This window comes from Phacochoerus africanus, chromosome 12 (genome assembly GCF_016906955.1).
Source record: "Phacochoerus africanus isolate WHEZ1 chromosome 12, ROS_Pafr_v1, whole genome shotgun sequence".
Taxonomy (NCBI): Eukaryota; Metazoa; Chordata; class Mammalia; order Artiodactyla; family Suidae; genus Phacochoerus; species Phacochoerus africanus.
Genome location: NC_062555.1, coordinates 19,840,198 through 19,911,233, shown reverse-complemented (window position 1 = coordinate 19,911,233; position 71,036 = coordinate 19,840,198). Strand labels below are relative to the sequence as shown.

The window sequence follows — 71,036 nt, the reverse complement described above, 5'->3', positions numbered from 1 at the left end:
TGAGGTCAGAGGTCTGCAGTGACTTCTTTCCTCACCCCATGGTCCTTGGCACAGGAGGCATTCCCCCTCCCCCGCCCCCACCCCCGTACAACTTGTGCAATGTGGCTCCTGTGCAAGTCTCCAGACTCACCCCCAAATGCCCCGGGGCCTCAGGTCTCTGGGCTGTCGTGTGGCCACACCGAGCAAGGCTTCTTGGGTTCTCGCAACACAGAGAGAAGAGAGCCGGCAGGTGAATGCCGTCTCTGAAATGGTGAGACATTTTGGAAACCTTTGGAAGGCCACCACTTCCTGGGAGGGGGCTGTTCTGCTGCTGATGCTCTCTTTCTACCATCCTTCCAGCCCAGACGAGATTCTTTGAGCCCCTAGGCCTGTTGGCTCGTGCTTATTTTCGTGACTAGTAACCAGCACTTCAGACTGGCAGGAAGCCAATGGACACAAACTTTGCTTCTAAACTAGCTTCTGAGAGGATGCTTTGCTCAGAATATCTCCCATTTTAGGTGGAGGGTGGGAGGCAGGAAGAGGGGGCCAACATGCAGGTGTGCTTTGTGTCAGGTAGCAACTTGGCGCCTCTAATGCCACCTTCTCCAGGCAACAGAGCTGGCTTGGAAAAGGGCCAGGAATGGCACACGAGTAAAATAAAAGTATTATCAGAGCTGGTGCCATTTGGGAGAGAGTTTCATGTCTAGTTCCCTCTGTGACGTGACTTGGGTTGTTGGCCTTGCTTTGTGGAGAATTTGGTGGGGGCTGGACGGCAGGATGCTGGCATAGTGTCTGTGAGGAGGCAGGTTCGATGCCTGCCCTCGCTCAGTGGGTTAAGTATCTGGCGTGGCCATGAATGGCTGCAGTGTAGCTGTGACCATAAACAAACAAAAAACCACACGACAAATTCAGTTGTCACCAGGGCCAAAGGGAGAAACTTAGACCTAGGCCTTGACCCGAGATCTACGCCTTCAGCCTTCGTGTTTTATTCTTTAACTGGCCCCTCATTTACCACATCATAGCTCCCATCATGTCTTGGGTGCCTGGCCACACACCCAGAGGCCCTGAGGCCTCCTGGGGCCTCTGCATTCACAGTGTGGAGCATCCATGCTTATGATCTTTTCTGGATGGGAAAAGAAAGGGGTTTTCCATGTATATTAACCTTTTCCGGAACTTTTTAATATATATATTTTTCTATTTAGGGCTGGACCTGAGGCATACGGAAGTTCCCAGGTCTGGGGTCTAATAGGAGCTGCAGCTCCCGGCCTCCACCACAGTCACAGCAACACCAGATCCTTAACCCACTGAGCAAGGCCAGGGATCAAACCCACATTCTCATGGATCCTAGTCGGGTATGTTAACACTGAGCCATGAAGGGAACTCCTATAAAAATGTTTTCATTGATATCATGGTGCAGATATATACAACCACAGTTTTTCTTTTTTTTTTTCTTCTAAATCCTGTTCTCTGCTACCATCCTCTGAGACACGAGGGGTCAGGAGGAGTGGCTAGCTGGGAGGATGGGGCTGGAAGAGATGAAAACTTGTAACAAGTAAGAGCTAAATCCATCCATTGTCACAGGTGGAAAACAATCACAGGCATGCCTAGACCTGCTTTGTGCCCTTCTGTGTGTGTGCGTGTGTACACGTGTGATGTATATATCTAGTCTGTGGCTGACCCTTTGTAGAAGCTCAGTAGACAGTGGCTCTTTTTCATAGGTGGGAAGGGCCATGAAGACAGGATGAGTCAGAAGAGGCTTTGGAAGCAAATATTTATTTAGGTTTTCTCTTGTTAGAGAATCTTAACTTGAACCAGTTTATGAGAATGAAGAAAAGGAAAAAAAAGGAGGGGTGGGGAGAAGCCCAGATGGCTCACACTTAAACGGGGGTGGGGGTGGGGTTCCCGCTGTGGCTGAGCGGTAATGAACCCGACTAGTATCCATGAGGATGCGGGTTTGATTCCTGGCCCCTCTCATTGGGTTAAGGATCCTGCGTGGCTGTGGTTGTGGCAGCAGCTGCAGCTCCTATTCAACTCCTGGCCTGGGAACTTCCATAAGCCGCAGGTGCAGCCCTAAAAAGAGAAAAAAAAAAAAAAAAAAAACAGCCCTAATCTCTTTGTCGTAAAATTTATATGTCACCACCTCAGGTTCTTCATAAGATCCTGGGCGTGTTTCAAGTTTCCCCAGAAACCAGCAGTGGGGGTGAACCCTCTGTCCCCTGACGCCCACTTCCCCTCCTGGAACCTCAGAAGATGGGACAGCTTCTCAGTGTTTGGAAATTGCTTATTTCCTCCACCGATGACGTTCCTAGTTGTCAAAGTTTCTTTGCTGCTTTCTAGAGTCTTTTTTTCTTCTCTTTTTTTTTTTTTTTGAACACAGCTATTTTTGACGAAAATAAAAATATCCACTGCCCTGACTGCAGAGACAGCTGCAGACTCCCGCTCCTGGCCCTCTGATGACACTCCACCGCTGGGGCCCGTCTGGGCCTGGGCTCGGCATCGAGGCGGAGGGCACTCTAACCCCAGGGCCCTTCAGGTCTCCAGGTTTCCCGCAAGAACATGGGGCTACCGGCCCCAGGAGCACCTGCACGGCTGTGCCTCTCCAACCCCAGCAAGCGAGTGGGCACCGGAAGTATTCATGGCAGCCTCGGCCCAGGACATGGGGCTGCCCCTGAGCCACGAAAGTGGACTCCACCCACATGGCCGGACGTTGCTCTGTTTCCTCTTTGGGGAGGGATTCCCCTTCTCCTGCTACCAGCCAAGCCAGCACCCCTGTGACTCCTAGTTTATGTCACTGCATGACAAGGTCTCAGTGACCTGGCTGGTGGCCATCCTGCTCCAGCACCTCGTGGGCCACTGGTCAGCTGGGGGCTGGGGGACAGGTCCCGGGGGGCGGGGGAGAGGAGCCAGATGGACAGGATGTGCCTTCCTGCTCAAGGAGCTGCTGCCTCCTCAGCGGCCCTGCCTCCATTGCTCCATCTCGGACACCGATTCAAGTTGAGTGCCCCTCCCCAGTGACACCAAGTCCTACCTAAGTCCTTGGTCCCGGGACCATCTCTGCCCCAGGTTTGTGCTTCCTTTCGGCTGCAAAGGCAATGCATCCTCACGCCTCCCCTCCCGTAACCAACCACAGGCCACCCCAGACCCCTCTCAGAGCCTGGGGTCTGGGAGCACAGAGATTTCTGGGGAGCAGACGCCTTTGGGAGAAGCCCTGGCGGGGGAGGGGGGGGGTTCAACCATGTCACCTTCCCGAGGATGAGCAGAGTGGGCTGGAAAGGAAGAGGAGAGGGTGGTGGCCCTGAAGCTTCCTTCCCTTCCTGGGGCTGGAGGGCACTGCTGACCTTACCCCGTGCTTTCCCCCAGCCCCCACCCCCCAAAACCAGAAACTTCTTCTCTGGCCAAGAGTGTTCCTGCCATGCTCTGAGCCCACTAAGTACTTGGGAGAGCTCCCTGGGATGTCGGGGCGACTGTGATGCTGCCTTAGGCTTGGCGTCCTGGTTTTAGCGGTGACTAAAGTCAACCCTTAGGCACAGGTGCATTTCTGGGGCGTCAAAGGGGTCCCTGAGGTTGAGCCTAAAGTCTCCCCGGAAGGTTGTACTTTGCTGCAGATTTACTCCTTGGGGCAGGACCAAGGCTCCGAGACGGCAGCATCTCTCAGCAGAAACACCAGAACGCCTCTGGGTGGACCGGGCTGGTCGCCCCCAAGGATTCTGGGCTGACGTGAGGAAATGGTGAGAGGCCAGGCCTTTCCCGGGGAGGTGTGCCTAGCAGGGTGACACCCAGGGGCTCAGCTCCCACAGCCTCCGGTGTTGAATGCAGCGCTGCAGACATGGCCTCATTCCGGACCCCAGCCCACTGCTCCTAATGCAATCAAATGGTCTGTTCTGTCACCCACCCGCAGTGCCGCTAAACACGGAGCTGCCTGTCAGATGACTTCCTGGGCAAGAGGGAATGCGTGGAGGTTTTTCAATTCCAGGCACGACTTCTTTACTTCCTGCTATTAGGTTTCATCTTGATGGCCTCTCCCTGGCAAGAGCGTTTTGAATTTTGATTTGTCTAATGCATTTAGTTCCCTACATCCACAAGTTTGATAAGTTCTCTAGGTCTTCATCCAGTTATTACAGAGAATGTCGGAAGTTCCCGCTGTGGCACAGTGGGATCGGCAGCATCTTGGGAGCACTGGGACGCAGGTTTGATCCCCAGCCCAGCACAGTGGGTTTGGGACCCAGCGTTGCCGCGGCTGCAGCCTAGCTGGCAACTGTGGCTTGGATCTAATCCCTGGCCCGGGAACTCCATATGCTGTGGGACAGCCAAAAGAGGGAAAAAAAGAGAGAGAGAGAGAGGGAGAGAGAATGTTGGCTGGGCCACTGGCTCTGGCCTGAAATTCCCTGCAAGGTAACATCAGTTCAACCAGCCCCTAAGCTGAACAGCTAGTTATGAATTCTCCTAATCGCCTTTACCCAGCTTCCCATTTACACAGGGGACTTCCACAAATGAGGATGCGGCCCACGTTTTTCCCTCATCAACCCCTGTAGCAATCAAGAGAAGGAAACGAGTTTCATCTGTACATTTATTCTTGACGGACGCCGTGTGGGCCCCCACTCTTGATTCAGTGCACACACTCCTGCTGGCAAAGGGCTCAGATCACCAAACATGTGGCCCTTTAAGGAGTGACTTGTACAGGCCTCCCAGGGGCGGGGGCGGGGGGGGAGGAGTGCGAGGAATAAGGTCTGAAGCAGGCAGGCCACCTTGGAGAAGGGCAACTTTCATAACAGAAAGGTCACTAACAACAAATGCTGCAGAGGGAGAAAGAGGGAGGCAGATACAGAGAGCGGTCCAATTATGAAAATGAGAAGACACAGGGATTTAAGATGCCACCAGAAAGGCCACATGAATGTTTATTACATAGAAAAGAGGGAACGGCAGAAAAGGTTTCCAAAGCCATAGTTCCGGGATTTTAAAAAACGCAAACTTGGAATGTCAAAGAGATGCCATGCTTTATACATTTATAATAGGAATCTATAAATATGTACATGGAGATATGTACACCGGTTTTTATTTGTACGTTTCACGATGTGTTCAGTAAGGGTGCTTGAATTACGCATTTTAAAGCTAGCGGAACGCTGGAGAAAGGAACACTGCTCGGCCCCTAGAGGGCGCCGTGGAGACGCAGCCGCAGCAGCGGGCAGATCTGCGGGGGCGGTGTCCGGGACTGGGGGCTGGGGGCTGGGGCTGGGGGGCTGGGGGGCTCTGGGCTGGGTTCTGAGCTTATGAAAGAGCTAAGCGGCGGGCAGGCCTGGGCCCCAGGCTGCAAGATTTGGGCCAGAGTAAAGTCTAGAAGCTTCCCTGTGTCTGTGGTATCCTCTCTTGGAACCAAGGAAGGCTCCAGTCATTAGAACAGGGGCTGGAAAACCCTCTTGGCTGGATAGCACCCCAGGGGAAGCCTCTGGGGGTGGGGTGGACCCCACAGGATAGAAGGGAGATGAGGAAGCCCTGGGAGATCAGAGAGTGGGTCTTGTTGGAGAACAACAGAAATGTACCGTGATTAGTTTACCCAAAAGAAGAGATCCAAACAAAGCCAATCATGGTATGAAAAACTATACATCACAACACAACACTCATCCGTATGTAAATTCGACTGATACACACAGAACCAGTCTTGTTTCTATGTATGCTGCTTAAAAAAATAAACAAATGGCCCCATGTACAACAGCATGGAACTTCGCCCATGAATGGGGCCAGCCAAGTGTCCCCAACAGGTGCCCAGGCGGCTTACAGGGCTATAACTCTCTCCCTGCTTAGAATATGGGCCAAGCACTGACCCAGAAAGTGGGGTGGATGTGACCTCTGACCCCCTTCTCTCCTCACGGGTGCCTATACTGGGGTTGGTGGGAGGGATGAGGGAGCAGAAGAGGATCTCAGGAGAGAGGACTGTCGGCAGCCCCATGAGAGTCCAGAAAGGGACCATTGTCCCCTCTTCTCTGGGCAGACCCTCCACTCACTCCTACAAAAAGCCAAGCGGGGGCGGTTGGGGGGGATGAGCACAGCCGGGCGTGGGGATGCGGGGGTGCTGAGCCCGTGGACCCCTAGAGGAAGAGGTCCAAGAGAGGAGACAGTGTGCACACCAGGGCCCTGGGGTGGGGGCACTGAGGACAAAAGTGCCTCCAGCCAGGGCCCCGCCAGAGGGAGACGGCTCCTGGGGGAGGCACGGGGCCCCTTTGGAGATGTTAAGTCCCAATCCTGAGTCTCCAGACAGCCTGGCCTCACCCGGCATCAAAGCAACTCTGGGTGTGCACAGGCTATGCCCGGGACCTGCTCCACCCACTTAGGTGTCCACACGTGTGTGGGTGTCTGTGCTTCTGCCCACTCTAGGGTGAAAGTGTGGGGGTGGGGGTGGCCTGCATGGCTGGCATTTGGGAGGGCTTGGGAACAGAGGTTCCACAGCCAGTGACAACTTGTACCAGAAATCAGGACACACACAGGCAGGACTCTGTCATCAACCTCCCTGCTCTGTGATAGGCTCAGGAAGGCTGAGTGGACTCGGGGGACAAGTGTTCCTGTTTTACTGGAAAGAGCCCTGCCCCTTGAGCCCCTGGGGCTTGCAACAGGACAGAACAGCCTCTGCTACTCCCTGTCCCTTGCCGGAGGAGACTCACTCCAAGCCCTTTGCTCTGAAAGAAATGAAAACAATGATGGCTGCCCAGGCCCCTTGTTCCCAAGCTATGGATGGTTAAACTGAGGCACGTCTTTAATTTAAAGAGCCAAGGGGGCCCCGAAGGATCAGCCAGCTCCTTGCTTTCCTCCTTGGAAGGCCTCTGGAAGGCATCCTCCTGGTCTGGTGGGTGGAGTCAGCACCTCCTTCTGAAGCCCCAGGCTTGCTGTTTGGGGTCTGTGTTTTGCTTTTCTATCTGAGATCTCGGTCCTGTTCCTCCAGGAGATGTTAGTGTGTAGCTGGCTTTCTTTCTGTACTTCCTGTTAGTGTCCTTGCCGAGGCTCCTCAGCCCTGGTGGCATCATCGCAGTGTCTCTGAGTCACGGTGGATCAGGGACGGGTACCCCGGGGCGGTCCTGCATGTTGGACCAGGCAGTCCCCAGTACCAGCTCCAGCTGCAGCCACCATTCTGTCACGGCAGCGTGGGTCCCCTTCGGGCCTGCCTTCCACTAGAGAGTGAGGGTTTGTGGGCTACTCAGGATGGTGACAGCAGAGTGGCACCCTACTACATTTGAGGGGGCCAGGCCCCCTCAAAAGACCCTCTCTCTGCCACAGCCATCCTCCTTCCTCTGGAGCATAGGTTTGGGGGCCCGTGGCTTCCTCTCTTGGGGCCTCAGTTCTGACATCTAAAAACTCGGCACATTGACACCACCCGCTCCCCAGACCATTCTAAGGGTTACAGGACATAAAATGCAGCACAAGAGTTCCCATTGTGGCTCATTGGTTAATGAACCCAACTAGGATCCATGAGAATGTGGGTCAATCCTTGGCCTTGCTCAGTGGGCTAAGGATCTGGCATTGCCATCAGCTGTAGTGTGGGTTGCAGATAAGGCTCAGATCCTGCATTGCTGTGGCTGTGGTGTAGGCCGGCAGCTGCAGCTCTGATTCGACCCCCACCCTGGGAACTTCCATATGCGGCCCTAAAAAGCCAAAAAAAAAAAAAAAGGCAGCACAGTGCCTAGCAAGGGCCCAGCACAGGGGAGGTTGTTCTTGTCATTGGGGCTGACACATGGGTCCAGGGCAACAGAGGGAGGGCCCTGTGCCCCTTCCTTCCCTTCTGTCAAGTGCAGCCAGGAGCTGACGCCAAGGCCAAGGCCACTTTCAGGTGGGGGCCAGGGGAGGGCCACAGCGGGATGTCTCCTGCCCCCAGCAGGAGGGGTACCAGACCAGAGCCAGGAGCCATCTGCCACCGGGACCCTGTGCCTTCCCGGCCCCAAGTCTTGGCTCAGACTCAGATCTGAAGATCCAGGTCAACCGTCTCCACTGCCCACAGGGCACTCCCCGACCACCAGGTGGCTCCTCCTTGCTCCAGGATCCCGCTCTGGCCCAAGGGAATGCCACCCTGATTCAAGCGGCATGATTAGGTCCCAGGAGCATCTCATTCACTGTCAAGTTCTCTGTGCCTGCAATCCCTGCCCCGAACACCTGTAACCGATGAAAGCCTGGACGTGGACCCTGGGACTCCTGGACCATCACCCTTGTGCTGCACCAGTGAGACAAGCCCAGGTCTCACCAAAGGGCTGTGTGTTATCAAGGCACTTACTGGCCTGAGAACCCTTCAGCTGGCTAGTACTCGGTCAGTTAACCCTGGCCTTCCAACAGCCTGAGTGGCCAGCTCAGATGACCAGTACACCAGCCCCCGTTCCTTATCTAACCAAGACAATAACCCCGAGGCCATGGTCTCCCTTAGAGGGAAGCTCTTTTGAGCTGATCCTCCCACCTGGCAATCCTCACAGGCGCGCTGTTCAGAAGACAGGCAGGGGCCCCTTGGGGTCCCTCCGTGCTTCAGTTACCTGGAAAGCATCTTCCTCCTGAGGTTGGGAGGGGCAGCGGCAGGTGAGGGGAGAATCCAGGGCAGGGGGCGGAGGAGGGGAGGTGAACTTCCAAGCGCACAAACACCCACGTGAAGCCATCCCACGCTGGGACGCACTTGCCACTCAAGAAAACCCCACCTGTGTCTGGGGTGTCACTAAACACGAGACATAAATTTCTGTCTCTGCTCACCCCCTCAGCCGCCACCCCCGGCCACGCCAGGAAAGTAAGATCCACCTCTTTCCCTGTGGGGGCAGCCGCCTGACACCTGTCATTGCTGCAGAGAGTCAGGCAAACTGGGGGGAGCTGTTTGGGGTGACGGGCTGTGGGCTGGCGGGGACATTACTTCCCTCGCCTGAAGCTGTTTTTATCTGATTCTAGGGGAAGCTGTTTTTATGTGATTCTCGCCCCGCTTCCTCGACAGCAGCCAGCCGCCAGCCTGCTCTGCACTTGGCCTGGAGGATGCCGTCTTCACACAGAGGAAGGTTCTGACTTTCAGGATGAAACCAAAGCCGAGCCCACGCCTGGAAAGCATGGTCTTCCAAACATGAAAGAAGCAGCAAAAGCCTGGGTGGGAGCCAGGAGGGAGGGAGGAGGGAAGAGACAGACACTGCCAGGTGTTCAGAAAGCGCCACCCAGACCCAGAAGGAGGACCAGACGCTCATCAGAACTAAGGGGTAGGCGGCCCGGTAGGCTTAGGGGGAGAAGGAGCGAACCCAGCCCTGAGTCGGGCCCAGGACCAGATGAGGAGCTGAGAGGGATTTCGTCTCTCTGAGGATGCCAGTTTGCTGTCCAGGCCCACTTCCCAGCAGGACTGGAATTAGACAACCCAGTGGGAGCTCCCATTTTGTCTCAGCAGGTTAAGAACCCAACTAGTATCCATGAGGATGCAGGTTCAACCCCTGGCCTCACTCAGTGGGTTAAGGATCCAGCATTGCCGTAGAGCTGTGGGGTAGATCACCGATGTGGCTCGGATCCATCATTGCTGTGACTGTGGCAGAGGTTGACTGCTGAGGCTCTGATTCGACCCCTAGCCTGAGAACCTCCATGTGCCATGGGTTCGGCCCTAAAAAAGCAAAGAAAAAAAGAACTAAGAAAAGCCAGTGGATGGGACGGGTGGACCACCACCTCAAGGGGAGGATTTAGAAAAAGAGACTAGGCAGGCAGAGGCCCCCAAAGAGACTCGCGGTGGAGCGAGGGGCTCGTCCAGCCGCGGGCTCCCCAAGCCTTTCCACCCGGCACGGGGAAAACAGCCAGACAGGCTACTCCTCCAGCCCTGGCTGAATTCTCCCTGGGGGAGACACACAGCCAATGGCGCAGAGTCCAGGAAGGCGCAAACCTGGCTTTGGGCCAGTCTCACATTTTAATGATTCCTACGTTAGAATGAAGATGAAAATAAAACAGCTATGTCCCTGCCCAGTGTGTGGCTGTCACTTAGCTCTCCTTTCTCTTCATTTCTGATTGAGCTTCTGTTGACTCCGGCTCTGTAACAATCACTTCCAGAGATGTCTTAAAGGACTGACCCTTTGCAATAGGAGAAATCTCCATGTAACACAGCAATGTCACCCTGATACATCTGTTTGCAGGATTTTCAGAAAGAGGTCCACTGCCCCAAACATTTTTTTTTTTTTTTGCAATTCTAAAATCCCTCAAAGTCCTTAAAAGGTGAGTTCCCTCCCAAACTTAGTGGCAAAGCCCACCCAGCACAGAGGTGGGGCTATTTACAGTTTTATGGATCCTAACAAGTCTGACTATTCATGATTCTCTGCAGAAACGGTCACGTGTTTGAAGGGGGAGCACTGTTCCAGGCTCTGCCCGCCTGTTAGGAAATGTGCCTTAGTGTCTCCTACTCTCCTCCTCAAATCCCAGATTTATCCAGAGAGACCCATCTGATCCTAAGGATTTGGGGGGGAAAAAAAAAGACCGTGGACCTGAAATGTCACGTATAATGGGAAAGGCTGCCCACTGAGATATGGATGGTCAATTTGTGTACGAACGTCTGGCAGTTCAGGCAGTTTTACCGCAGGAATGGAGCCACTGCTCTCCTTCCTTTCCAGAGAAACAGAGATCGAACACCCCCAGGCCTTGGCGAGGAGGTGGGGGCAGCGATAAGGAGACACCTGTGAGGATCCGCCCCCCGCCCCGCCCGTTGACAGCTAAGGACACATCAGGCTGTCCACACTGGGCTGGAGTCTGTCCATCCTCACTTCCGCCCTGGTGCAGCCCCAGGAGACCACTCTGGCAGGGCCTGGGGACCCAGAAGAGGTGTTCACCGCGATCCTGCACCTTGACAAGCTGGCCAGGCAGCCCAGGCGCCCTGGAGGTGGGCAGTGGGTGTGCAAGGTGGGTGGGGCCGGCGCCGCAGCCTCTCCGTGGGCATTGCCGTCGCCACCCTCTCCCCACCCCCACTCCACCCTGATGCTCTGGGTGCCTGCGATACAGGGCTTTCTGGAGCAGGGGGAGGAGCCAGCAGCCCTCAGAGCCTGCTGAGAAAAGCAGATGCGTTTTGAAAATAAATAATATTTTTAAATCCCTTCTTTCCCCTCCAAACCCAGGAAGCAGCGGAAGAGAACGTGTGAAGACCGCTGCCTGGCATGGTCCTCCCGGGCCCCGGGCTTCTCGGCGGCCCCCGCAGGCTCACAGCTGCTGTGGGATGCCCTGCTCCTTGTAGCCTGTGAGGAAGAAGCAGAGGAGAGATGGTCAGACACCTGTTCCTCCCGCACTTCTCCGGGCGGGGCCCCAGTCTAGAACATGCTAGAAGCTTATCGCAGAGGTGTCAATGCCTGCTCCAGTCGCAGTCCAGCTTTTCCCAAGGGCCCTGGATTTTCATTGTTTAATGTTTTTAATTTTTTTTTTTTTTGTCTTTTTAGGGCCGCAACCATGGCATATGGAGGTTCCCAGGCTTGGGGTTGAATTTGGAGCTGTAGCTGCCAGCCTACACCACAGCCACAGCAATACCAGATCCTTAACCCACTGAGCCGAGGCCAGGGATTGAACCTGAATCCTCATGGATACTCATCAGGTTTATTACCACTGAGCCACAGTGGGAACTCCTACTGAAATAGTTAAGGGTGAAATTCTAAGTCTGGAATTTACTGAGTGATAAAACCTATTAGCTGGTAACTCAGTCCACAGAGGCTGTTCAGTGGACTTATCTGGTATTTTTCCCTCTTATTTACCAGGTTATTCATCAAATTTAGGTGTTGTTGGGGAGAAAGATGGAGGGAGTAATAAGTGAAACCAAAGTAGCCATGAGGTGATACTGGTTGAAGCCAATATGGTCATTTAGGGAGTCATCATACCAGGCCTTCCACTTGTGCCTATGTTTAAACATTTTCCAAAATAAAAAACTAAAAATAGAAGCTTGTTGACCAGTGTGTGGGGGGGGGGCAGTGGGGGGGGGGGACCGGGGAGGGCCCCAGGCAGCCCAGCAGGAGGCTTGCATGGCCACCAATACACTCACCTTGGGAAACTTTGGCGCAACACAGGGATATGAGGCAGCATGAGGGAGAGGAGAAAAAGAGAAAAAACAGTCTGAAAACAGAGGTCAGAGGGCCTGCTGGAAATACAGAAAGAAGGAAGATTCACGGTGGGGCCTGGGATGGAAGGTGGCTGGGGTCAGGATTCACAGTGACTGGCCCCCGTGGCCAGCGGTCAGCCCCCGAGCGTGCGTGGGCGAGGCTCAGGAGCGCACGGTGAGTGTCTCCCCTCCCTGGGGGTCTCGCTGGGTGAGACCCTGCCAAGAAGCTCTCTCCAATGCCCCCCTTCCCTCTGTATTCAGCCAAGCCTAGTCTTCTGCTTGACTCCTGCCCCTCCCTCTTCTTCTGCCTCCAACCCATGTTTTTTGCCTCAAGGTACATTCTGGATGGACCTGAAGAAGGATGACTACAGGACAGGTCTGACGATGACAACCTAACAATGCTGAAGTGACCCATCCTGGCCCCCACCCCGGCTCTATCTGAGCCATGTGCTTTTTGCCTTTTATGTAGACAGAAGCCACCTGTATAAAACCTCATGCTTTGGGAAAGACCCAGGTGGGTAGGGCAGACTTTATCTTGCAGTTATCTTGGATCAACTGGCAGTGACTGCACAAAGCCCTGTGCTGAGAGTGTGTAAAACTATTCTGCAAGAGTGTCGTGATTGATTAGCAATGTCTGCTGCAGGTATAGCAGCAGAAAGAGGCTACCTGTGTACAATTACCAAGTATTTATTGACCTACAACCAATACAGGCTGTTCTTGATTGTTATTTGTTATTAATAATATAAACAGAGCAGCGGCCCTGTAAGTTCCAGATTTTAACTTCCACTTTGATCTATATTTCTCTGAGTCCCCACTTAGGAGATTTTTCTTGCATGAACTTTTAGCTTCACAGCTTATTTTGGAGAATCTGTTTTTGCCTGTGTGATTCCCATGACTTTATAGATAACATATTTTAATTTTAGTTTGGGTGTGTGTACACATGACCTTTTTTTTTTTTTAAATGGCCATATCCAAGGCATATGGAAGTTCCCAGGTCAGGGATAGAATCCAAGCTGCAACTTCAGCCATACCCAGTCCTTTAACTCACCGTGCCAGGCTGGGAATCAAACCCATGCCTCCAAAGCAACCCAAGCCACTGCAATGCTAGGTTAAAAAAAAAAAAAATCACCCTGTGCTGTTATAACAGCAACGTTTCCTTCATTTTTGCAGGCAAGCACTAGAATGACACAAGAACGGTGCTTATCCAACTATCTATGAGGACAGACATGGCGATTGTGGCTCCTCAGTGCACCCATCCGGGTCACACCCCTCCACCACTGCTCGGAACGATCCCAGCCCACAGCACCATCTCAACAGTGGCAATCATTCATCCTTTGACGGTGCATTTACTTCTTGGAGAAAGGGCAGAGGCACCCCTTGCTGGGCAAGAGGGTCCAGGTGGGGTAATTGAGTAGCGGGGAGGTGTAATGGGTTTTCTTGTGCAGCCCTCAAGTCCATCCCTCAAAGTGTGACACAAAGACAGCATCCCTGCCACCAAGGAGGTCACCCACAGGGAAGGCTTGGATCAGGGGATGCAGGGAGGAAGGTGCGGAGGTGCATGCCAGCATTTCCTTATCCTGCAGCCCAGCTACGGCCCCACACCAGCCGCAAAAGACAGTTTCTGCGGAGTCACCAGTTAGGGTGCTGGAAGGGGAGGAAGTGATGGGTCCCCAGCTGCCCTTCTCGGCTGTTTCTTCATCTAGGAGGTGATTAAGTGGAGTTCTTTAAGCTATGTCTAGGATTCAGACCCCATGGGTGCTGGAATCAAGCGTGACCAAAGAGAAAATACCAGAATGCTCTGGGGATCAGCTTAGCCATCAGCCTGTTAGGACACACCCTGAGACTCAAGCTTGCACCACAGTGATGGCCCTTCCTTACTAAGGGGCCCTGGTGCCCTGACTTTTGATGTGATGAGTAAAACGGCTCAGGGCTCATATGAGGCGGGGATGGAGCAAGCGTCACAGGCTTTCTGTTTACATCCAAGGAAACATCTGAGAGCAGGGGCCCCCTCCAGGTTCCAACTGGGAGCAGAGCCTGCAGGCCGGCACAGGCCCCTCGGGGAGCACCAAACTCCCTCTGGGAAACCGTCAGGCTCGGCCTCTCAGGACTCGCAGGATACCTGGCAGCACCTCTCGGCCATGTTCTGCTCCCCTCCCCACAAATGGAAGTGATCCCAAGTTCCCGTTGGGGCTCAGTGGAAACGAACCTGACTAGTATCCATGAGGATGCAGGTTCGATCCCTAGCCTCACAGTGGGTTAAGGATCCGGTGTTGCCGTGAGCTCTGGCATAGGTTGTCGTCGAGGCTCAGATCTGGCGTGGCTGTGGTGTAGGCTGGCTGCTGCAGCTCTGATTCGACCCCTAGCCTGGAAACCTCCATATGCTGCAGGTATGGTCCTAAAACAAACAAACAAACAAAAACGGAAGTAATCCATGGACAGGCTCATAGGCGGGGCTCCCATGGGGGAGCTGGATGGGCCTGCCTCCTCTCTACCGACTCTGCTGGCTCACCTTCCACCCTCCCTGACTGAAGCCCCTGCCCTGAGGACAGACCCTTCACAGGGATGAGGGTCTCCTGGCCGCTCCCTGGCTTCCCGACCTGGTGCCCCCCGCCCCTTCTCTGACTGCCCATTCTCCTAGCATCTGCCTGCTCTGCTCTAACTTTGGGGTGAGCTGACAGTCCAGCTGACCCACTGCCTCCCCGCCCTCGACTGGAGGAACGGCTCCCAGGCAGCCTGCCCAGTCTACCTGCTCTGCTCTGCTCACTCAGGCCTGGGGACCTGCATTTTCTCTGGCCTGGTGGCTTGACTGGTCACTGACCTGAGCCTTGGCGGGTCCTGACGTCTGGCTGTGCCCTGGGTCTTAGGTCCTCACAGGATCCTGAACTCAGGCTAAGCTGACTAGGAATCATTCTAGATTATTCTAGAGCTGTCTGACCCCTGGGCTTCCCCTCCCGCCCCTGCTGACTTTGCCTGGCACAGCCCATCGGACACTGATGTTGCAGCTGGGAAGGGTTCCGGCAGGTGCAGGACACAGTGCAGAGTGTGGGGTGTGGGGAGAAGGCCAGAATGCTCCTTGTCAGTGAGACACTGGGCCTAATGAGGTAGCCAGTACGTGTGACAATACAGGGGCCCTGTAAGATCCTGCTAGGTTATTTTTAAAATGTTAATCAACTCTTCTTTGGTAGTTCTGTGTCAGGATCAAGTTTGCTTTAAGTGGTTGGTGAAAGTCCCCTCAATACAAATTAGGAAGTGAAAGGCCTTTAGCAAGGAGGAACAGAGCTTAGGTTTAAAAGAAGTTGAATTCATGCTGTTCTAGCAGTAAAAAAAAAAAAAAAAAGTGGTTACAGGGTTTTCTGAGGGCAACACCCAGTGGCCTTTTCCTTCTTTCTGGAAATGGCCTGATGGAGCAGGGGCCTGGGCTCACGTGGCCCACACTCTTGCTCCCCAGTGTGGTCAGCGGGCCGCTTCCTCTGCAAATGTGACGCCTGATGTGTCTGAACAGGGCCCACCTCCCTTATTCACGCCATCGGGCTGCCGCCTCTGCCTGGGGCTCTCCTGATTTCCTGCAGGCGTCGGTGGGTGGGGCTGCGGGGAGGGTCCGTCCCCAAGGCCAGGTGACCACCGGGTACTAGTGAGGAGGACACAGGTGTGCCCTCGGGGGAGAAGCAGGCCCTGCTGAGCACATCTCCCTGCGATGCACCATCTCCTGGAACCATTCTAGCCCCGTCCCGCCCCCAGCCCTGCTTCAGCCCAGCCCCACATGGAGGCGTGGGCCATCGGCTACTCACTGGCGAGGATGACCATGTCCATGCCCCAGAAGATGCTCATGATCCAGCCCACCATGACGATGGCTGTGAGGATCTGGATGAGGGCCGCGGCGATGTTCAGCCAGAAGACGCAGCACACGTGCCTGTCCGGGAGGTCGGTGCGGGCACCGCACAGCACGGTGAAGGCCGAGACGAACGTCCCTGTGAGAGGCCGGAGGGGATAGGCTTCTGAGGGCGCTGGGGGACACTGTGGCCTGTGTGGGCCTCACTAGCCCAGCTGCTCACCCTCCAGGAGCCCCGAGAGGAGTGGCCAGCGTCTGGCACTTTCGCACGCAGACCCCTCTGGCCCCTTCTAGAGACGCCAGTGAACCCGCCTGGAGGAGGCGTGGCAGGGGGCTGCCAGGGGCCCAGCACAGTCCTGGAGCCTCTGAGAGAACACAGGTGTCACATGACAGTTGGTCCCTGGCATTAAGGAGCAAAAGAGCAGCCATCTGCAAGGATACCGTACAGTGGGTAGAAAGGGCACCAGTCTCATGTAGCAAAGATCCTAAGAGCCTAGGGTTCAGAGGGAGGAGCTGGTGTCACTAGGGTAAATGCAGGAAATGACCCCCAGCACACACACTGATCACAGGTGCCCTCGAGGGGAGACGGCTGGGGCATAGCTCCCAGGGCCCTTCCCTGAGGGGGCTTCCCAGACATCTGAGGCCCGCAAGGAGAGGGACAGGAAGCAGCCGCAAGGCACGAAGCATCATAGAGTGTGTGTCTGTCCATAGCGGCTCTTTTCTTTTTTTCTTTCTTTTCTTTTTTTTTTTTTTTTCCTCCTTTTTAGAGCTGCACCTGTGGCATATGGAGATTCCCAGGCTAGGGGCTGAATGGGAGCTGTAGCCGCTGGCCTACACCACAGCCACCGCAACAACAAATCCAAGCCTCATCTGCGATCTACCCCACAGCTCACGGCCACACCAGATCCTTAACCCACTGAGTGAGGCCAGGGATCGAACCCCCACCCCCACGAATACTAGTCAGGTTTGTAACCACTGAGCCACAACAGGAACTCCAGTCACATTCTGGGTCCCACCCTGCCCATCACCCAGGGCCAGGTGTCAGACCACTAGGGCAGCCCCTAACCCCAGAGCCCACTGAAGATTCCAACTAGCCAACCCCAAGCCCGCTTACCCGTCTCGCTGTTCCTTCTTCTGGAAACCACAGTCAAGGCTCCTGCCCGTGTTTCCCCCTCACTCCCTCTGCCTTCTGACTATCGTTGGTGCTTCCTTGTGGACCCCCCACCCCCAAAGCGCGGTACCCTTAGGAACTGTGAGCAACAAACCAGCTCTGCAGTGGCCAACGCTTCCTGATCTGTTGGCTTCATCTTCCGTAACAAATCCCTGGCCTCGTTCAGTGGGTTGGGGATCCGGCATTGCTATGAGCTGTGGTGTAGGTCGCAAACACGGTTTGGATCCCTCGTTTCTGTGGCTGTGGCATAGGCTGGCAGCTGTAGCTCTGATTCAACCCCTAGCCTGGGAACTTCCATATGCCATGAGTGTGGCCCTAAAAAGAAGAAAAAGAAAAAGAAAAACTCCACATGTTAGGAGTTCCCAATGCAGCTCAGTGAGTTAAGAATCCTACTTGTATCCATGAAGATGTGCCTTTGATCCCTGGCCTTGATCAGTGCATTAAGGATCCAGCGTTGCCCTGAGTTGTGGTGTAGGTTGCAGATGCGGCTCAGATCTGGTGTTGCTGTGGCTGTGGTGTAGGCTGGCAGCTGTAGCTCTGATTGGACCCCTAGCCTGGGAAACTCCATATGCTACAGGTGTGGCCCCCAAAAAAAGAATAAAAACGAAAAAGAATTAAGGATCTTGTCCAAGGTCACACTCACCGGTGAGCACTGACCCCACTGCTGTCTGATGCCCATGGCCATGTCCTGTCCCCTGATCTCACAGGTGCAGAGAACTGGGAAAGCAGGTCCAGACAAGAAAGCAGCCCACGTGGGCAATCAGCCCATGATTTCCTACTTCTGGTCCTTCCTGATCCTTAAGAAAACTGCCTCTGGTGAGGGGGCAGAGCCCCAGGGGGACCTGGGGGAGACCTGAAGAGGGGAAGGCCGTTTTCCCACCAAATGGACAGTCCATTTTGTCAGCAGGGTGTTGGGTGGATCGAAGGTGTCTGAGATGAGAAAGACAAACTCGGAGAAGGCAGAGCTGGGAAATGATGGGGACATCGACTCAGGGTTTGGTGGTGGCAACTGGGGACAGGCGGACCATTAGAAAGTGTGTGTCTCCATCCTTGGCCTCTGCTCATGTACTGTGCTCTGGGAAATGAGACGAACACGAGCTGACACCATTAAAAAAGAGGACACTGCCGAAGTAGAAAGATGGCAGAAGATGAGGCAGAGCATGTGGGGGAGATACTAAGTCGATTATTACACACCTACACTGAGCGACTGCATGCTGCCTCCTCTACTGACACTGCCTCTGATTCTCAAGATGGTTGGTGGTGGCTGTTATTATCCCCACTTTACAGAAGGGGCAACCAAAGCTCAGAGAGGCTAAATGACTTGCCCATGGAGCAGAGCCAGATTTAAGCCCGGATCTGTCTAGAGTGGAAGCCAGAGCTCTTTTCGGTCTAGAAAGTTGCATTCTTACGTCGAAAATTAAGGAAAATTATGGAAAACCGTATGGCCCTTCCTCAAAAAATTAAACCTAGAGTTACCCTATAACCCTGCAATTCCACTTCTGGATATATACCCAAAGGAACTAAAAGCAGAATCTCAAAGAGATATTAGCACACCCATGTTCATAGCAGCAGCATCACAACAGCTAAAACCTGGAGGCAAACCAAGTGTCTACAGATGGAGGAATGGATAAGCAAAACGTGGTATATGCACACAATGGAGTATTATTTATCCTTAAAGAGGAAGGCAATTCTGACACCTGCTACGACACAGATGAACCTCCCAGACATTATGCTAAGTGAAATAAGCTACGTGCAAAAAGACAAATGTTGCATAATTTCACTTAGATGAGGTACTTAGAGTAGTCAAATCATAGGAACAGAAAAGAGAACATTGGAGTTCTCACTGTGGTTCAGTGGGTTAAGAACCCAACACAGTGTCCCTGAGGATGCAGGTTTGATCCCTGGCCTTGCTCAGTGGATTAAGGATCCAGCGTTGCCACGAGCTGCAGTGTAGGTCACCAACTCGGCTCAGATCCTGTATTGCTGTGGCTGTGGTGCAGGCTGGCAGCTGCAGCTCTGATTCAACCCCTAGCCTGGGAACTTCCATATGCTGCAGGTGCGGTGCTAAAAAGAAAAGAAGAAAAGAAAAGAAAATAGGATGGTGGTGGACAAGAATTGGGGGAAGGAGGAATGAGGAGTTACTGTTTAATGGGAACAGAGTTTCAGCTTTGAAAGATGGAAAGAGTTCTGGAGATGGATGGTGGTGATGCCTACACTGCAACGTGCGTGTGTTTAAGGCCCCCGAACTGTACACTTAAGACTGGTTAAAATGGTAAATTTCAGGAAATTTCCGTGTGGCACAGTGGGTTAAGGATCCAACACTGTCGTAACTGTGGCAGAGGCCACGACTATGGCTTCGGTTTGATCCCTGGCCTGGGAATTTCCACATGCCCCAGGTGCAGCCAAAAAAAACCCCAAAATGAAAACAAATAAAATGGTAAACTTCATGTTATTTATATTTTACCACAATACAGAGAATTGAAGAAAAAAAGGAAAGACACTTCATCCTTGATTTTCAAGATATTCTTGCACCGTCCCCCTGCCCCGGTCAGTGTCCTTCCCAGAAGCCCTGAGGCAGATAGTGCCCTGACTGTGGCCGGCAGTGTCCTGACTCAGTGGGAGCTGGCTGAGGTCCTGTGACACTCCGTCTCTTTGCAGCTGTGGCTTTGCCCTGGTCTTCCTGCTCAGAAACAGGAAGATGTTTCTATTAATAGCAATTTCTTATGGCTCAGCCTAATATCTATATGAACATTTTCAGCATAAGGAAACTCTGGCCCTAAACTCAGAAATTCTTTTTTTTTTTTTTTTGTCTTTTTAGGGCTGCACCCAGGGTACATGGAAGTTCCCGAGCTAGGAGTCGAACCAGAGCTGCAGCTAATGGCCTACACCACAGCCACAGCAACTTGGGATCCAAGCCACATCTGTGACCTACACCACAGCTCACAGCAATGCCGGATCCCTAACCCACTTAGCGAGGCCAGGGATCGAATCCATGTCCTCATGGATACTAGTGGGATTTGTTACGACTGAGTCACGACGGGAACTCCCAGAGATTCTTGAAGTTAGGTCATCTTGTCCATCCCCTGACAAAAGATGGAATCTCACCAGAACTGCCAAACTGATTAGAGGCCAATGGGCCTCTTCATGCATCTGCCTGATTGCCACGGAGGCAGAGAGGCCCAGCGAGCCCACTGCTGCACCAACAGGCAGCATTAGCAAAGATGAAAGCATATCTGCTGGGAAAAACTGGGCTACTCCATATTCTGTTTAAAGAAATGAAAACCTTGGCTCCCATGCGGTGTGGGAGGGCCTTTCGGTCATTATTCTTTCACCCACATTGATAGGCTTATGATAACTCTCAGATGCATACAAAAAATATAAGCACATATAAGAATATGTATATGTATCACCTGCAGTTGTGTTGATGTGCATACATTAATCATTAATTAGTCATTAGTTGGGGTAAAGAATTTCATTAATTAGGAAACAATGGTGATAGGTCCCTTCTGCCATATAGGGTAACATAGGCCATAGAAGGTAAGGATGAAGTGAATGGATTTGTAATATAAAAACATTGTTTTGATCTATCAATGGGACATTTAAAAAATGATTTTGGGACATTTAAAAAATGATTTTAGCACAGTTAATTATTTTAAGTGAATCTTACCCGCTAAAGAACAAGCCCTCCCCAACTGCAACGGGTTAGTTCTAACTTAGTCCATAAGCACCAGCCAAGCAGCAGTGCCGGCTTGGGAATGGAGTGCAGGCATGTGGGGGGGGGGCTTGCCTGGTCCCATCTGGGACCTCACACTCTGCTGGGGACGCTGAGTCCCAAAAGGAACAGTGATGAACCCTGTTTGGTTTAGCAGCAAAGGCTTGGAGAAGAGAACTCTGTGGGAGGAGAGGTCTGGCAAGCTGGTGGAAGTAATTACGGAGGGGCAGGGGGAGAGCCCCCCAAAACAATCCGGCATGCTCATCCTTCCAGAAGCTGAGGGCGGCGGGGGCTCTGAGGGTGTGTGCAGGGCAGGGATGAAAACCAGGGCTGCAGGACAGGGGTCAGACTGGACAGGGTCCGAGGGCCTTTCTGCGGCAAGGGCAGCCTCTGGGAAGGGTCTGGATGGGGAATCACACATCAGGTTTGTGACCCCCAAGGCAGGGGCAGGGCAGGGGTGAGGCAGAGGCTCGGAGCGGAGAGGAGGTGAGGGGGGGCAGGGAGACAGGGCAGGGGGGACTGGGAGGAGAAGGGAGGACCCCCAGGAGGAGGGAGTGGCCTGAGACTGGGGGACATGTTGCAGGTTGGGGCAGGACGAAGGGGGCACGGACGGGTCTGGGTGTCTGGTTTTCCACAGAGTGGAGCCAAGAAGCAGGTGGGGAACCCTGGGCCCAGAGCCACACCCCAGATGGGGCCTCGGGAGGGTGGGCTGCGGGAAGCAGAAGTCACCCAAGTGAATGAGGTCACCCAGGAGGGCGTGGAATTCAGGGAAAGATCCAGGAAAGACTCATCTTTCCTGGGGGACCTATCACGGCCACAAAGGGGACAGAGGGGGACCAAACAGAGAGGTGAGGGAGGGTGTCCCAGAAACAGGGGCGCCTCAGGGAAGAGAAGGTGCTGGATAGGATCACCTGCCGCAGAGACAGGGAGGGGACGCAGTCTGGGTGGCCTCAGTGGGAGTCTGAGGGGATGGCGGGGAGACAGCAGGATGTCAGAGGTTCAGAGAGAATGCGGTGAGGATTCCAGAACATCTCTACGAGCCCTTTCTCTAAAGTACACAAGAGAAAGTGCAGCTTGTCTGTCTGCTGAGGAGAAGCCACGGGGGACGGGATGGGAGAGGATGAGGACATAACCAGACAAGGGCTAAGTGGGTGGAAAGGTTCTCGACAAGGTGAGAAGTGGTGGGTGGGGTACCCACAGCAGATCTCCCGAACTGGTTTGCACGTGAGAATACTCAAGCTGAAGTTTATAAAAACGCAGGTTGTAGGTCCCCACTTCCAGACCCCCAAAGGCACAGGAGTGGGTCCAGGGATTGGATTGCTCGTTTCAAAAGATGAAAGAGGAGTTCCCACTGTGGCACGATGGGATCAGAGGCATCGTGGGAGCACTGGGACACAGGTTCAATCCCTGGCCCCAAACAGTGGGTTAAGGAACCGGCGTTACCACACCTGCGGCTTTGGTTGTGACTGCGGCTCATATCTGATCCCTGGCCTAGAAGGTCCATACAGGGGAAGCAAAGCAAAGAAAAAAAATTAAAAAGATAAAAAAAAAATTAAAAAGATAAAAGCAACATTCCCCCCGTTGATTCTAACACACAACCAGGTTTGAGAATTGCTCTCGGAACAGTGGAGGGATTGGCATGGCAGACACAGAATCAGAAAACCACACTGCCTGGCAGGAGATTAGTCCACAATCCTGGCCTTTCACTCTGTCCCACAGCGACCGCCACATGCCTGGGCGCTGAGTCAGGGAGCAGAGGCGGGTGGACAGGGCCCAGCCATAATATTTCTGAGGATGCCCAGGCCTTGCCAACGCTAATGGGCCCAGCGGAAAATGACGGTAATGAACTGAACTGTCAACCACCAAAATCAGTGTTATAAGGACAGCTGGAACTCAGGCACAGACATGCACTCTGCCGGGTCCCGAGGGAGGCGGCCAGGCGGGAGATGCTTAGGAGACCCCACCCCCACCCCACCAGACTCACAGCAAAGACACCAGAGCGCTTTGCAGCCACAGTCCCCTCTGGCCACCATCGCTCTGAGGTCACTGGCTTCCCCAAGGAGCTCAGGACTCAGGCTCCAGACACAGGCAGCAGGGAGGACACGTCTGTCCTGGATGTCCCAAAGGGTCCTGGGGGAGGGCTCCCCAGCCTGGCTCCCCCCCCCCCTGCATCCTGCTTCTGTCAGGCGCTGGAAGAGAAGCAGCGCAGAAGTGGGCTGGCGCGGGCACCACCAAAGGATGGAGCCTGGGGGCTGAAATCGTCCTTCACAAGTCCCTGTCAGGTTAAGCTTTTTGCATGACTCACGTGGGAGCAGTGAAAGGCATGGACTGGAGGGGGCGGGTCTCAAGGCCTCGTGGAACTTGGGGAGAAGGGCTGCTCCCCTGGGACCGAGGAGAGTAAGTCCAGCTGGACCCCGGGGTCACCTGCACCTGGCTCTGTGGTCATTAAGATGTGCCGCTCATCAGCGCCTGAGACCTACACCTGGACGCCCTCCATCACTCCTCAGGGAGGGTTGGTTGAGCACAGCTCTTTTACCAGCACAACCTTGAACGTGAGCTTTAGGGGGACAGGAAGGACACAGCCGATCTGGAAGGACAAGCCACACCCTATGAAACAGGTCCCAGTGCTGACTGTGTCCAGTCCGGAGCCAGAATGAGACAAACGGGAGATCACATTCAGGGTCACACTCAACCTAATGGAATTTCACGTCTCCAACCTTGAGGGGCCATAAGAAGCAATGGAGCTTGGGCTAAAAATACACCTTCCTAGGCTATACCACCCTGAGATGCTAAGTCAGCAGGCCTGGTCATCCTCGCTTTATCACTCATTTCAACTGGAAATGGAAAAGGGAAGGACAATGAAATGACTACCCATTCACAAATGATCCTGGATAAAAGCCCTAGGAAAACAGAACAAGAATAATTTAAAAGCCCACAGGAGAGTTCCCTCCGTGGCTCAGAGGAAACGAAACTGACTAGCATCCATGAGGATGCAGGTTCGATCCCTGGCCTCACTCAGTGGGTTAAGGATCCGGCGTTGCTGTGAGCTGTGGTGTAGGTCGCAGATGCAGCTCGGATCTAGTGTTGCTGTGGCTGTGGTGTAGGCCAGCAGCTGTAGCTCCAATTCAGTCCCTAGCCTGGGAACCTCCACATGCCGTGAATGCAGCCCTAAAAAGCTAATAAAAACAAAAAGCCCACAGAGTCTCTGCGCCCATGGCCTAAGTAAGCCAAGGTCAGTCTGCAGAAGATAAGGCCTTGGTCCCGGAGCAGACTCCGTGCTCCTTCTCTCATCCTGGCTCCTTTGGCTCTGATTTCTTAACAGAGGGGGCAGGAAGGGGAGAGGATGCTGGATGCTGTGTTCACAGGTGCTGTGGAAAGGCACTGGCTGCTTGCTCAGCCTGATAACCCTGGAGCAGAGTCAGAGGAGGCCGTGCTGGACAGGCTAGGAGGGCAGGCCCTGACCATCACAGGTGGCCAAGAGTGCGTCTCAGAGAGTGAAGGGAATCACTGTGAGACAAAGGACAGTCAGGCAAGGGTTCAAGGCCATTGGAGGTCTGTGTCCTCACCCAGAAAGTGTTCTGTATACCCAACACCCTGCTTGTCATGTCCCGGCCAGCAAAGAACTTGCAGAGATTAAACTGTCAAACCAAGACAGAACAGGGCCAGATACAACACGGACCATCCCAGGATTTGCAGTATCCTGACCACCTTCAACATTCTTCAAAACGAATCTATTGTCAGCTAACTGCATTCCTCAAGAACACAACAAAAAGGCCACCTACTGAATGGGAGAAGATATTTGCAAATGATATCTCCCACAAGGGGTTAATATCCAAAATATACAAAGAATGCACACAATTCAACATCCAAAAGACCCAAAATAAAACACACACAAACAACCCAACCCAATTTAAAGCTGGACAGAACTGGGAGTTCCCGTCATGGCTCAGCAGTGACAAACCCAACCAATATCCATGAGGACACAGGTTCGATCCCTGGCCTCGCTCAGTGGGTTAAAGATCTGGCGTTGCTATGAGCTCTGGTGTAGGTTGCAGATGCTCTGGCTGTGGCATGGGGTGACAGCTGCAGCTCTAATTCGACCCCTAGCCTAGGAACTTCCATGTGCTATGAGAGCAGCCCTAAAAAAACTTTTTAAAAAGAGTAATAAAATTGGACAGAACTGAATAGACATTTTTCCAAAAAAGACATACAGATGGCCAACAGGCACATGAAAAGATGCTCAACATCATTAATCATCAGGGAAATACAAATCAAAACCACAATGAGATACCAGCTCACATCTGTCAGAATGGCTATCACCAAAAAGACAAGAAATAGCAAGTGTTGACGAGGATGTGGAGAAAAGGAAACCCTTGTGTACTGTTGGTAGGAATGTAAATTGGTGCAGCCACTGTGGAAAATATTATGCAGGCTCCTCAAAAAATTAAAAACAGAACTACCATTAAAAACAGATCCAGCCATTCCACTTCTGGGTATTTGTCTGAAAAAAAATGAAAATACTAATTTGAAAGATTTATTATATGTTCATTGCAGCATTATTTACAATAGCCAAGATATGAAAGAGACTCAAGTGTCCATGATAGACGAATGGATAAAGAAGATGTGGTGTGTACATACACAATGGAATATTACTTAGCCATTAAAAAGAATGAAATCTTGCCATTTGCAACAACATGGATAAACCTAAGGGGTATTATGCACAAATCAGACAGAGAAAGACAAATACCATATGATTTCACTTGCATGTGGAATCTAAAAAACAAAATAAAAGAGCAAACATAACAAAGCAGAAATAGTCATAAATACAGAGAACAAACTTGTGGTTGCCAGAGGGGGAGAAGGTGGGAGGAGGAGAGAAATAGGTGAGAGAAATTAAGAGGTACAAACTTTCACTGACAAAAGAAATGAGTCATGGGTACGAAATGTACAATGTGGGTAATATAGTCAATAATTACGTCATATCTTTGTAGGACGGCAGATGGTAACGATTTATCATGACCATTTTGAAATGTATAGAAATACCTCATTACTCTGTTGTGTAACAGGAACCAACATGGTGTTATAGGTCACTTGCACTTCAAAAACAAATAAACACGCTCCCAGAAAAGAGATCAGATTTGCAGTTACCAGAGACAAGAGGAAGGGAGAGCTGAATGAAGGCAGTCAAAAGGCACCAACGTCCAGCTATAAGATAAATAAGTACCAAAGCTGAAATGTACAACATGATAAATATAATTAACACTGCTCTATGTTACACAGAAAAGTTGTAAGAGAGTAAATCCTAAGTTCTTATCATAAGGAAAACTTTTTTTCTATTTCTTTAATTTTGTATCTATGTGAGATGACTCTTGCCATAACCACCTCATGATGTATGTAAGTCAAACCTTTATGCTGTACACCTTAAACTTATACAGTGCTGTATGCCAATTATAGCTCAATAAAACTGTAAGGGAAAGGGAGTTCCCTGGTGGTCTAGTGGTTAGGATTTTGGTGCTTGCACCACCACAGCCCAGATTTGATCCTGGTCTGGGAACTAAGATCTCACATGAAGCCACTGCACACTGCAGCTGGAAGGAAAATATAGTAAAAACAAAACAAAACATGAGAGTTTCCATTGTGGCTCAGCAGTAACGAAACCAACTAGTATCCTTAAGGACTCCAGTTTGATTCTGGTTAAGGATCCAGCATTGCCATGAGCTATGGTGTAAGTCACAGATGTGGCTTGGATCTGGAGTTGCTGTGGCTGTGGTGTAGGCCAGAAGCTGCAGCTCCGATTTGACTCCTAGCCTGGGAACTTCCATATGTCTCGGGCGCAGCCCTAAAAAGACCAAAAAAAATTTGCCAGTGTCTTTGTCCCATAGATTCTAGACCAGTAGTAAAGGGGTTTCTGAATGGCTCTCACTATTCCAAACAGCACACAGACTCCTAGTAAGTAGCCCATCAGAAGGTGGCTTTATGAGTGTTCAGTTGGAAGCTCACCATCTCAGTGTAGTAACTAGGGGTTCACTCCTGCTGTCAGCAGCTCCTAACAGCCATTCTATCTACCTCTAATCAGAGATGGGAAAGTGAATTATCATGGCTTAAATCTTTCTAAGCATCAAGTTCATGGAAGAAAAATAATGAAGGGTGGGCAGAGGGGACCTTCTGTCCCCGCAGTAGAGGGAAGACGTAAGGCATCCAGGACCACATCGTCCCGGGCCCAAGCTGCTACTCCACACCTGGGGGACCCCTCTCCTATGTCCTCTCTCCAATCAGAAAGTACCAGCTCTGGGAGTTCCCACCATGGCGTAAGTGGGTTAAGAATCTGACTGCAGTGGCTCAGGTCACTGTGGAAGTGCGGGTTCGATGCCTGGCCCAGGGCAGTGGGTTAAAGGATCCAGCATTGCCGCAGCTACAGCATAGATTGCAGCTGTAGCTCGGACTGGATCCCTGGCCCGAGAACTTCCATATGCCATGGCTGTGGCCATAAAATTTTAAAAGGAAGGAAGGGAGGGAGGGAGGTTGGGATGGAGGAAGGAAGGGAGGGAGGAACAGCTTGGGGTACCTGCCCTGAGCCTCAGGCAAACGCTGAGGAGTCACTTGGGGACCTGAGGATTCAGGAGCTTGGGGACAGGCAGCCAGGAAGAAGGCTTCAGATGAATAAGGTGGCTTACAAGTGCGACCTTGGTAGGTAACAGCCCTGGATGGAGCCAAGGATTTTTCCAACTGAAAGGCTCTGTGACTTAAAGGAAGGAGGACAGAGAGCCCCCCTGGCTGCCACTCCTAAATCTGTCATGCTTCCTTTGGGGACAGAGAAGATGAGACCAGCTCCCTGCTCCATCGCTCTTAGTGCCTCCATGGTGACACCAGGCTGATCCTCCCCCTGGGGACAGGCCAACTGGAGCTTCTGATTAATTTTAATGGTGCTGGGTGCTGCATTGGCCTCCCTGTGCTGGTTGGCAAATCTCCACCACCCTCCGCCTCCTCTGCCAGATCCTTGACGCGCTCCAGGACCCACTCCCAGCCCCGGACGAGCTGCAGGATAGAACTGGACACCAGGATCTCCCCAGGATCTTGAACCTGAGCAGAAATTTTGACCTTGCAGAATTTCTCGGTTCCCCAGTTCTGAGCCTGGTCCAACAGATGCAAAGGCATCTGCTTAAATGGCAGAGGATAAACTGAGGAGGTGGGAATGGGACCAAGAGTGAGGGGGAGCTCCATCCTTCCTGCCTTCCAGCAGGACTGGCGTTCAGGGCGGTCAGTCAGGTGGAAAGAGGAGCAAGGGCAGCAGTGGTGACATTTGTTGGAGGAGATGACACAGCGTCCATCTCCTTAGACTTGGCAGGCCGACAAGATGAAACTTCCATGGATGGGTGGACACTGAGATTGAAAACAGAGAGGGGCTCTGCCCAAGGTCACAGCTGCTGGGGAGCCTTTCTGAGATCACCGCAGTGAGAACCTGCAACATGGTGAGACTTGGAGGCATGGCTCCGGGGACGCTGCTGCAGCAACCGATAGCAGGAGCCCCTCCCCACGGCCACGACAGCTCAGTGGGTGTCCTTCACCCATGCGGGCAAGACCACTGGGTTTGCAGCTGACCCTCATTTAATCACCCAAATGATGAATAACATGGGAGGGCCACCATCTGCTCACATGGAGCTGGCTGAATGGAAGTCACACTTCCTGATTGAGTCAAGCGTGGGATGAGGCTGCCCTGGGCCTACAGCACCCAAGTGGGCAGGTGTCCAGGTGTGCCAGGCCCCAGGGGGGGCACTCACCAATGGGAATGCTGGGTGAGCTGTCCCAGGTGCCCCAAGCAGTGGTCACACTCCCTGGGCAGGTGGGAGGACAGGGTAGGTGGCGGCCTGTGTCCCAGCGCTCCCAAGATGCCGCTGATCTCGTTGCACCACAGCGGGAACTCCTCACCCACTCTTTTTCCCCTGGGTTCAGGCAGCACTGGTGAAGCACAGGCTGGGTGCCAAGAACTGGGCTCAATCCACGTGCACCAAACAAGCAAGGGTGCCCCGGCCCTCGAGAATCCCACAAGGTGGTGGGAGAAACAGAAACCGCGGAACCCGTGTGGTCAGCCCTGCGGGCGGGGCAGACGCTGGGACGCCACGTTCCAAAGGTGGCGGAGGGGTGGGGGGCCTCCGGCCTCAGGCGGCACCTCCCAGAAGCCGTGAGACGCTGACGAGGGACCTTACCTCGCTAGACCTCAGTTTCCCCATCTCTGAAGTTCAGGCAGTGATGGTAGCCCGCCTCAGAGGGTGGACGTGACTACGTGAGGATGGAGTTCGTGCACGTAGAGTGCGTAGGGCACAGGGTACAGGTACGTAAAGTACGTAAAGTACTCAACCCGGGACCTACGGGAGCCGGGGACGAACCCTCACCCTGGCGGGGGTGGGGGAACCGGAAAGTCTCCCCTGGAGGCCTGTGCTGCAGCAGAACCCTGACCAATCCCGAGTTATTCTCTGTGAACATGAGTGCAGCTGAAGATCTCAAGGAATCCCGCTCTCCTCGTGCCTTATAGGCGATGGTGCCACTCTTCACTCCACCTTAAAATCCATTGTAATTGCCAAGTTCACTACGTCAGCCTCGCGGAGCTGGAGGCACGGTTCTCATCTGTATGCCATGACTCTGCCACCAGTCAACATTATCATTATCGTGGCTACACAGCAAGCCAGGCAAGTGCTTTAAGTGAAATTACCAAAATAGTACGTATACCCTGCAGGGGACTATTGAAAATTACTTATGTATGTGGACACAGCCGGGTGTGTATTAGGCAAAATGAGATCTGTTTTGCCATGGCAGATTTATAGGTAGCTTTTTCTCTTTTTTCAAAAACAAATTCTCTTTTTAGTTAAAAAAAAAAGTTTCAGCCACCTGTGTCAAGATCCAACTCTGCTGTCCACCAAACAGCATCTTACTGGTGACAGGGAAAACCCTGTGGCAGTCACACTAGGGGTCAGCTGGCCCACAGACACCTGACACAGAAAATAAATGATGTCACCTCACCGTGCTGGGGCTGTGACAAAAAGCCCTGAAGTTCCAGGAGCACCTCTGCGAGGCAGCTCCTAGTCCTTGGGCAAACTGGCCAGTTCAGCAGGCAAAGCAGGGCTCTCAGCTAAATGGGAGGCTCGGGCTCACCTGCTGGAGGGGGGATGGGAGGAAGGATGCTGAGGTTTCCTATTTGAAAGCAGGGAGCAAGGGGTAGGGCGGTCTCACTCCCAAGAGAACTAGTGGATTTGTTTAGGTGGCTCCAGGACAACAACAGTGGAAAAGGAGGTGGCTAGGCTAAGCTGGCGCCCCGCCTTCCAGAGGCTCAGCAAGAGGCCTGTATGGGTCTTGTGCTCAGGTGCTCCCTGTCTGGCTGGGGACTCCCCACAGGAGCTGTTCCCTGGAGCTGTGCCCCGCAGGGTGGCCCATGTGGGCGCACTCCTGTGCCAGGGACAGCTTCCTGCCGGGGCTCCTGGGACGGGGCTCAGGATGGCTCTCTCCTAGCAGGGCTGACATCACAGCTCACGCCACGGGAGCACAATGACATGGACTCCTGATTACCTCACCACCAGCCAATCAGAAGAACGTCCACGAGCTGATCACACACCCCACAGCCTCCTTCCCTCACCCTGTCTTTATAAACCTTTCCCTGAAAGCCTTTGGGGAGTTCAAACCTTTTAAGTACTGGCCACCCGGACTCCTTGCTTGGCACCTGAGATAAATGCTGCACTTTCCTTCATCACAACCGGAGGTCAGCAGATTGGTTTTACTGTGCAAGGGTGAGAGGACCCAAGTTTGGTTGGGTAACACAGCTGCTTGGGAAACTTGATCCTGTGTAATCTCTCCAAGAATCTTTAATTTCATCTTTTTTGGTAGGGGGCTCACCCACGGCATATGAAAGTTCCCAGGCTAGGGGTTGAATTGGAGCTGCGGCTGCCAGCCTACAGCACAGCCACACTAAGGCCAGATCCCAGCCATGGCTGTGACCTACACTGCAGCTCACCGGCAACGCCAGAGCCTTAACCCACTGAGCAAGGCCAGGGATCAAAGCCACGTCCTCATGGATACTAGTCGGTCTCGTTACCTCTGAGCCACTACAGGAACTCCTCATCATGGTTTTTAACCTATGGAAAGAATTCCTTTTTCTTCTCTGACTTGAATGCCACGCTGATTCAACCCATAGGGAGGCAGCATGTTAACACCCAAATCAGGAGGGCCAGCCCCCTAGGGACACTCACACGTGGGGGAACACACAGCCCACCCCCTACCCCCCAGTACAACTCTGTCCCGCTAACTGTTTCTGCAGCCACCCAGCCAGCATCTCAGGAGACGGTATGTCACTGCCTTTAATGAGGTACTTCTGAGACCTGGTGTAAGGACAGACCATCAATCCCCCTGCCAGGGAGCAGCTGGGCGGGGAGTCGTGTCCTTTGTGGTGATGCCCGTCTGATGGCTGAGCCAAGGAGAGAAACTCGGGGGTGGGGGGCAGATGGAGCCACTTCCATGGCAGCTGATGGATTTCTCCAAGCAGAACTCATTAAGTGGAGGGAGATTTATCTGGGGCTTTGCAACCTGGCTGGGACATTCTCTTTCCAGCGGTCTAAACAAGCAGGAAAATGACAGAGGTGGTGGCCCCTGGGAGCTGGGAGGGCGGGCCTTGGCTCCAGGCCAGATGCCAGGGCAGGCTCAGGGGAAGAGCTCACCACCAGACATTGCCTATTAGGGCAAGAAGACTGCACACCAGAAGGGCTGAATTCGTGGTTGGCGTGTAGTTCTGTTGGCTACTTGGGAAGTTCAAACTCGCCGCCGTAGGTCCCCATTGCCTCAAAGGGGATGGAAAATGGGTGAGTGAATAAGGCACACAGTTCTGTAGGAGCAATTGGTGATTTTTCTTTTTTTTCCCCTCTCTGGAAGACCACTTTGGGAAATCTTGTCCTCTAAAGGACTCCCAGGCTACCCGCGCCCCCCTTCCCTGCAGGGACAGTGTGGGCAGAGGCTGCCACATTGCCCCCTGCCCTCTCACCCATCCTGCCCCAAACTTCCCCATGTCACTTTCCACTCTGCTCCCCACAACCCAGGGACCAGCCAGGCCTGACTGCCAGGTTCAAGGACACGGTGGCTCATGTCCATCCTGCCTCTCTCCCACGCTCCCCACACTGGGCACCCCACTGGTGTGGGGGCCTGAGAAGCAGGCCAGCCAGTCCGTCTTTCTGGGAAGCCTCAGCTCCCAGCTGGGGTGGTTCCGAACTTTCTGCTGCTCCCTTTCTGGCACCTTCTCTGTGTGCATGGGGCATGGTGAAAACGCCCACCTTCACGGGGGGCTCGCTCCCTGCCAGGCCAGTCAAGGGCTCTACCTGCAACATCTCTTCGAGGTGGGTGCCCCTTGCAAGGCAGGTGGCAGGGCAGCAGTCATGGGCTGCAGCAGGCACCAGGATGCCTGTGTTGACCTGGCTCCACCCCCTTCAGCCTAGCGCAGGTCACCTAGGCCTTTCATGCCTCCGGTTCCCATCCTCCTCTGCCCCATGGGGGTGATGTCAATAGTACCCCTTCACAGGTGTCTTAGGCAGCTCGGGCCACCATAACAAGGGGCCTCAGACTAGGGTGCTTAACAGAAAGGTATTTCTCACAGTTCTGGAGACTGGGAAGTCTGAGATCAAGGTGCCAACTGATTTTGGCTTTTGCGGGGAGGGGGCTACACCCACGGCATATGGAAGTTCCCAGGCTAGGGGTCAAATCAGAGCTGCAGCTGCTGGCCTACACCACAGCCACAGCAGCACAGGATCCAAGTCACATCGGTGACCTACACCACAGTTCACGGCAATGCCGGATCCCTGACCCACTGAGTGAGGCCAGGGATAGAACCCGAGTCCCGAGTCCTCATGGATACTAGTCAGATTCGTTTCTGCTGTGCCACAACGGGAACTCCCTGATTTTGTTTTTTGGTGAAGCCTCTCTTCCAGCTTTCAGAGGGCAGCAGTCTCACTGTGTTTTCACGTGGCAGAAGGAGGGAGGGAGAGAGACTGAGCCTCTAGTGTCTCCTCTTAGAAGGACACTAATCCCACCAAGAAGGCCCCACCCTTCTGACTTCACTTAACCTTAGTTGCCTCCTAAAAGCCCCATCTCCAAATAGAGACACGCTGAGAGTGAGGGCTTCAGCATACAAACGGGGTGGGGTTGGGGGCATGACAGCTAACTCCATCCATAGCAACAGGCCTGGTGTGATGAATAAATGAGTGAATACACACAGAGCTCCTGCGTCAGATCCAGGCACACAATCGCACCTGTAGTGAGAGTCCACGTGTGTGACCCAGACCGGTGCTCTCTACTCTGCTCATACAATGGGATGGGAGTGACGGTCCACACCTGCCCTGTTCGCTTGGCCCCTATGAGGGCGGGACAGACCTTTCCTCGGAGCGTCTATAGCTCTGGGGTCCCCTGACACCCAGGCTGGTGCCTCTTCCATCTTTCCAGTTCATTTACTGCCAGAGCCTGATTCCTCCCCTTTCTGGACATCAGAAGTCCTGTCACAGGCCCAGCTCAGGTGCAGCCCTGGGGATGTTTAGACTCCGGACTCCATAACAGGTTTCTGAACCTGCCCCCCCCCCCCCGCCAGCCCTTTTCCCATGTCTCCCTCAGAAAGCTGCTTCCAGTGGACGGGAACGAGACTTATGGACCCAAATCTCTTAACAATATGAGCAGCTCCCCAAGGACGTCCCTTAATCCTGCCTCAGGTTTACATTAGGGACAATTTCTCGACTACGTTGCCCATTCGCTTGGCCTGCACACCAGCCACAGCCACCGTGTTCCCTTCCTCCACTCAGCTCTTTCTGTTCTGAGAGATGGCAGTGGTAACATCCCCACACTCAGGTCCTCGTGTTCTGTAAGGTCACCACATCCCTCACCTGTCCAGTCACCTGTAATTTTCCCCTACTTCATATCAGTTCCTCTTCTTCTGAAAAGAGTACTCATAGCTTCCTTTGGGGCCTCCCTCTCTCCCACAGTCAGGCCAGGAAGTATGGGTGGGATTGACCTTGGCCCCTGATTCCCAAGGCGGATGCATGATACAGACCTGGCTGATCCAGACATTCCACTCCCCAGACCACAATGATTGGCTCAGCAATGGGCACATGACTCAAGCCAGGCCCATGAGATTCAGTTCCAAGAGTTTTACTGGATCTCTTGGAAGAAAAAGCCTTCTTCTCATAGGAATTGTGAGTTCAAAAGACATTATCAACATGCAGCACCTGGGAGCTACCATGTAGAAAGAGCCACCTAAAAATCAAACATAGAGGAATGGAATTAGGGCCAAGAGCTAGGAAGAGAAACTGAGTTCTGAGGCCATCTTTGCACATGGATCCAGCAAGGCCTGAAATCCAATCTACTAGTAGATTTCACAGTTCTGTGAGGCAATATATTTCCTCTTCTGTTTAAGCCAGTTGAGTTGGTTTCCTGACACTCCTAACCCAGAGATGGTAACCTACCACTGTCTGTACCAAGAGCTCTATGCATACTAAAATCACGTATGGCAACTAGCCTGTGAAGTAGGCACTAGTAACATCAGGTTGTTTGACAGAGGTACAAGGAGTTTAACTGACCTGCCCCAACATTAGAGAGGGTAGAGCCAGGGCTGGCAGGGCTGATGACCTAACTACTTTGGAAAACCTCAGTATGCAGTGCTCCCCGACGGAGGGACCCAGGTCACCTCATCGGAACTGCCCAGGTAACACAGTTGTGGGTGCTGACTCTCAGACAGTTGTGTTAACAACAAGCCAGGAGATCCCACTGTAGCTCAGTGGGGTAAGGACCTGATGTAGTCTCCTCCATGAGGACCTGGATTTGATCCCTGGCCAGGTCCCTCCACTATGCCCTTCAGCTCTTATTTATTGACTGTGCTTGTTCAGCAGTGTCTTGCTGCCTCTCTGTTGGGTCTGTCTGTCTGTCCATACCTGTGTAGCAGTTCTGACAATGTAGGTTTTAAAGCAACTTTGGTTAACAGGCCTCAGATACACAGAGGTGCAAAGTAGGAGGATTAGGAAGGAAAGAGGGTCTAAGGGGTAAACCCGGGGGGCCCCCAAACCCGCTGGGGATCCGTGAACTGGGACTGGAAAAAATCACATCTTTATCTTCAGTCACCATTAACTCAATTTTAGCAGTTCTTTCATTTTGGGGTTTGTGTGTGTGTGTGTGACTTTTGTCCTTTTAGGGATGCACCCATGGCATATGGAGGTTCCCAGGCTAGGGGTCAAATCGGAGCTGTAGCTGCCAGTCTACGCCAAAGCCACAGCAACACCAGATCTGAGCTGCATCTGCGACCTACACCACAGCTCACAGCAATGCTGGATCCTTAACCCAATGAGCAAGGCCAGAGGTCGAACCCACAACCTCATGGTTCCTAGTCGGATTTGTTTCTGCTGCATCATGACAGGAACTCCAGCAGTTCTTTTATTTTGGATGTAAGAAACAACCACAGTAATATTACCTAATTTGGTCTTCATCACACATGAAAATCACAGATACTTCCGTTCCAGACTGAAGCTGAGAAGTAGACACCTCAAAATATCATTGACATTTATTACTGTTTTGGACTTACAGTACTTATCAGACCCACTACTGATTCTTCTTATTTAGTGCATTAATACAGATGTGTGAGGTTTTTCCACTCAAATTTATTTTTAATATTTTGATAACTGTTTTTAATATCAGTAGTTTTCTTTGTAAGTCTATGTATTATATGCATTTAAAATGCACCAAAATTATTTTGAGGCGTTCCTGTTGTAGCTCAGTGGAAATGAACCCAACTAGTATCCATAAGGATGCAGGTTCAATCCCTGGCCTTGCTCAGTGGGTTAAGGATCTGGTGTTGCCATGAGCTGTGGTGTAGGTTGCAGACGTGGCTTGGATCCCGTGTTGTTATGGCTGTGGCACAGGCCGGCAGCTGCAGCTCTGATTTGACCCCTAGCCTGGGAACCTCCATATGCTGCAGGTGCGGTCCTAGAAAAATTATTTTGAAACTAAAAGTAGAATTGTCATAAGATCCAGCAATCCTACTCCTAGGCATATACTCAGATACAACTACAATGCGAAAAGATACATGCACCCCAATGTTCACAGCAACACTATTTACAATAGCCAAGACATGGGAGCAACCTAAATGCCATCGACAGATGAATGGTAAAGAAGATGTGGTTTATATACACAATGGAATATTACTCGCCATTAAAAAGAATGAAATCATGCCATTTGCAGCAACATGGATGGACCTAGAGATTATCATACTAAGCAAAGTAAGTCAGAGAGTAAATACTGTAAGACCTCACTTACATATGGAATCTGAAGTAGGACACAAATCAACATATCTAAGACACAAAAACAGGACTCTCAGATATAGAGGACAGACCTATGGTTGCCAAAGGGGAGGAGGGATGGGGGAGGGAGGGATTGGGAGTTTGGGATTAACAGAGGCAGATGATGATACATAGAATGCATACACAACAAGGTCCTACTGTAGAGCTCAGGGAACTATATTCAATATCCTGTGATAAACCATGATAGAAAAGAATATGAAAAAGAATATTATATATGTATAACTGAGTCATTTTGCTGTACAGCAGAAATTAACACAATACTGTAAATCACCTATGCTTCAATAACATTTTTTAAAATTATTTTGAGAACGGATCCAAGACTTTACTAGACAGCTAAAGGGTCCTATGGCCACAAAACAAGTTTCAGAACCCCTGCGTTTGGATCTAATACCTCTTCCATGGCTCAAACCTGCCACTCTTCAATTACAAGCTAGAGATTTGGCCATTTGATTGGATGCTGGGTCTCCAGGTGCCCAGGAGGAGGGAGGCATCAGGACAGCAAAGCGCTCCAAGTGATGCTTGATCCACGGGCTGGAAGGAAGCCACGTGGAGGGAGGAGGCTTGGCGGCGTGGGTAGAAACTTTTCTCCGTGGAGCTCTCCGGTCTACACCAATGGCTGTTGCATCTGTTCAGGGTTCTGAGTTTTTCTACCCCTTGGAGGCGCTATGCTCGGACGTTTCTCTCAGACTCTACAGCTTTTTATTGTATTTTATATGGTGCTTGCGGGCATTGTTGGCTGTTCTGACACTGCCAGCGTGCTCTGGATGAGCCCTGTTGCTAAGAAACAAACCCCAGAGGTATCTTTAAACACACAGCTCCATAAAAGCACATTCCTCCTCACTTAACACCAATGTGTCTTTTCTTGGGCCCCTTCGGTTAAACTAAGAGCTATTTTCCAAAGGCCTCATTTGGAGCCTCAAGGAAAATCCGATGAACTGCTCCATTGACCCAAACAGAGGAGCCACTTTCCAAGCTTGGGGTGATGGCTTTGGGCAGAAAGAGGGGCTCCACCCAGGCCAAACTGCCTGCAGGCTCTGAGCAGGGGGCTGGCAAAGGAGGGCCTCCAGCACAGGACCAGCACTGGCTAAGGGGACAAGCAGGGCTCTGATGTGCTGAGATGCCTCAGGGGACCCCCCTTTTTTGAAGATCCCTGATTTCCTGTCATCAACAGTCCTTTGCTCTAGAACCCCAGGGGGCCTCTCCCTCCCACCTCTGGGCAATGAGGCGGGTGGTTCTGCTTCTACATATGTTTTCTGCCCTGAGAATGAAAGCTTCCCATTCCTGGTGGGGAAGCAAGGCCTGGCCCTGGCCTTCCTGTACCCTGAGCTATGAGGAGCATCTCGGATGGCAACGCCTGGGGGATATAACTGCCCGCTGCAGTGTGCATCCCCCAGAGCCCTAAGCCAAGGGCTGGACAGTGGACACCAGGGGGGCAACAGGCAGAAAGACTCCCATACTGTGGCTGCTGCCTTCTCAGCTCAGCAGGCTCATTCCCACTCCTAGCCGCCCACCCGCCCCAGCCACGCTGCCTGCCACTGATGCATTATTAAAAGAAGAAGAAAAAAACCTTCTAAATTAAATATGCGTTAAGGGAAGAGGCTGGAGCCGCGCTCCAGGCACTGTTCTGGTTCTGATTCCCACTCTGGCCGGGGCATTGAGCACTTTCCGGGGCACTGAGCACTTCCGGCAGCTCTCCAGGCCAAATTCCTCCGGTCTATTTCAGGGGAAATAAAAATGCCTGGGAAGCCCTCTGAGCAGCCCTGGAAGGCATCACTCCAGGCTGATCACTTGGTCCTAAACAAGTCACAGGGAAGTCCTGGTGACCACAAAGATGCTGGCTCTTCACTCTGCATCCACAGGCTGGACTCAGCCCAAGTTGGCCCTGGACAAGCCTGGCCTCAAACCTCATTACTCTGGAAGCACCAAAGGTACCACTTGACGCCTCTCCTTCACTCTCCTTTTTTTTTTTTTTTTTTTTTTGCTCGCCCCATGGCATATGGACCTCCTGGGCCAGGGGTCAGATCCAAGCCACAGTCTCAACCTAAGCCACAGCTGTGACAACACCAGATCCTTAACCTACTCTGCAGGACCAGGGATTGAACCTGTGTCCCAGGGCTCCCAAGATGCCACTGACCCCATCGCGCCACAGCAGGAACTCCTCTGTCACTCTTTTGCAATAAACACACTTAACAAACAATGAGTCCGGCTGCTGTTCCCAGAGTCTGTAGACTTTGGCTGGCCTTTTCCCATGGCGTGAGGGTGAGACTGGGTAGCAGAGCTGGGGCTCTGAATCTTTGTAACTTGTGCAGACTCTGGGCACGCCCTTGTCCTGTGCACATCGGGGGCACCAGTGTGCAGGTTCCCACGTGCACACACACCTCTCCTGGGCATGGCAGTCTGGCTTTCAAGGAATGGAGATCAGCACGCCGCCAGGCAAGGAGTCTGGCACGTCCTCTGGTAGTCCTGTTCGAATTTCTGGTACTCCATAAACAATAACAATCAACATAATGGCTTTCTAGTAATTCATAATTCCTTGTGATTCATAATTCTGTATGATTCAAACCCCTCGGCTGTGTCCAGGTGCTCCATTAGGCGGCTGCTGGCAGGGAGCGCCCAACCTGCTCACACCCGAGCCCTCAGTGGAATTTATCTCACGCTGACACACTTCCGCTTTTAACTCCTTTCACTGGTCCTTTCTTTCCCAAAACATTTTTAGGTACTAGAAAATCCTCTGTCTCATGCATTCCGCTTCTCTCTCCATGGCTTTGCACATTCCACTTTCTGGGAAATAAAAGCCCCTCAGTTTGTAAGCCAAACAAATACCCAGCATCATTGATTAAAAAAAAAACAAAAAACAAAAAAAAACTTTGGTGCCACTGGGACCATAGGTCTCTTCTAATTAAATCTGCTTTTTCTTAACTGCTGGCATTCAAGACCATGAAACTATTTCTTATTCAGTGTCTTCTTGTTTTGTTTAACAATTAATATTGCTACGTTTTGATTTCCTGTTATTTTCCACCGCAGATTTCAGCATTTCAGTAGTATAGTTAAGTGGGATTTTTAAATTTCTGGCAAATCTGGTTAAAAAGAAATGATTCCCCCCCCCCCCCAGATTCTTTACTCCACCTCGGGCCATTCCAGGGTGTCTGGTCCTCAAAGGCTTTATGAACCCGAGATTTAGAAAGACTGCAGGTCATTGTGACTTCTGCAGGACCACCAATTAGCAGAGAAGGCACCCGGGACCCACCACCCCATTGGTTTCATCCAGAGCGCAGACTAGCCTCCTTTTCCCCTGACAGGTCCACTTCCAAGAATTCTCTCGTGTCGACTGCATGGTTTATAGAGATCCAGGTCTCTGCCACAACATGGATTCTTGGAATCAGATTTGTGGTATTTGAGGGAGCGGCATGGATGGCTGCCAAATTCACCACCTACTTTCCCCCAACCATATCAACCTCAGCCTTCAATGTGCAAAAATCCCCACAAAAAAATCATGTTTATGGAAATGATATCACCATGGCAACGGTAAAGGTCTCACAAGTATTTTTAAAATAGCAAATTAACAAAACCCACTTATAAAAATCCAAAATCTGTTCCTGTATGGGCATTAGTGAACATACAGACTCTAACAATTACAAACTGTGTTTTGTGACATGGTGCCCAAAAGTCAGTTAAAAAAAAAAAAAAAGCCTCCTGACCCTGGATGACATGGGGACAGAGGGTTGACTCTGCGAAAGCAAAGTTTGATTTTTCTAATAAGGGGTTGCACTTTGGATTTTTTCTGGAAAATGACACCAAGATCTCCTGGTGCAGAAAAATGCAGTTAAGAGACCTGAATTGCCGAAATACGAATTTCTTACTTTCTATTTTCACATCACTGATATTATTACCTTCCCCACTCTGCAAGACTATTCCATTTTTAACTCATAGGTTTTTAACAGTTGCATAAGCTTCTGCCACTGTGATCTAGCCTGCCTGAATCTCTATTATAAAACCTGCTTCTCAGAAGTCTGCACACAAATCACACAGGAGGGGTGGGGGGAAAGCCAGATTCAGAAGAACCCAACCAGAACCTTTTTGCTTTTTAAAAATGTAATTGGTATGGCTATCAAAAGGGATCCTTTTAAGCAGATGATGCACTAATTTTCGGTGTCTTTTGTAAAGACTTTAAACGTAATAGGCGTATTTTGATGACTCTTCTCATAACAAAGAATCTTTGGGGGTTTTAACAACTCAAACAGTGGAGGTTCTTTTTGAGAGCAGAGGAAGAAAAATCCAACCATGCACCTGAGGACTTCGTGCTTTAGCTGCTCTCAGGCTCCAAAGCGGGGGCAGGGGTGGGGCAGCTGAAGGAAACGGACAGCAAAAAGCCGAGGGATGGGTGGTCCTCCGGAGCCGAATACACACTGGATTGAGGTGGTGATTTGCTTTTCCCGTCTTCCATTTAGAGGAGGAGGTGTAAGGAGGAATAAATAGCTTACAAACAGCCTGGGCTGATCAATGCTGCATCTTCCAAAATGATCATAAGGTTGGAGAAATAGCAGTCGCTGGTGAATGGCGTGCTAGGTCTTAAAAGATGGATGGTGTGCAGACTCGCGATGCGGGAAGAGTGGGCGGAGGGGCCAACAGGCAAGCAAGGGAGGGGGGCGCTCCAGGTGGAGGGGGTGCAGCAGCTCCCGCCTCAGCCAGCCGCTGGGGAAAGATGGTCCGGTCCGCCCAGAGACCTCTGAGCCGAGCGCCAGGGGCCAGAACTGACTGCCCAGCGAAGAGCTGGGGCTGGTGCCCGTCACTAAGCAAGAGCAGGAAAAACCGTAAAGGAAAACACAGAAAAGAGATTCCGGGGGCCCAGGGGGAGCCCACTCAGCTCCGTGTCAACCAACACCCCCCCCAAACCCGCCCCGCCTCGGGAATGTGGCATCTCAGGAGCACGGGAGCCATTTGGAAGCTGGACGCCCACACTCTTCTGGCTCCGTGTACTGGCTGTTCCAGAGCTTCCAGGCGGAAGACTGTGTTAAAAACCAACTTCTTTAGGAAAACCAGTCTGGGGGTGGGGTCATGGTAGGGGGGGTTGGCGGTAGTGGTTCCAAGCTGGTGATTCAGAAACCCGCAGCCCAGTTGGGGGCGCTAGAAACAAAGGACTCTGTGCTGGTTTGGGGGGTCAGGGTTAAAGCAGTGGCTACTGACAGAAGTCTGGGCAGGACCCGAAGAACCAACAAGGAGAGCAAACGGCTGATGTTTAGCAACAGGAAGGGGGTTGTCCTCTGAGTCTGGAGAGGGCTGGGTGGAGAAAGGGGCTGCAGGACAGAAGCCAAGGTCACACACAAGAAATGGAAGGTAGGCCTGGCGGGGGCAACACACAACCTCCCTCTTCCTTTCCTCCACCCCTGCTAATGCCTCCCATTGGCCGACACCCTTGGAGCAGGTGAGGTTACAAAGAGGTCTGCCTCCCAGCCAGGGAGGGATTGAAAATGGGTGGGATGGATGGGGGGGGGGGACAGGTAGGGAGAAGGATGAGGAAGCCTCCTTTTCTGCAGAACATCTTGCCCTCAGAGCATGAAAGCTGGGATCTGCCAGAGAAGCTCCTGGAGCAGAGCCCCCATTCACTTCCTGACTTAAAGTTACATGGTGCATATGAGCTTGATCGTATTTCATTTATTATCTCAGCACAAACAAGAAGGCAAGATTAATAATCACTCTTGCTTCGGATGGGCACAAAATAGGGCCTATCAAGGAAGTGAACACCATAGAGCTTAGTGAAATAAGCATAGATCCAGACAGATCTAGAATGAGAAGCTGCAATTCCAGATCTCAGCCCAGCAGAGGCCACACACCTTCCAGCTCATTATCAGCACATATGGCTGGGATCCTGCTCTGTGCTCTGCCCTAGACCACAAGCTAGGAGACATCACAAAAGAGGTGTAGTGAAAGAGACAAGACTAATGCATGAGATAGATTAGAAAACCCAAAGTACTCCTGCTGTAGAGCACAGGGAACTTTATCCAATCACTTGTGATGGAACATGATAGACGATAATATGAGAAAAAGAAAAAAAGGAATGTATATGTCTATGTGTGACTGGGTCACCTTGCTGTACAGTGGAAAATTGTCAGAACACTGTAAACCAGCTATAATGGAAAAAAATCATTAAATTAAAAAAAAGGAAAGACTATACAGATAGAGTTTATGTATGTATAACCAGGTCATTTTGATGTATAGCAGAAATTGAAAGAACACTGTAAATCAATTATTAATAAAAAAATTAAAAAAAAAAGAAAACCCAAAGTCAGAATGGCAGGTAGTCCAGATAATCCAAGATGCCTTGTTTCAATGCACATTCTACCCATCACCCCACCTCCTACCACCGGTCAGTGTTCATTGTCTTCAGACTTATGCCCAAAACCACTTGGGGAGTTTCTGGTGGGCTACTGGTTAGGACTCAGCACACATTCATGGCTGTGGCCTGGGTTCAATCCCTGGTCTGGGAACAACAGAGATCCCACAACAAGCCACTGCACACAGGGGCAAAAAAAGAAAAAAATCACACGAATTTCCCCCATGGTTGATGGTAGTGCTCACCCTCTGATGCTGGGGGTGGTGGGCGGGGAACCCCATGCAGAATCTGAAATGATGGGACACAAATGGCGCTGGGAGACATAACTACTCGCTCCTTCCTTCCCTGGGCCTACCTTTAAGGAGCGCTTGGGTTCATCTCTAAGTACCTACATCCCGACACAAGAAAGACCAGCTCTCGAGTCCCCAGGGGAATCTGCGCAGGAACATTTACAACCTCCTGCCACGTGTCCTGCACTGGGCTCAGGATACACTGAGAACCCAGCAGAGAAAAAGAAAACACACAGCCATCCCACCCAAGTGTGGGCCCAAGCCACCGGGGATCTTGCCAAGGCCATGGCTTTCTCTCCTTTCCACCAGCCCAAAGCAATTCCCCAGTACCCGGGTGAGGTCTCTCTCTGCAGGATGGAGGACTCGGGGTCCAGCCACCAGCACTGAGGCCCCAGACCTCAGAAATTGGGCCACGGTAGGTTTGTGAGATTTGGTGCATCGGCCACTGTCCTCTGAACCCTGACTTTAAGATGATATGCTTCTTTTGCGCCTTCCTGATTCAGGCCACAGGGTGATCCCTGGGAAGATTCTACTTGTATGTTCAATGCACATGACTCTCAGAGTGGCCAAGGCCAAGGAGCAGCTCACTCATGCCTTCCCAGTGTGGTGCGGTCATTGGTTGTTGGCTGGAGGTGGGTTTCTTTGAGGTCCACAAATGCTTCTTGGACTCCACACTGACATGTCACAAAGAGGAATTACTAACTAAGAGGCTTCTCCAAAATAGCCCTGCAGCTTTGGGACCTGCTCCAGCTCTAGCTCAAGGTTTGAGATGCCTGTTCCGCCCCTAAGGAAGGCTGGGAATGCAGCCGGGTCAGTCCCAACCAGCCACTGTGCTGGAGAGGCCCGTTGCATGCCTAGCACAACCATCAGGTTGTGCTGATGGAACCGAGGAACGGCTCACGCTCTCAAACTGCTGCAGTAAACTTCCGTGCCACCTTGGGATTTTTGGGGTGAGCCTCCCTGGGAGAATCTCTATAGGGGATCTGGGCCCCACAAATCAAGGCCATCTTGTACCATGACTTTCTTCCTGTGGCCCTGGGCGGCCCCAAGTTAGTCAGAGCTAGTAGACCTTAAAGCATTAAGAAAGCACGTACGTAGGGTATGGTAGTTTGGATTTAGGTGCAATTGCTATGTCTGAACTACATCAGTTCAGAATATTCAGCTTTTAACCATATGTTTTAACGTCTTATTTTAAAAGACTTTCAGGGAGTTCCTGTCATGGCTGAGCCAGTTATGAACCCGACTAGTATCCATGAGGACACAGGTTTGATGCCTGGCCTTGCTCAGTGGGTTAAGGATCCAGCGTTGCCCTGAGCTGTGGTGTAGGTTGTAGACGTGGCCCGGATCCAGCATTACTGTGGCTGTGTTGTAGGCTGGCAGCTGCAGCTCCAATTACTGATTCGACCCCTAGCCTGGGAGCCTCCATATGCCGCAAGTGTAGCCTTAAAAAGCAAAGAAAGAAAGAGAGAGAGATGGAGGGAGGAAGGGAGAAAGGGAATTGTATAGTATCTGGCCCTTTGGGACTGGCTTCTTTCACCTTGCATCATGTTTTCAAGGTCTAGGTAATGTGATTTCGTTCACCCAATCAAGAGGCTGTCCGGATTCTCCACTGTATGATTTTTCCCCATGCAAGTAATACACATTCTGCAGAGAGGCATTTGAAGATCATGCAGACATCCTGCTTCTCATCAAACTTTCCCCCCTGGATTTAATTTGACGGCCATTGCCCAAACCAATCTTTATTAAAATGTCTTCTCTGACTGATCACCTCCACTGCTCCCGCCCCAGTCCCCCACCCACTCATCAACCCAATCGTAGGCTGAACAACTTGAAAGGATGGAAGTCGACCCCCCCACTCCTGCCCCCTGCTCTTCCTAGTCACGTGGTGACTGTCCTCCACGAGTCCCCTACAGAGCAAGCCCTGTGTCGCAACGATGAGACAGCCTCCATCCCTCCCCTGCTCCGTGTCCCTCCTCTGAGTGGCTAGAACACCAAGGACCTCCCTGTGACACTCAGCACTCCTGCAGGCCTGCCTCAGCCCTGAGACCTGGGTCATGTCCTTCCCTCTAAGCAAGGAAGGCTGAGAAGTGACACGAAAGCCTGTGTCCCTCGGGTAAGAGACGCACTAGGTTAAGGGAGAAAAGACATGCTCTTGATTCCACCTGTACAACCAGAAGTCAGTTTGTACACACACCTGTCCTTTGACAAAGACCTACAGGACCATGCGAGGCACTGTGGGGGTAGAAGGTGCTAAAGCAGAGCCCCTACCCTCAAGGAAATGATTTGAGTATGAAGGTTAAGACATCAACAGAGAAACAGACTTTAAGGAGAGCAAGGACATGTCTTAAGTGGCCTGACAGTCCCAAAAAGGAGGTGCATGCACCCCCCCCGGGGGGGGGGGACAGGGGTGGAATGGTCAAGAAAAGCTTGGGGGGGCAGGCTCTGGGGAAGGGCCTGGAGGGTGGGCAGGACTTGGACATAACGGTGGATAGGGGAGGGTGTTCCATGCCAGGGCGCAAAGGAGCAGAAAAGTCTGGGCATCACTATAAAAGCAAGTTGTCCAGTTTCACTAAATACAGGGAGGGAAAGAATAGGTGAAGTTCACTGAATCCTTGTGAGCCCGATATGGAATGGAAACTTAGTCCATGGACAAGAGGGAGCTCCTGATGATTTCAGAGCAGAAGAATGAGATGGTCACAGCTGAGACCTGGGCAGAGATGGGCTTCATCTGCTAACATAGAAATGCTATTAAAACAGTAACAGGAAGTTCCTATGTTGGCTCAGTGGTTAATGAATCCAACTAGGAACCATGAAGTTGCAGGTTCGATCCCTGGCCTTGCTCAGTGGGTTAAGGATCCAGTGTTGCCGTGAACCATGGTGTAGGTCACAGACGCTGCTCGGATCCCATGTTGGTGTGGCTGTGGGGCGGCAGCTACAGCGCCAATTGGACCCCTAGCCTGGGAACCTCCACATGCCGCGGGTATGGCCCTAAAAAGACAAAAGGATAAAAAAACAAAAACAGTAGCAGGAAACGATAGGCAGCCTGAACTGTGGCCCAGGAAGACCCAGATCCACCTGAGGTGGTGCCTGGCCTAAAGATGACATTTTTCCTTTTTCTTTTTCTTTTTCTTTTAAGAGCTGTACCTGGGGCATATGGAAGCTCCCAGTTTAGGGGTCGAATCAGAGCTGCAGCTGCCAGCGTACACCACAGCCACAGCAACACCAGATTCAAGCCAAGTCTTGGACCTATACCACAGCTTGCAGCAATGACAGATCCTTAACGCACTAAGCAAGGCCAGGGATTGAATCTACATCCTTGTGAATACCAGTGGGGCTTTTAACCTGCTAGACCACAACGGGAACTCCCAAGGTGACACTTCTCAGGCCCACACAACACCCACAGGCAGGGCCAGAGCCCATCTGTCCCCCAAGGGAGGGGCCCGCCCCACCTGAGAAATGGCCCACGTTTCAACTTAGGCCACTGGGGCCAAGCTATCACTTTTCCATTGAGAAAGTTTTCCTTCAGAGTGAGATGCTTCTTTTTAAAAAGAAAACAGAAAATGCAGCTTGACAACCTTGCAAACAGTGTTTGTTCCAAAGCCTCCAGGCGGCCTGCGTGTCTCCGATCTAGGCCTGGCCTTCTGAGAGGCGGGTTCCTGACTGGGGCAACTCTGAGACAGCGGCGACAAGAGGTTCCCCAGCGATCACTCCTCAAAAGCACCTGCCGGAAGGTGTTCTTGTCACATGAAGCCTTTGAAGCTCCAAAGGGAAGCGGTCACGAGGCGAGGGTAGAAGGCAGGGCCAGGGAAGGACCAAAACAAAAGGCTCTGAATTTGCTAAAACCTACTGACGTGGGGGGCGGCTTTTATGTAGGTTTATCTCAATACAGCCGCTAGGAAGGGAAAGGCGGGGCTGTGGGGGAGAAGAAGGTCTGGGTGGCAGGATCTGATGTGGTCACTGACAGGACATGTGCCCGCAGCCCTCCCCAGAGCTTTACAATACCCGCACATTCATTTTATCCACACATGGAAGGAACCCTCCACTCCAGCCAGGCACGGTGGTGGCACCCAGGCCACTGGCTGGGGTAAGTGATGTCAGACTGGGGGTAAGCGTTTTGGGTCTGGGAAGAGGCCTCTTCTCTGTAAAGCTTCTCTGTAAAGATGACCTTGGAGTTCCCATCGTGGCGCAGTGGTTAACGAATCCAACTAGGAACCATGAGGTTGTGGGTTCGATCCCTGCCCTTGCTCAGTGGGTTAAGGATCTGGTGTTGCCGTGAGCTGTGGTGTAGGTTGCATACGCGGCTCGGATCCCGCGTTGCTGTGGCTGTGGTGTAGGCCAGAGGCTACAGCTCCGATTAGACCCCTAGCCTGGGAATCTCCATGTGCCGCAGGAGTGGCCGCAGAAAAGGCAAAAAGAAAAAAATTAATTAATTAATTAAAAATAAAATAAAATAAACAAGCAGCAAGGATATATTGTACAGCATAGGGAATAGAGCCAGTACGCCAATACTTTTTAATAACTTTAAATGGAGTATCATCTATAAAAATATTGAATTACTGCTGCACACCTGAAACTAATATAATATTATAAATCTATACTTCAATACAAAATAAATTAATTTAAAAGTAAGTACAATAAATGCATAATTAATCCCTGTGCTTTTTCTCTCAAATAATATTGGCCCTTTCCCCTAGAAGCCATTCCTTTTATTATTAATTTTTTGTCTTTTTGTCTTTTCTAGGGCTGCTCCTGTGGCATATGGAGGTTCCCAGGCTAGGGGTCTAATCGGAGCTGTCAGCCACGGACCTATACCACAGCCACAGCGATGCCAGATCAGAGCCGTGTCTGTGACCTATACCACAGCTCACGGCAACGCTGGATCCTTAACGCACTGAGGGAGGCCGGGGATAGAACCCACAACCTCATGGTTCCTAGTTGGAGTTCTTAACCACTGAGCCACGACGGGAACTCCTAGAAGCCATTCCTAATTTACATGGCTTGAAGAAAATGTACTCAGCTGGACCCATTGAGACCCAGAACCCATTGCTCACTGGGAAGCTCCCACCCTGAAAATACACCTGCCCCCAACATATGTTCCCCCAAGGTGGACCCCCACCCAGCTCCTTGCCCAGGTATGCGGCTTCAGGGATACAAACCACCCATATGGCTTCCAGGATGAATGAAGGAGCTGCCAGTGGTTTCCCTGGACTCAGGAGCTAAGTTCAAACACAGACCTAGGAACTAACTTTTATAATAGAATAATGATAGGTAAAGCCACACACGCACATACACTCATTCATTCATCAGTTTGATGCTCCCACAGCCTCTTACCAAACGGTAGAGTCAGCCTCAGAGAAACATTCCTTGCCAAAGCCCAGGGTTTGGCGAGTATAATAGCAAACCTTCTCCTAAATGATAAACCAAGCCCTGGAGAAAGTGAGCTGCTGCCCCTTCACCCCCAGCGAGGGGTGCCAGGTGTATGAGGTGGGGGTTAGTGCCCAGCAGGCGTTCCCAGGTCCCAGCTCAACCTGGGGACCAGATGCTGGAAAAGGTGGCCCCGCTTCCTTCTGGGTCTCCTGCCCCAGTGCCACTGCAAGGAAAACTCAGGGACGATCCTGGGAACAAAGGAAATGATGCCAATGCTAACTAGTAGTGGTAACCCCCTTTCTGACCACTGGATGCTTCCTGGTTAACATAATGAGACAGCAGGGCAGGGGTTATTTCCGTTGCACGGATGGAGACAGGACTCAGAGAGGTGAGGGGGCTCAGGGCTCTGCACCTGCGCCCGGAGAAGCGGACCAGTCCTGAGGCTTCCTCAATTCTGCTTCACCCCTTTCCTAAGATGCCTTGTGGACTCATGAATCCGTGGCACAACTGGAGATGTGACTTGGTTCGGTGTCCTCTGGTCACTCTGCTCAGCCTGAGACTCCTTTCCCCACAGTGTAGCCAGGAAAGCACTGCCTCCAGGCTGGGGACTGAATTAGGTGCACCCAGAAGCCATCCCGCCCCTTTCTTCCACAAAAGCACACATCTATTGGCTGCTTTATTACCGTCTACTACCGTCTACTACCGCCCCCCCAGGCCATCCGCTCCTCAAGCACAGGGACTGTGCCTCCTTTGACTTCACATCTCTGCTGGAGCACAGACCTGGCCCACAGCTGGAGCAGGAGCGCATCGGGGAGCGTGTGCTGTAGAGGCGCTCTCCTCAGCTCAGCGCACCCCTCTTGTCTCCGCTTGAGGCAAACACAAACTTCCTCAGCTAACTGACCACGTCTGCGCCCCCGAAGCGGCTCCACTTCTTGCAACATCTTGGAGGAAATGTGGATGCGGTTTATATTATTGAGCCTGACCCGGTCATCCCTCAAACTGTCACGGCCCTAGGCTGTGACCCAACTCACCATGGGATACGTCCCATGGGGAGACTCACTGAGCAGGTATCGCGTGGCACAGTGACATTTATACACTGGCTTGTAAGCGATCCTGCAATGAATACGTAGACATGGAAGGTAAATACAGTGGAGCGTAGATCCCGCTGTCCCAGATATGCTACAGCCTTTCACGATGGTCAGAGCGATGCCGTCTTTGCATTAGAGCATCATCGTTACCCGTGAGGAGAATGTTTTCTCAAAACAATGCTTATTTAGGTTTTCTGCTTATAAAAGTAATATATTTTATGCTCATTCGAGAAAATTTTAAATATAGAAAAGTATAAAGAAAATAATCACCCGTATTCCACCACCTGTTAACATTTTAATGTATTTCCTTCCAGTCTTTATTATCTGTCATCTACCTTATAGTTTCTTTTTTATTTTTATTTATTTATTTATTTATTTATTTATTTATTTATTTTTGCTGGTTAGGGCCACACCTACAGCATATGGAAGTTCCCAGGCTAGGGGTCGAATGGGAGCTGCAGCTGCCAGCCACAGCCACAGCCACAGCCACAGCAATGCCAGAACCCAGCCGTGTCTGCGGCCTACACCACAGCTCAAGGCAACACCAGATCCTTAACCCACTGAGGGAAGCCAGGAATTGAATCTGCATCCTCATGGATACTAGTCAGATTTGTTTCCACTGTGCCACAATGGGAATTTCCAACCTTACATTTTTTCTTTTCTTTCTTTTTTTTTTTTTTTGGTCTTTTGTCTTTTTAGGGCCCACTCGCAGCATATGGAGATTTGCAGGCTAGGAGTTCAATCGGAGCTACAGCTGCATGCCTACACCACAACCATAGCAATGCAGGATCCAAGCCATGTCTACAACTTACACCACAGCTCACGGCAAGGCCGGATCCCTAACCCACTGAGTGAGGCCAGGGATCGAACTGGTGTCCTCATGGATGCTAGTCGAGTTTGCTAACCTCTGAGCCACGAAGAGAATTCCACAACCTTATATTTTTCTTGATTTTAAGATGCCATTGATCATAAAATACATCATTAACTTAGTAATAACAAAAAAAAACATTTCTCGCTATTATCAGTGATAATACATACTTCAATTGTAGAAACATGCAAAATGGTGGAAAGGTGGTGCCTTAGAATCAAGCAAATAACAAATATTTGAGATCAAACAGACAGTGCAGTTTTCAACTAACTTCTTTTCCTTATACCCTAAAACTTTTCACATCATCAGAAACTCTGTGTAAACACCATTTAATTGGTGCATAATATTCTACCATAAATAGCCACAATTTATTTAACTATATTTCTATTACTGTCATTTGAGTTTGTTTATAATCTTCAATATGTTTATGTTTCTTTTAAATTTATATTATAAATATTATAATGCTTCATGGAACATCTTTACGTGTAAATATTTGTCCATGTTTCTGATTGTTTCCTTGGGATGAATGCCTGCAAGTGGAATTACTGAATCATTGGGTATGAACATTTTAAGATTCTTGATATAAGTGCTAAGCTATTTTTGAGAAAAGATGGCCCAATTTACATTCCTGTCAAGAGTGTATAAAAGTCCCTTCTCCTTCTGTAACATTGATTCTTACCCTTAAAAAGACAAACAACAACAACAAATAATGCAAATCAGATAGGAGGGGAAACTTTTAATGAAAAGCTACAGCCCCCTATCCCAGCTCTCCTTGCTCTAAGCCTGGCTTCCCAAAGGGAATGACTTCTATTTCCGGTTTTTGCATATTTCTTCCTTTATTCAACTTACATTTATTGAGCATCTATTGTGAACCTGGCACTGTTCTACAAGGCAGGGATGCAGCAATGAACAAAACAGATTCCCCCTGCTCCCCAAAAAGCGCCCTGCCCTCACAGAGAATAGATTCAAGTGTGAGGAGACAGAACATAGGAAGAATAAATGAAATATACGGTATGTTTGACAGTGAGTTTGATAGTGTGTTTGACAGTGCTCTTAAGGAAAATGAAGGCGAGAAAGATCAGAGTCTAGGGAGCAGGGAAAGAGGCCCAATTCTAAGATCATTTGGAAGGTGTTATGGGCTGGACTGTGGCCCCTCAAAACTCCTATGATGAAATCTTAACCCCCACCACTCCAGACTATGACCCTTTTTGGAGATGAGGTCTTGAAAGAGGTAAATAGCATAAAATGTGGTCTTGAGGAGAAGCCCTGACCCAGTATGACTGGAGCCTTTATAAGAGGCAATTTGGACAGAGACACACAGAAACCAGATCATATGAGGACACAGGGAGAGCATGGTCATCTGCAAGCCAAGGAGAGAGGACTCAGGAGAAATCAACTCTGCTAACACCTTGACCTTGGACTTTCAGCCTCCAGAACTGTGAGAAAATAAATTTCTCTTGGTTAAGCCACCCAGTTCATGGTACAGTTATGGCAGCCCTAGCAAACTAATACAGAAGTCCTCGCTGGGTTGGTGACCTCTGAGCAAAGACAGGGGACATGAACAAGGGAGTCACATAGATATCTGTAGGATAAGTACTCGGGCAGAAGGAACAGCAAATGCATACGAGTTCCCCTGATAGCTCAGCAGTAATGAACCGGATTAGTATCCATGAGGATGCAGGTTTGACCCCTGGCCTTGCTCAGTGGGTTAAGGATCCGGTGTTGCCATGAGCTGTGGTGTAGGTCGCAGATGCAGCCCGGATCCCATAGTGTTGCTGTGGCTGTGGTGCAGGCCGGCAGCTGCAGCTTGGATTTGACCCCTAGCCTGGGAACTTCCATATGCCAAGGGTGCAGCCATAAAAAGACAGGAAAAAAAAAAAGGAGGAATAGGGAGTTCCTGTCGTGGCGCAGTGGTTAACGAATCCGACTAGGAACCATGAGGTTGCGGGTTCGGTCCCTGCCCTTGCTCAGTGGGTTAACGATCCGGCGTTGCCGTGAGCTGTGGTGTAGGTTGCAGACGCGGCTCGGATCCCGCGTTGCTGTGGCTCTGGCGTAGGCCGGTGGCTACAGCTCTGATTCGACCCCTAGCCTGGGAACCTCCATATGCTGTGGGAGCGGCCCAAGAAATAGCAACAACAACAACAACAACAACAAGACAAAAAAAAAAAGGAGGAACAGCAAATGCAAGAGCCTTAAGACCTTGAGGTGAGGAGGTGCCTCTGTCATGGTCAAGAAACTGCAAAGAGGCCAATGGAACTGGAGCAGAGTAACAAGAGGGAAAGTAGAAGATGACGTCAGAAAGACTGCGGGGGAGGGGCAGACACTGTGGAGCTGCGCTGTCCCACGGGGTGACCACTGCGGTTAATGGGCTCTTGAATGGGGCTAGTGCAAACTGAGAGGCAGTGTAAGGGTAAAATCCACAACAGATTTTGAAAGCCTAGTAGACACACACAAAAGAAATAGAAAATATCTCGTTAATGACTGTCATATTGATATACAGAGAATGATCATATTTCAACTATGCTGGCTTAAGTACCAGGTACTATTAAAGTTAATTTCACCTGTTTCTTTTAACCTTTTTATAATGTAGGTACTAAAAAATCTTAGATGACAACCTGTGGCTCCTGTTACATTTCTTTTTGAAAAGTTTTGGCCAAAGGGCTGGAGGATCATCATAAGGACTTGAGCTTTTTACTCAAGAGCCATGGAGGGTTTCCAGCTCAAAAGTGACAGGATCTGACCCCCCCATGTTTGAAAAGGATTGCTTTTCTTGCCATGTTTGGGACAGGCTCTCAGGGGGATCAGTAAGGGATGCAGCCCGTTAAGAGACCACTGCACTTGGAAGAAGATGGGAGCTTGGACCAGTGAAGTGGATGCAAGAGGGTCAGAAGTGGCCAGATAGTGACTAGATTTTGAAATCCAAGAATTTCCTGATGGATTGGGCGTGGGGTGTGAGAGAAACAGGAGTCAGGGATGAAGCCCAGCTTTTGGCCTGAGCTGCTGGAGGGATGCCATTTGCTGAGATGGGGAAAGACGAGGGAGAAATAAATCAGAAGTTTGGTTGGGCATAACATTTGGTTTTGGTTTTTGAGGGGAGATGTTGAGAAGTCAGTTGGATATGAGACTCCAGAGGTCTGGGAGAAGGCTGAGCTGGAGATCTGGATCTGGGGATGCAATTTTTTTTCCTTTTTTTTTTTTTTCAGGGCCACACCTGCAGCATATGGAAGTCCCTGGGCTAGGGGTTGAATTGGAGGTGCAGCTGCCGGCCTACACTATAGCTTATGGGGACGCCAGATCCCTAACCCACTCAGCAAGGTCAGGCATCGAACCTGCATCCTCATGGACACTAGTCAGGCTCTTAACACACTGAGCCACAAAGGGAACTCCACAGGGATGCAATTTAAAGCCAAGAGACTGAGCTTGAACATCAGTCGGGGGAGTGTAGGTGGAAAAAGAGATCAAGATCAAAGAGAAGATCAAGATCAAGAAGCCAAAGTGCCCCAGGGAACTCTCAGGAGGAGCCAAGAGGATTCATGAGGGTATAAGGACAACTAGGAGGAGTTCCCGTCGTGGCGCAGTGGCTAACGAATCCGACTAGGAACCATGAGGTTGCGGGTTCGGTCCCTGCCCTTGCTCAGTGAGCTAACGATCCGGCGTTGCCGCGAGCTGTGGTGTAGGTTGCAGATGCGGCTCGGATCTTGTGTTGCTGTGGCTCTGGTGTAGGCCAGCGGCTATAGCTCCGATTCGACCCCTAGCCTGGGAACCTCCATATGCCGCTGGAGCGGCCCAAGAAATGGCAAAAAGACAAAAAAAAAAAAAAAAAGACAACTAGGAGAGGGTGGTGTTCCAGAAGCCAGGCGGAGAAGACAGCGTTTGGAAGTGGAAGTGAGCCACCTCATCCAGTGGGACCAAGAGGTTCAGGAAGATGACAGAGAATTGACCACTGGGTTTAGCAAATCTGAAGACTGTTGATCCTGGTAATTGTTCTGGTGTTTTCCTAATCTCCAGAGGATGCTCCTATGGCTTTTTCATGTTTTATCAACTTTACACATCATTTATGGACTTTCTACTATGAGACATGAGAGTTAGTTTGCTCACATCACCCTCAGCCCCCTTGTACTCATGCCAGCACAGTTCCATTGTCCCAATACTTCATTATTTCAGTTCATCTATTGATTTCCTTGGTAGCCTTTATTTCCTGGTCTATCAATTACAGACAGTGTGCCTTGATCACCTCCTTTCCAGGAGAAAGGTGTTCACACCTCCACTTTAACCCTCCCCACATTCGTCAGCTCTGGTAGTTTGTCCTGGGACAATAACAACCCTTACATCACAAGAGAAATAACTCAGCAACTCAGGTTTATTTCTCACTCATGCGAGATGTTACGCCATGCCACTGATGTCCTCTTTATTCCAAGAACTAGGGTGAAGAGCAGCCCCCATCTGAGAGTTCCCATCGTGGCTCAGTGGTTAATGAACCCAACTAGCATCCATGAGGATGTGGGTTCGATCCCTGGCCTCATTCAGTGGGTTAAGGATCCGGTATTGCCATGAGCTGTGATGTAGGTCGCAGGCGTGGCTTGGACCTTGCATTGCTATGGCTGTGATGCAAGCCAGCGGCCACAGCTCCAACTGGACCCCTAGCCTGGGAACCTCCGTATGCCTTGGGTGTGGCCATAAAAGACAAAAAAAAAAAAAAAAAGCAGCCCCCATCTGAGACCTGTCATTTCAAGAGAAAGGGAAATGAACAATGGCAGAAGTTCACAATCCCTCTTAAAATGTCTGCCCAGGCACCGCAGGTGTCACTTCCACTCCTTCAATTGGCCAAAACAAGTCACATGGCCAAGCCTGATGTTGACGGGCAGGGAAGGAAGTCATCCCCTCCCACAGGAATCGTGGCAAGCCATATGGTATTAAGTGGAATGTGCCATCATCTTTCAGGGAGGACAGTGGATAAATGGGAACAATAATTTAATCTATGACCATATATCTGCCAACTGCTACAAGCTGTTTTTTAAATTTTATATTGTCAAGATAAAAACTCTTATATCCTCCCCTATAACTATTATTAAATAGTCTTCAGTGCTTTCCTCTGGTTGGTTTCAGAAGTTAAAAACCACGGAGGAGCACCTATATCATTATGACTAAGCAAATATTCTTCACTACAGAATTAAAGAGAAACCACAAGGCCATATCATGCCCCGCTCTTCCAATGGCATACCCTATGCACTTAAAAGAGACTTTCCTATGAGTTCCCGCTATGGCTCTTCGCTACCAAACCTGACTTGTATCTATGAGGATGTTGGTTCAATCTCTGGCCTCGGATCAGTGAGTCAAGTATCTGTTTGCAGCCTGGCCCTGCAGTGTGAAAAAACATTCAAGGAGTTCCTGTTGTGGCTTAGCGGAAATGAACCTGACTAGTTTCCATAAGGATGCAGGTTTGATCCCTGGCCTCATTCAGTGGGTTAAGGATCTGGCATTGCCATGAGCTGTGGTGTAGGTTACAGATGTGGCTCAGATCTGGTGATGCTGTGGTTGTGGTGTAGGCTGGCAGCTGTAGCTCTGATTCGACCCCTAGCTTGGGAACTTCCATATATCATGGGTGCGGCCCTAAAAAAAAAAAAAAAAAAAAGCCTTCCTTACATTCACTTGCTCAAAATCAGGCCACAATTCTATTTGCTTCCTATTTGAGCTATCTATCTATCTATTTATTTATTTTGTCTTTTTGCCTTTTCTAGGGCTGCACCCAAGGCATATGGAGGTTCCCAGGCTAGGGGTCTAATTGGAGCTGTTGCTGCCAGCCTACGCCACAGCCACAGCATTGCCAGATCAGAGCCACGTATGCGACCTACACCACAGGTCACATCAAGGCCAGATCCTTAACCCACTGAGGGAGGCCAGGGATCAAACCCGAAACCTCATGGTTCCTAGTCGGATTCGTTAACCAGTGAGCCATAATGGGAACTCCTGAGCTATCCCTTTAAGAGATATTTTTTGTTTTTCCTGAAGTTGCTTTATTTCTTTTTTTTTATTATTCATAGAAGAAATGTGTGCCTTCTACATTATATTCCTGATATCTTCAAATTCTTATTTATTATTTGTAATCTTCAATTCTTCTTTTATTTTTATTTATTTGTTTTGCCTTTTCTAGGGCCACTTCTGTGGCGTATGGCGTTCCCAGGCCAGGGGTCTAATCAGAGCTGTAGCTGCTGGCCTACTCCCTGAGTGAGGCCAGGGATCGAACCCACAACCTCATGGTTCCTAGTCAGATCCGTTAACCACTGAGCCAGGATGGGAACTCCAAATTCTTCTTTTTGAAGCCTGCTCACCTGATATAATTGGATAGTTTGTTTCATTTGGAGATCTTAATGCTTTTGCATAGCTTTCAGTCTTTACTGCAGTTACTGATTGCCTTCTGTTTTTCTTTCTTTCTTCTTTTGTCTTTTTAGGGCTATACCCATGGCATATGGAGGTTCCCAGGCTAGGGGTCGAATCAGAGCTACAGCTGCCAGCCTACACCACAGACACAGCCATAGCAGATCCGAGCCATATGTGTGATCTACACCACAGCTCATGGCAATGCCAGATACTTAACCCACTGAGCGAGGCCAGGGATTGAACCTGCAACCTCATGGTTCCTAGTCGGATTTGTTTCTGCTGTGCCATGACAGGAACTCCTTACAATCTATTTAAATAGACAAAGAATAAACTCTTGAAACAAAAGGTACCACAAGGTAGGGCATGATTAATCATTGATTAGAGGCTGAGGCTTAGAGGAAAGAGAAGAAGCTGAGCCAGCCTGTGGTGCTCTGACCAGGGAAGCAAGACCTTAGTTGACTGTCAAAGAGTAGACAGTGTATTAGGAATAGATTAAATATTTATGAATATTCAACAGTAGATTAATAGCCAACATTAATCAGATGGAATAATGAACAGTTAATACAAGTTCTCCTCTGTCCCTTCCCTGCCACTCTCTGAGTTATCAACATTTTCGTTTCGCCAAGTCGATCAAGACAATTTTTAAATATGAAAGTATAATTTTGCTCCTAACCTTCAGATAAATAAACACTCCGGCCATTTGGGGACATAACAGTGAACTTCCATTACATGTGTGAGTAATTGTGCATACTTATAAATGCCCTTCCTTTTGGAGGATCAAAGTACTAGCCATGGTCTTTATTAGTAGAGTTTCACTAAACAGGACCGAGGGAAACTCATTTTACCATCGTCTATTTTTCAAGTTTATTTCGTATTAGTCCCATGAGGAGTCAGAATAATCATAAATCACTTCTCTTTCCTATCCACTTCCCAGGAAAGGAAACATCCCTCTTATAGTATTTAGCTCAGCAGCCCTGTTGCATGGATCTAGAAGGTACCAGGTAAGGACTAGGCTTAGAATTCTCAGATGGATTTGAGACACTATATCAGAGAAAAACCACGCCTTCACTCAACCCAACACCCGTGCTCTCATCCAATTTGCAAATTAGGAAAGGACTTGCAGGTAAGGAAGTTTCCAGGAAAAAAAAAAAAAAGAGCTCTTTGGGTGAGTGCTCTGACCAGTTTCTGGAGAGTAAGAGTGAAGGGAGGATGGCAAGTGCTTGGACCCATGAGACAGATGCCCTCGGCAAGGTCTAGCCTAACACTACTCCCTCCAGGAGGCTTTCTCTGAACCCCCACCCCAACCCAGAAAGAATCACCCCAGTTACTGATATAATACTGTTCTTGCTGCCATCACAGCACTTACAAAAAAAATTTCCCCCTTAGGTCAACACCTGCAGCATATGGAAGTTCCCAGGCTAGGGGTCTAATCGGAGCTCCAGCTGCTGGCCTACACCACAGCCACAGCAACACCAGATCCAAGCTGCATCTGCAATCTACACCACAGCTCATGGCATTGCCAGATCCTTAACCCACTGAGTGAGGCCAGGGATCAAACCAGAATCCTTATGGGTTCTAGCCAGGTCCGTTTCCGTGGAGCCACAACAGAAACTCCAGCACTTACAAACTTAAAGTTTGCATCAGTTGTCCTCAACAATCTATGACATCTTGACTGATTTATTCCTCATCACATCCCCAGTGCTTGGCACGTGGTGGCTGCCCTGTGTTTGTTGGATGACTGAGTGAATGGATTAAAAGAAGCTTCATTTCCTCAAAGGGCAGAGCCAGACATGAATATTCAGTTTTCACAGGAGCACTGGATGAGCCTGGCACACCTGGAGAAGTGGATCTGGATTGAGGGAAAAAAATTCTAAGAATTGGAGCCTTTCAAACCACTGGGGGCAAGTGGAGGGGGGGGGCAGAGTCTGCAAGTCTAGCCTGGGCAGCTCTGTGCACGTGCAGAGGAGCTGAGAGGTGAATAAGTCATCAGAAGAAAGGTCCCAGAGGGCACCCACACACACCAGGGAGGGGACCAGTGCTCAGCTCTGCAGAAGAGCAAAGAGCAAGAAGGACTCAGGTCTCTGGAACACTTCTAATGGCCAGACCCGAGCTTTATGTAATCTCACTTCATCCTCCCAGCAACCCTGAGAGACAGACATCCCTGACTCACGAAGAAGAAACATCACCAAGGATCAGAAACGCCCTTCAGTGTGGGGAGGGGCGCCCCCCCCATCAGAACAATTAAATGCCTGGAGTCAGTCTCTGAAAATTCCTAACTCTGTATACCCATGGCTTGCCTCACCCTGTTTTTTCCTTTTGGTAGTTGGGTTATTTTCCCTTTCTTTTCTTCTGGCTTCTTCAAAACGCTTCTTACAAATATCTCCAAGGATGATGATCTAACAAAGGGAAGTGTAAAGAGGGAAAAACTGGATGCCCAGGGCAGGGAGGCGGCAGGGCTAAGGGTAAGAAAGGGGCTGAGTGAGGCATACCCAGAAGGACGTGTGCAGGTGCCCAGGGCTGTGGCCTCACCCAGCATGGACGGGGCATATGGGCCCTCCCACGTGCCACCAATGCATTTCTTTCCTCAAAGACCATAAGCTGGAGTTCCCGTCGTGGCTCAGCCGAAAAGAATCTGACTAGTATCCATGAGGACACAGGTTTGACCCCTGGCCTTGGTCAGTTGGTTAAGGATCCCACATTGCTGTGAGCTGTGGCAGACGTGGCTTAGATCTGGTGTGGCTGTGGCTATGGTGTAGACCAGCAGCTACAGCTCCGATTCAACCCCTAGCCTGGGAACCTCCGTAGGTTGCAGGTGCGGCCCTAAGAGGCCACCAAAAAAAAAAAGAGAGAGAGACCATAAGCTGGCCATCTACCTCACCACTCTAAAAAAAGTCAGATGGAGATGTGTCCCTGCTCTTGATCTTCACATGCCTAGAGAGGTGGACAGGCAGTGTCTTTTCACTCCAGCAGGTGGGAATTTCTGACACAACTGCATTAACAGCAGCTTGCCTCCTCACAGTGTCTAAACGCGCAAAGAGAGCCGGCCTGATGACGTCAACTAGGCTGCTGAGGGCACCAACGAGGGGGAAGCCCAACTAGAGACCACCTAACTTCCTGCTCAGACAAATACGCTGCTCTGGCCACAGATGAGCGCCAAGGGGAAAGTGAACACGACCTGCAGTGGGTGCGTGTGACCTTTGGTGTTAGCGTCGCAGAGGACCCTGCAAAGCTGGCTAAGCGCGGGCCGTGAGAAAGGCCAAAGTAAAACCGCTTCCAGCTGACCTCAGTTCCTGGGAACTTGGAGCCTATGCTAGCAACCAGCTCGAGCGCGGCGCCGAGCTCCCTCCTGGAGAGGGCCCAGAGGTGCCTGCCCCCTTCAGGTCTGGCATGGAATTGAGATTGGGGAGGGTGCCCTTGGCACGCAAGAACAGCGAGTGCCAAGCGCGCTGACAGAAATTTCGGAGCGGGGTTAGGAGACAGAGAGTTGAGAAAACTTCGCGTTGCCCCCTTTTCTGCACCCTTCGGCACTCCTATCTCGGTGATGAGCCTCTGCTTTAAAATTTGGGACACTGGTGCCATCAGGGACCCTCGTGCCATTAGGGACCCTGCGGGCAGCCAAAGTCCGACGTAATTACAGGCGCGCGCTCTCCACTTTCTCAGGAACGGAAGTGATGGGAGGGGGGGTCATAGGGTCAACCACTTGGCCACGTGCGGTTCAAACCCACAGACGTCCAAGCTAATAAAATCACCCGGCTTCGCCTTGGGGCTGCAGGCGGAATCGCGGGTACTCGGGAAGGAGGCAGAGGAGGCTCTGGCTGAAGAGCTCTCGCCCCCACACGCCCCGCAGCTCGCGAATGCAGGCGGCGCTGCGGGCTGTCTCCTAACCTGGCTCGTCCCCCGCCCCCCACCCGGCTCCGCCTGACTTCTCCGCCAGGCGCGGCCCCAAGGCTCCTCCTGCTCAGACCCGGTGCCCCTGGGAGAAAGGAGCTCGTGGGAGGGTGCGCGCGGCGAAGGGAAGAAGCAGGATTTGGAGGCGCCTGGAGGGGAGCCTAGCTGGGACTGAGGGAACCGTCTGGGCCGCCGCCCGCGGGCTCCAACATCCCCGGCAAAGTTTCTAGCTCTTCGGGGCTGAATCGCCTGGCTCCCAGTTCCGAGAAAGGTGCAAGGCGCGTCAGGGAACCCTGCGCCGCGCCCCCCTCCCGGCACCCGCTCCACGCGACCCTGCCACCTGCCAGGGGGCGCTGGGAGCGCCGGCGCAGCTGCCGCCGCCGGTGGACGCCGCCCGAGGGTCCCTCCTCGACCCCTCCCCTGCTGTCCTCCCGCGCTAGGGCCCCGGGGCGCCGGGGTCGCGGCCACCGCGTCTTACCCAGTCCCGGCACAAAAGTGTTGAGGAAGAGACAGATGACGGCCACAGGAAAGGGCATGTAGGGGATGGCGGCGCGCAGGGGGCCCTTCTTCTCGCGGACCTGCACCACCACCCCGCTGGACGAGGACGCCCCCCGGTCCGCCGCCGCCACCGCCGCCGCTGCTGCCGCCGTCTCGGCGTCTTTGTGCGAAGGCTCCATGGCGAGGCGCGCTCCCCGGGAGCCGGGCTGCCGCGGCCGGGGCTGCCGCCCAGCGCACAGGGAGCGGGTAGCGGCCCGCTCCGGGCTCCGGGCTCCGGGCTCAGCGCCGAGCTCAGGAGGCCAGCGCGCTCCGCGTGCCGCGCGGCTTGTCCAGAACCCCGCACTCCCGCGTCCCCACGCGCCCGGCCCTCTGCCGCGCGCTCGGCTGCGCTCCCACACCCCCGGCAGAGGGGATGGGGAGGGCGGCGCGACACTCGGTGACAGCGCTCTGACGCCCCTCCCCTCCGGGCCCCTTCCCCGCCCTCCCCACCGCTCCCCACCACCCTCCCGCCCCAATACCACTTACTAATCAGAGCGGAGGGAAGAAAGTAGAAGAGAAAAGCAGAGGGAGCCAGTTGTCCAGCTATTGGGAGGCATGGACACACCTCTCCGTCCCCAGACAGGTGAACCCGGGCGGGAACCCCCGCCAAGCACACCGCGAATCGGGCGTGTGCGCTCCTCTGGCACGTTGGGAAAAGGCTTCGAGGTTGAATCCTTTCTTCTGGAGGATGCATTTAAAACTAGGGCGATGAAGGCCAGGAAAGCGAGCCTAGTGTGCCTTAAATTCATTCCAATTTACATAGATTTGTTTTAAGTCACAGAGAAAACGCTTTTTTAGAATGGATGATAGAGAAAGCAGGAGACACAGCCGTTCAAACAGGTCTCCGCGAGGCTAGTTAAAACGGGACCCTCCCTAAAACACATACATGCAAACGCGAAAAGCTGCAAGAAACGAGCCTGTTGCTCAGAAGGGAGGATTTGGGGAACCATCCCTTGAACAGTTTTAGGGGAAACCTGGGGCTTTTGTGAGCTGGACGTGATGGTTAAAAAGCCAGCGAAGACACAGCGCCGTCTGGTGTTTTGCTAATGCAGCAGTTGGTAGAAGCAGAAGGATTTGGTCAGGTCCAAGCCTGCAGGAGGAGGCCCCATATTTAATAAGATTTTCCAAATAATTCTGCCCTCATCGCCACACCTGGAAAAATGAACGGATGAAAGCAACCGCCTCTTACCTTAGGGAGGGATTCAAGGCATCAGAATTATCCAGATAGTCAGCAGATCGTCGGATTGGACAGATGCAAATCCACTTCCTTCCCAGTCGCTCTTTTTCTCCAGGAACAATGGTGATTAAATCATCCCAAAACATTCCAGGAACTTCTGAGGAAGGATGCTGAAAGACCATGCATTCTTTTATGGGTATCTGAATAAACTAATTTTAGAAGCAGATGGTCAGCAGGTGTTAGTGGTGATGCTGGTGAGCCCACACACACACTACCAGCTTAGGTCTGGCAGTCAGAAGTGAACAAGACTGAAAGTTTTAGTCTCTCCTCGGCCACTAGTTACCCGTATGACTTAGAAGACTCATTTAGCCTCTCAGGGGCTTGAATTACTGTGATTGGAAAGTCAAAGCAAGATTCTATTTAATACGTATTTATGGGAGACCTAATAGGGCTTGGATTCTGGGGAGAAAGAAAGGAATAAAACCCAGCCCCTGGCTTCAAGGGCTTAATAGATGAACTGACACTAACCCCCAGGATGATAGAATTACAGGCGGTGACAAATGCAGTCGTGCAGTAAGCTGAAGGTACTGAGAAAACAAGGACCCATCTATGAAACCAGCTAGAGAGGGGAGGCGTCAGGTGTCACTGTCCCCAAAGAAGGACATGGGAATGAGATGAGCGATGACCAGCGCTAACTACTCACAGGAGATTTATTTTATTTTAAACAAACACATTTCTCTGAGCACTCTATGAGGCACGAAGCACTTTACACATTTTTGCTTATTTAAGCCTCCCCATAGTCTATGAAGTAAGGATTATTTATATCCTCATTTTACCTACCAATGGGGAAATTGGAGCACAGAGAGGTTAAGTAAACATCCTTTGAACATTCTTTCAAACATCTGGGGGCCGCTAAAAGTATTTCAGGGAAGAAATTGGATTTATATCCTCCCATTTCTAGATGAGTTGCTTAATATCTGGTTGTCAGAAAGACATCTAGGTATGGGAGTTCCTGTTGTGGCTCAGCAAGTTATGAGTTCAACTAGTATCCATGAGGATGCGGGTTCGATCTCTGCCCCACTCAGTGGAGTAAGTATCCGGTGTTGCCCTGAGCTGTGGTGTAGGTCGCAGACAAGGCTTGGATCCTGCGTTGCTGTGGCTGTGGTGTAGGCCTGCAGCTGCAGCTCTGATGTGACCCCTAGCCTGGGAACCACCATGGATGCGGCCCTAAAAAGAAAAAAAAAAAATCTCACCCAAATCAGACACAGACACTGTCAGGGAAACAAATCAAAGGTTGATTACATCAACCAAATAACACATCTAGCCCAGGCATTGGGTCATAAACATAAAATCTGTTTTATTGGCCTCGTTCTGTCACCATCTGAATAAAGTACCTCAGCTTTGGACCTCTTTTTTAACTGAAACAATTTTTTGTTGTTTAAGTCAGCCTCCAAACTGCACAAGGAATGCACATATCAACCTGAATGGCTCCTTTTGGCAAAGACTACATTGCAGCTTTGGCAGCAGAGAGACAGACTTTATTTGGAGTTCTGTGTCTTTGAACAATCTCTTACCCTCTCTGGGCCTCAGTCTCCAAAACTGTAAATAATCCTTATCTCATTGTTCTGTGAGTCAGGATTAGGGGAGGAAAATATGTGCAAGACACTCAACAAATGGCAACCGAGTCAGGAGCCCTTTCATGCCAAGTGATAGAAAAACCCAACTCAATTTTTTTTTCTTTTTTTGCCTTTTTAGAGCTGCACCCATGGCATATGGAAGTTCCCAGGCTAGGGGTCAAATCAGAGCTACAGCTGCTGGCCTACACCACAGCCACAGCAACGCTGGATCCTTAACCACTGAGTGAGGCCAGGGATCAAACCCACATCCTCATGGATGTTAGTTGGGTTTGTTAACCACTGAGCCACAACGGGAACTCCCGTCCAGGGAAATCAAATTTAGCTTATGGAGGGTAAAAAGGAATGTATGTTGATAATAAATTCAGCTTCAGCTCACATCTCCACTCCTACCCAACTGTGTGATCTTGATCAGAGCAAGTCAGCCCTCTGCGCCTCCATTTATCCATCTGTTGAATCGGCATTTTCATGCCCATCCTTCTCGCTCTTAAAGACCAGTGTGTGGACCTAGAGCATAAATTAGAACAGTAGCAGTACTGTGGGTCTTTGGATCAGGTGGGTCATTTCCCTGCTCCCTCTGTGGATGAAATTTCCCCTTCCTTCCCGAAGTGACATTTGCCCATCTGCCTCCTTCCCCGAAGGCATAATGCGTAATGTTTGCAGAGGGACATGATGAGATAGAAGGGATGTTTATAAGGCCAAGGTCAAACAGAGAAGTGAAGGCCTGGGCCCCCACTCGCCCATCTTCCGGTGCTGGTACCAGGGTGCTTGGCACCCGCACTCACGGTGGGTGACTGATCTACAGGGTAAGCCTGGCAACAACCTTGGCTGTGGAGGCAAAATCAGGCCAGGATGTCTAGATTTGGACACTAGCTATTTACAGAAATACTTGGAAAGGGAGTTCCCGCCGTGGTTCAGGAGTAATGAACCTGACTAGTAACCAAGAGAACTCAGGTTCGATAACTGGCCTCACTCAGTGGGTTAAGGATCTGGCGTTTTCATGAGCTGTGATGTAGTTTGCAGATGAGGCTCAGATCTGGTGTTGCTTGTGGCTGTGGTGCAGGCTGGCCGCTGCAGCTCCAATTGAACCCCTAGGCTGGGAACTTCCATATGCCGAGGGTGTGGCCCTAAAAAGCAAAAAAATAAAATAAAATAAATAAAAATTAAAAAAATTAAAACATCTTGGAAAACAGCACTTTGCGGTATTACTCTTATTTCAATTGTGCCTTCTTTAGCTTCTGTGCTCACCATTCATTCTACCTCAAGGACCTGCCAGTGATGGGCCATGGGCCAAGTGGCCTCCAGTTATTGTATAGCATGTGACCTAAGAACAATTTTTCCTTTTTTTTTTTTTTTTTGTCTTTTTAGGGCCACACCTGCAGCATGTGGAGGTTCCCAGGCTAGGGGTCAAATCAGAGCTACAGCTGCCAGCCTTCACCACAGCCACAGAAATTCGGGATCCAAGCCATGTCAGCGACCTACACCACAGCTCATGGCAACGCCGGATCCTTAACCCAATGAGGGAGGCCAGGGATCAAACCTGTGTCCTCGTGGATACTAGTCAGATTTGTTTCTGATAAGCCATGACAGGAACACCAATTCTTACATTTTTAAATGGTTTTTAAAAATTAAAAACAGTTTTTTGATGTATTAGAATTACATAGAATTCAAAGGTCAGTGTCCACAAATAAAGTTTTAATTGGTCTACAAAAAAAAGAAAGAAAATTGAGTTCCATATGCCAAAGGTGCCAATTTAAATTAAAATGTTAATTAAAACAATAGCAACAATTGTAAAGACAATGGCAAATTCTGTTCTTTTAAAAATGAACCGTGTTGGTACCGTAACTTTGAAAAATGAGATTCCATTTGCTGATATACAAAACTATTAAAGTTGAACGAAACATCCGAAAAAAAAAAAAAAGAATACAACATAGTGTCCATGAGGATACGGGTTCAATCCCTGGCCTCACTCAGTAGGTCAAGGATCTGGTGTTTTTGTGAGCTGCTGAGTAGGTTGCAGATGCAGTTCAGATCTGTTGTTGCTGTGGCTGTGGGGTGTAGGCCCGCAGCTGCAGCTCTGATTCAGACCCTGGCGGGGGAACTTCCATATGCTGCACCTGCAGCCCTAAAAAGGAAAGAAGAAAAAAAAATTTGGAAACCTAGCGCTTGTAGGGAGTCACCCCTCACAGGGAATAGTGAAGCATAGCAGAAGCTACCTATCCCCCAAGTGGGAAGTGAGCTTGGGCATATCTTCTCCAGGTGAGGGAAGATGGACCTGGGACCCAGGGTTACTGGAAACAACCTCCCTCCTTGCCCTGCACAATCCTGAAAGACCAAGGAATGAACGAATTATGTGTCACACTGAATTTAGAGTCTTGATGATCTGAAAAAAAAAAAAAAAAAAAAAAAAAGCATGTTTAAGATGAACTCAAGCAAGGCAGGAGGCCTGGGGAAACCTCTCTCTCTTTAAGAGTCCTCAGCAGACACTTGGAGCCAGAGCTTTACCTTGGCAAGTTCTACTTCTTGTGCAAACAGTTTCCCAGTTTTCCAAAGTCGGTCAGACAGCAGCTGCTTTTCTGATCTCAAAGCAGACGGAGTTGTACTTTCCTAAGAACTAAGCGCTCCTGGAGTTCCTGCCATGGTCAGCGGTTAACGAACCCGACTAGCAGCCATGTGGACTAGGGTTCGATCTCTGGCATTGCTCAGTGGGTTAATGATCTGGCATGGCCATGAGTTGTGGTGTAGATCACAGACGTGGCTCAGATCCCGAGTTGCTGTGGCTGTAGTGTAGGCCGGCAGCTGCAACTCTGATTCGACCTCTAGCCTGGGAACCTCCGTATGCCGTGGGTGTAGCCCTAAAAAGACAAAAACAAACAAACAAACAAACAAAAAAAAAATTAAGCACTCCTAGGAGCTCCTATTGTAGCTTAGTGGTAATGAATCCAACTAGCATCCATGAGGATGTGGGTTTTTTCCTAGGTCCCGTTCAGTGGGTTAAGGATCTGGTGTTGCCATGAGCTGTGGTGCAGGTCGCGGATGCGACTCAGACCCCATGTTGCTATGGCTGTGGTGTAGGCTGGAAGCTACAGCTCTGATTAGACCCTTAGCCTGGGAACTTCCATTTGCCACGTGTGTGGCCCTAAAAAAGACAAAAACAAACAAAACAAAACAAACAAACAAAAAACTGAGCACTCCTAGACCCCTGCACACGGAAGTTCCAAATTCCAAACCAGCAGAGGCCGAGAGGACCCTGTCCCAGGAACCTCTTCCCTATATGAAAGGGTCATCTCCAGAGAGAACTAAGCAGCCTGGACACACAGCTGCTATCACACTGCTCAATATGGAGCTGTAGCTGACTGCGGCTGCTTAAACTTCAGCAAAATTTTTGAAATCTTTGCATCTTTTCTATTTTGTGAATAGGTTCTTTTGTATCATCTGTATCCGATTCCACAGATTAGTGATCTCATATATTTGATTTTCTCTGCCTGACTTACATCACTTAGCATAATCATCCCTAGATCCATCCGTGTTGCTGCAAAGGCAATATTTCATTCTTTTTTATGGCTGAGTAATATTCCATTATATATAAGTACCACATCTTCTTTATCCATTCCTCTGTTGATAGACATTTAGGTTGTTTCCATGTCTTGGCTATTGTAAATAGTGCTGCAATGAACACTGGGGTACGTGTATCTTTTCGAATTGTGGTTTCCTCTGGATGTATACCCAGGAGTAGGATTGCCGGATCATATGGTAGTTCTATATTTAGTTTTTTAAGGAACCTCCATACTGTTCTCCACAGTGGTTTCACCAGCCTAAATTCCCACCAAGAGATCTTGTCCCATAGCCTCCCTTAACTGCAAGGGACACTGTGAACCTTGATTCTGGTCAGAAATGAAAAGTCCAGATGTATGACTGGGTCACTTTGCTGTGCGGCAGAAATTGGCTCACCATTGTAAGTCAACTACACTTTGCTGTACATTTTCTCTCTGTTCTCCATCCTCCTTCTTCCCCGTTCCCTCCCTCTTCCTTCTACCCACCTCCCCACTGCACCCCCTGCTATGCTGCAGGCCCCATGAGCAGATCACATTTCACTGTCACAGCCTCCCAGTGAGGGAGGTATTAATTATTCCTATTTTATAGATGCAGACATTGCGACTCAGAAAATTTAGTGATGAGCTGGACTGAGCTGCTCCCGAGGTGCTCTCTGCGATTCGCTAACTTTCGAGGCTTCTTGCTCTTCCCTCCTCAGGCCTGCTCTCCTTCTCCGTGGCTCCCCTCCCCTGCCTGTCTCTCTCCTCACATCCTAACCCCCCTCCTGCCCTTCCTTTCACTCTTCTCATCTAGTTCCCAGTGTCACCAGGCGGGCCTCGCTCAGCCGATTATTCACCGCTTCCACTCAGCACCTAATAAATCTTTAAGCGATAATCAATCCATAAATCAGGCCTCCTGAGTAAACCTGGTGGGGATGAGGTTTGCGTTGTCCCTGTAACTACGGCTGATGACCTGAGCAGCACATCAAATTGACTGTCAGAAAAAAAAATGGGGTTACCTCAAAACACCTTATGCCTTTTCTCCTGTGATCTGTCCGACCAGGCCCTGACCGCAGGTGACCTGGCTCACTCCACATCTGCTCCCAAGGCCGAGGGTGGAACAGCCAGATCAGACCTCTGACCTTGGGCTGGAGGTCAAGATCTGGAAGGTCACAGAGGAAAGGGATCTCGAAGATAAGCAAGAATCTTCCAGGGCGCATCCTCCCATGCACAAAAACCCCTTCTGCTCTGGGTTTTGGGTAAGAATTGGAGAATTCTTTTGGTTTCCTGGGGTTTCTCTCTCTTCGCTTGGGGACAGGAGTGGGAGGGAGTGAGACTTTCTTTTATCTTTTTTTTTTTTTTTTTGCTTTTTAGCAATGCACCCACGGCATAAGGAAGTTCCCAGGTTAGGGGTCGAATTGGAGCTACAGCTGCCGGCCTACACCACAGCCATAGCAACGCCAGATCCGAGCCACGTTTACAACCTACACCATAGCTCACAGCAATGCTGGATCCCCAGCCCCACTGAGCGAGGCCGGGGTTCAAACCCACATCCTCATGGATACTAGTAGAGTTCTTAACCCTCTGAGCCACAACAGGAACTCCAGGACTTTCTGAGAGATGGCGGTACCCTAGCTAGTCCGGAAACTCAAACTGGGGATGGCAGGCAGCGGTGGGCATGGTGGTGGGGACCAAAGGCGGGGGAGGGTTGCTAAGAAGGCTAAGAGGTAGTCTTCCAGATGCCCTGGAAACTGGAAACCAATCTGCTTCTCCTTTCTCTCCAGGGACCCAAGTGGGCTTGGAGCAGGGGTGCTCAGTCCAGCCACGGATGCTGACCCTTCTTCCCCGATCCTGTGAGGGTCCTAGGGCTTCTGAAGCCTTCACCTCCCACCCCCAACTCCCTTCCCCTGCAATCTCCTCCCACACCCGGGATGAGCACAGAGGCTGGCGCATCCTGAGTGTTCAATCAATGCGAATTGAATTTGCCTGCTTACTCAGGCACCAATCAATTTCTATATCTGCACATGCAGTTTGTATTTTCCGGCTGTCCCAGACAGCCCCCGATTCACTGATGTCTTCGGAAGTAGTGGGAGTCCTAGAACTGATGACTCGATAGAGGATGAGAGAAGCCAGGAAGAATCTAAAGAGAAATAGGAAAAAAAGAGAGAGGAGGAAAGAAAGAGGAGCGTTTGGGAGAAGAAAGGCAAGACAGACAGAGACAGAGAGCTCGCCTTTCCCCTTAAAAATAATCTGAACCAGGGCACTCACAACCCTGGCATTTAACTAAGAAATTAATGTGCTGAGAGTTCCCTGTTGTGGCTCAAGAGGTTACAAAGCCAAAGTGTCCATGAGGGTGAGGGTTCAGTCCCCAGCCTCCCTCAGTGGGTTAAGGATCAGACATTGCTTTGAGCTGCGGTGTAGGTCACAGACACGACTTGGATTTAGACCGGCAGCTCTGATTTGACCCCTAGCCTGGGAACTTCCGTATGCTTCAGGTACGGCCCTAAAAAGCAAGAAAGAAGGAAAGAAAGAAAGAAATGAACATGTTCGAAAACAAGACAAAGGAAAGCAACTACAAAGCCCGGCCAGCCTAGAAGGCAGATGCTGCCTGTCCTGGACACCCTCAAGTTACCCAGGATGGGCCATTACGAAGACGGTGTCGTCTTCCTGACCTGGTTCCACGCCTGTCAATCAAACTCCCTCTGGCCCTAAACGGGGAGGCCTGGCCCAGTGGCCCCTTGCAGCACGCGGCCAGCTGGCTCCCACTCCCAGCCCCGGCCATTTTTGCACAGTTGCCTGGTCTCATGCTTCCTGTGATGACACATGGGGACACGAAGCTCTGCTGTTCTGCCAGTCACCACAGACTGGTCTCTCTCAGCATTTAGTTCCTGGGCAGCGTAGATTGGTCTGTTTCTCCCTTCACCACCCAGCACTGATGTCAGTACCTCCAAGGCTTGGGGGGACGGGGGCGCTGCTGGAGCTGCCGTGCTGCAGAGGGCCTCTAGGAGGCACCCCCTCCCCACCCCCACTCTCCCAGGGTCCCAGGGGGGGCCTCAGAGAACCCCAGGGGGACTGCGTTCCCTGGGAGGTATGCACATGCTCAATAGCCAGGACAGGACGTGCTCCGGCCTGGGAGAGGCTGTGACATGCGCTCTGGAGTCAGACCTGCCCGGGAAGGAAAATTCTGCCACTCACCAACTGTGTAATCAGGGACTCCCAGAGACTCTGTTTCCACATTTGCAAAATGGGGCCCCTAGTAGGATCCCACCTCGTAAACTTGCCCAGAGGGCTGCCCAGGGAGTGCCTAGCACAACGCCTAGCACATGGTAAGTGCTCAGTAAATGAGGTACGACTGTGAGCACTGCTGATACTTTGTAGAGGAGACTGGGCAGTTCCCTTGGTGCCAGGCCACTCTAGTCATTGGACCTGCGAAATACAAGCACACAACGTTAGGCGATTTACCAGGCCCATTGTCCTCTGGTGGGAGGAGGGGGCCACGACCCTAGACCCCTAAAAAAGGACTTTATAGGAGTTCCCTTCGTGGCTCAGCGGTTAACGAACCCAACTAGGAGCCAGAGGATGCGGGTTCGATCCCTGGCCTCACTCAGTGGGTGAGGCTCCAGCATTGCCATGAGCTGTGGTGTGGGTCGCAGATGTGGCTCCGATCTGCTGTCGCTGTGGCTGTGGCATAGGCTGGCAGCTGCAGCTCTGGTTCAACCCCTAGCCAGGTAACTTCCATATGCCCCAGGTGCAGCCTTAAAAAGCAAAAAAAAAAAAAAAAGACCCTATAAAGTAGCAAACTAGGCGGTGATCTAAGCAGAGTAGTTAAGAGGGACCTTCCTGGCATCTCTG

General features: G+C 50.9%; 1 protein-coding gene across 2 annotated transcripts; it reads right to left on the bottom strand.

Annotated features, from left to right (window-relative positions):
• Positions 1 to 11,003: 11,003 nt before the first annotated feature.
• STUM (stum, mechanosensory transduction mediator homolog) lies at positions 11,004 to 61,773 on the bottom strand. Of its 2 annotated transcripts, none has more exons than XM_047755275.1 (3): positions 61,327 to 61,773; positions 15,808 to 15,987; positions 11,004 to 11,171 (listed from the first exon to the last, which is right to left on the bottom strand). In XM_047755275.1, exons 1-3 carry the CDS (start codon positions 61,532 to 61,534, stop codon positions 11,137 to 11,139), a joined length of 423 nt encoding a protein of 140 aa, XP_047611231.1. In that variant the 5' UTR covers positions 61,535 to 61,773; the 3' UTR covers positions 11,004 to 11,136. The 2 variants fall into 2 exon arrangements, with proteins under 2 accessions (XP_047611231.1, XP_047611232.1); XM_047755276.1 differs by lacking the exon at positions 61,327 to 61,773 and adding an exon at positions 60,782 to 61,244.
• Positions 61,774 to 71,036: the final 9,263 nt, after the last annotated feature.

Excerpts from the sequence above, each read along its gene's own strand:
- STUM (XM_047755275.1), bottom strand. The coding sequence starts at position 61,534 with ATGCATCCTCCAGAAGAAAGGATTCAACCTCGAAGCCTTTTCCCAACG. Across the intron at positions 15,988-61,326 it reads TCTTCCCTCCGCTCTGATTA|GGACGTTCGTCTCGGCCTTC; the intron begins GTAAGTGGTATT and ends GGCCTCTCACAG. Across the intron at positions 11,172-15,807 it reads GGACATGGTCATCCTCGCCA|GCTACAAGGAGCAGGGCATC; the intron begins GTGAGTAGCCGA and ends TCTTCCTCACAG.